General features: G+C 38.3%; 2 long non-coding RNA genes across 3 annotated transcripts; both read left to right on the top strand.

The window, feature by feature from the left end:
• The first annotated feature begins 33,719 nt into the window (after nucleotides 1-33,719).
• LOC114268138 (uncharacterized) lies at nucleotides 33,720-38,786 on the top strand. Its single transcript, XR_014347506.1, has 3 exons — nucleotides 33,720-34,203; nucleotides 35,420-35,476; nucleotides 35,654-38,786. It is a non-coding gene; the product is annotated as an uncharacterized LOC114268138 (long non-coding RNA).
• A 27,340-nt stretch (nucleotides 38,787-66,126) lies between these two features.
• Nucleotides 66,127-69,368, top strand: LOC145804301 (uncharacterized). Of its 2 annotated transcripts, XR_014345933.1 has the most exons (4): nucleotides 66,127-66,635; nucleotides 66,747-66,779; nucleotides 68,213-68,261; nucleotides 68,923-69,368. It is a non-coding gene; the product is annotated as an uncharacterized LOC145804301 (long non-coding RNA). The 2 variants fall into 2 exon arrangements; XR_014345934.1 differs by lacking the exon at nucleotides 66,747-66,779.
• The last annotated feature ends 2,721 nt before the right edge of the window (nucleotides 69,369-72,089 follow it).

The raw sequence follows: 72,089 nt of genomic DNA, 5'->3' as shown, positions 1-72,089 counted from the left end.
AAAGCCAAAATATGCTGGAATGATGAGTCAGATGAACATGCACATAAGGCTAGTAAGCAAGATTTGTTCTACAAGTATATGGAGCATGCAAAAGATGACCAAACCAACTTTAGACAGAGTTGTGTCATGGAAAAAAATCACCAAAAACATGCTGAAATGGACTCAACATAAGCTAGGCAAACATGCTACTTTGATGAGCCACAAATGGGATTACACTACACATATAAGAAGCATGCAAAATATGACCAAACCAGCCATAGATAGAGTCAAGGCAGGTCCTAAAAGTCACAAAAAAGGCCTGAACCAAGCCTCAAAAGTATAGGGATATATGCTCCTTTGATAGGCCAAAAACTCAAGCAAACAAAAACAAAAAGAGAGGGGGTCTCCCCCTCTGATTTGAGGCCTCAAAACCACATGCCTACCACGGAAAATCCACTGGATTTTAGTGGCTAAAAGTCCAAATAAAGACTAGCTCAAAAGCCTTAAGGCATGGCTCAAAACAAGGCCAAACAAGGCATACAAGAGGGTAGAACACTCTTAACACTGAAAAGACCTTAAACAACCACCAAAAGCACTTAAATATAGAAATTTTTTCAGTTGAAAGTAAGGCCTAAAACAACATGCAAGGATGGACAAATTGAGGTACAAATAAATACTAAAAAGGGGAATATACTCACCCTTGAAGATCACCTTCGAAACCAGCAACTTCAGAGGCTAGAAACCAAGTTTCAGAGCTCAAGTAACACCCCCAAGAACCTCAGCCCAAAGATGGTGGTGTATCTCTATGTGTTATAGTGCAAAAGTGCAAGAAAAATGGACTTTAGAGCATAAACAAACACAATATATATATATATATAGAGAGAGAGAGAGAGAGAATGAGAAATATAGAGAGAGAGTGATACAACTCCTTCAAAACTTTCTTCAACCTCTAATATAGAGGAAGGCGTCTTCCTTATATAGAAGAATGCAAGAATAAGCTTGTTAAACAAGCTTGCCAAGAGCTTGATCCTTCCATACACGTGTATGGAGGGGAAAAGAGTGAAAACCAGTTGGCTCAAAAGGTTTGGCGTGAAACCTGTTGAGACAAGGGGTATGCCGGCCATCAATGGTGGCCGGCAGTGGCTCATTGATGGCCGGCAGGCTTTGTCAATGGCCGGCAGGGCAAAGTTGATGACCGACAGGGCCAAAAGGTGGTCGGCAGTGCTTTAAAAAAAAAAGCATGCAGAAAGGGCCAACACATGGTCCAAAAATGGGACAGGAAGGATATAGGGTTTGGAAAGCTCAAACCTGTGACATTCCGCTGCGGCAGTCGAGTACTCGGTGTGCAATCGAACTAGTTATTGGGTGTACCTGCAAGCACAACCAAGTCCTGAGGACGGTAAAAAATGGGATGTCTACATCAGCGAACAGCAGCCATTCTCCTAGATTCAGATGGCTTTGAGATCCTACAATCGATCCACATGGACAAAGTTAAACTTCCTTATCCTTGAGAGGCTCGCTGGGCCGGAAATCCGGAAGGGCGACCTAAACAAAAGTTAGAGCAGAGAAAATGAAAAAAATGAAAAAAAAAAGAAAAAAATGAAAAGAAAAAAGAAAAGATGAAAAGAAATGAAAAGAAAATGAAAAAATGAAAAGAAAAGAAAAGAAGAACAAATGAAATGAAAAGAAAAACAGAGCTTACAAGGTTGAAAACCCGAAAGGGCGGCCTTAGCAAAAGTTAGAGCACAAAAGGAGAGTGTTAACACCCGAGTGAACCTCAACCCGGAACTACGTACGGCCTGATTCCCATCTTTGGGATAAGTAGGCAACTTCAACCTGAAGTTTGGCCCCAATCATTTTCAGCCTGCTTGGCTCATTGATGTTGATTGGTTTATCCTTGTTCAACTCGGCTATCTTATCCATGTGCAAATTGGCTCGTCTTCGTTCAAATTCAATTATTCTATTCCGTTAGAAGATTTAGCAACAAGACAATTCAAGTTCAGATCTGAGGTTGTGCATCTCAAGAGTAGATTCCGTGTTGATTGAGTAATGGCCATTTACAAAAACAGTTTTGAGGATTTTTAATGAGGTTGACTAATTCTCTCGAAAATTATTCTATTTTTTCAACTATTCCTGTGCGGCTCCGTTACAACTATTCTCGTGCCCACAGACAGACACCGGTCCGGCTCCATTACAACTATTTCCATGCCCACAGAACCTCATGTTCCTACGTCCGCATCATGCTCCGTTCTTGTGCACACAGCATGTCCTGTTCCCTCAGGGGCTTTGGTTTTTCTGACCCTCTTAGAATCTTCGATCCTTTTCCGCTCAAACTGCTTCAGTGCAGCCTGCTGTTTAGTTTCTTCTGTTTCCAAACTGTCCATATCTTGAGCAAGATTCTTAGCACCGGTGCTCTCCGGTGATGCACTCTACTCTTCGGCCCTTCCGGCCACAGTTGGTGTCCCCGTCCCTGACGGATCCTGTTTTAACTAAGGTTGTTCAACAATATCCGGCTGGTCGTCAAGCCACCCAGTAGACTCTGCTGACTCATCAAACCAATTGACTGCCACGTCCCTGAGTCCCGCTCGTCAAAAAACTAAAGGTTAGCAATGTCCTCCGCTAGTTCTGCCAAGTCATCCAACCCCTAATTAAGTCCATCTTCCTGTACTACACAAATCTCTGCCCCCATTAGCAATTCCACATTCGACCTAGCTTGGCCTGCTGATGTAATATAACCGCTCGGGTTGTATATAAAGCTCTCAGACCCCTCAGGCTCTGACTGACCATTCTCATCTGTTCCCACAGTTAACTCAACTCTATCTTCGATAGCCACCACCACCGTTTCAGGTTGGGTTTGGGAGATGTCTAACATGCACAAATCAGTGCTGTCGGGAATGAACACCTCCGGCTTGGGTAGGTGAGAAGCGGTGATATATATACTAGGGTCGTATGACACAACCCTAGTTTGGATTAGATTGATGCGTTTGGGAGGTGGAGCTTGGTTGTGTGGTGGGAGAGGGTTGGCTGTGACATTCGATTTTTCCGGAGGCACTATCACCCTGTTGTCAATGAGATCCTGAATCTCATGACGCAATCGAAAGCACTGGTCAGTGTCATGACCATGCTGTTGGTAAAAGGCACAGTACTTGGCCGGGTTATGGGAAGCAGGGAGTTTATCTGGTAACGGCCGCGGCTCCAGGGGCTTCAAGTGCCCTTTCTTGATCAAAACCCCCAGAGCTTTGGACATGGGCATATATAGTGGAGTGAAGGTTCTTTGGCCTCGGGGAGAATACTTGGTTATTTGCGAGCTACTTCAGGACGCACCGGTGAATGACGTGGCTGCGAGGGTTCTTGGGGTGGTGATGGTGGTGACCATTCCCACATCCGAAGATCTGGTAGCTGCAGCACTGCTTGTGCCTGCATTTGTACTACGATTAAATGCCCTCTTAGGCTGCTCTCTATCTTAGTCAATCAGACCCTGTTTCATAGCGTCCTCGATCTACACCCCTACCTCATGTAGATCTGCAAAGGTGGGGAGGGGGAGAACGATCATCTTCTGCATAAGCTTGGGCTAGAGGTTGCGCACAATGATCCAAATCTGATCTTTGTCAACAGGCCTGATGGTCATTTTCAAGGCCTTGGCCCTCCACCGGGTCACAAAATCGGAGAAACTCTCCTTCGGCTCTTGCCTAGTTGTCTCAAGATCACTGGTTGTGACCTCGATCTGTGTATTATAGGAGTATTGAGCTATGAAGGCCTCGACCATCTCTTCCCAACTCCTCTTAACGGAATCCTCCAGTTTTGCATACCTAATAGCCGCTACACCCGACAGGGTCCGGCCAAACAGAGAAAGCTTCTGCAATTTGGAGAGGCCGATCGGCCTCAGTATATTCGAAAACAGTTGTAAATGCACCATAGGATCTCCAGACCCATTGAAACGATCTATCTGCGGCATTTTAAACCGGTCCGGTAGCGTCATGGCCGAGTTAGTATACCCATCCTCAATATCCAGAATGGACATCACACCCTGGGATTTCTTGAACAGCTTTTCAAGCTTGCTCACTTTTAACACTGTGGGGTCCACTTCGAACTCAAAGGGAGAATCCGGTAGGTTGGTGGGTGCTTTGGATAGCTGGGGTAGGATCGGGGGCAGAGCCAGCCCTGTCGGAATGTCCGTATCATCCTGGACATTTGTTGTCTCCTCGAGTATTGGAACTCTTGGTGGGGGAGGAGCTTAGTGTGAAGCGGATGCTCCAGTTTGCTGCTGTAGCCTGGCAATTAACTCTGCCGGTTAAGCAATGACCTCAGCTTGTTGCTTGGCAAATTCTATTTGACGGGCAGTGTCCTGCTGCATGGTCTTCATACTTTCCTGGAGCAAACGCATCATCTCCTCTAAGCCTGCCATATTGTACTGATTTATCTGAATAACCGGTATATCTGTCCCTGCAATAGAAACTGAAACCTCAGCCTGACTATTTACTGGTGGGGTAGACCACTGATCAGGCGACCGCTATACCGATACACTGCGCCTTTTTGACCTCCGTCTAGTAACCGAGGGTAAAGAAAGGAACACTGCTTGTCCTTCTATCAGATCCCTAGATCGATTAAGTCTACGACCTCTAACCCAGAGTGCTCGAGGGATATCTACCAGGTCGGATGCAATCGTGCTAAACTACCTTGCAAAAAGATAATTAAAGCATAATAAGGAAATAATGAACAGAAAAACGGACAGCATAACAGCTTAAATAAAGACAACACACAGTTGGCAAACACAAGCTAAATGAACCGTTCTCAACCACCGATCACTATTCCCAGAATCACTGCCCCAAATCTGAATCTGATACCCACAGATATGACTGACTCTCAAAATACTGATGCTGATGCCCACAGGCCTGATACCCAGACTTGCAAACTGATACGTGCATTCCTGTAGAGGCACACTCTAAAAGCACATAGCAAGCAAACGAAAGCCAAAACACCCCTATGTTGGGGTAGGGTTTCCCTGTCCTATTTTGTCAGGAGCTAGGGTTTCACTACGTACGCAGCGGTTTCAAACAACCTATAATCGGGTAAGCAACCTGTCCTAGTTTGGAATAGTCACTATGGATTCCGAATATGCACTAGGTGGAATGGTTAAAAAGGGTGCCTCGATAAAAACTGAGGTTTGTGTTCCCGTCGTGGCAGAGCCCGCAACCGGTCAGCCTTATGGCACGCTTTTCAAAGAAAGCCTCCGGCAAACCATTCAAGAATAGCATACGGCAAACACGGTGTCCTAGGCGCACCAATGCAAATGCAATGCAAAGAAACACATAAGTGTAATCAAAACAGGATATCATGAGTTCAAGTCAAGTTCTCTAATTTCCCAGCAGAGTCGCCAGAAACTATAGACGCGCCCTTGGGCTTTGCTACTACAGTTCGGACTCAAATGTCACGGTTCTAAATCTAATCTTGCAAAGTGCAATGCAAGACCGATAAATCACCAAAGAGTCCAAATCCAGCAAATCGTTTTAGAAAACTGATTTTTAAGAAAGAAGTGCCAAACATGGACTGCTTTGCCAGATACAGAGTCGCCACATAAATATTTTATTTTTTGAGGGAAATTTAGGAAACCCTAACTCGTGCCTAAGGCCACATGTCCGTCATCACCAAAGTTGCCTCGGCTTGGGAACTTGGATACGATTGGAGAAGGTCATCTATGAGCACCCCCACTCGCTCGATCAAAGATCGGCCTGTACTAAACATGAAATTTTATTTTTGAAAACACATGCGTTCTTATTCCGGTTAATTAGCTAATCTTACTACGTGATGCGCACAGCAAACAAGTATAGACTAGATCGCCTAATTTGGAACAAAGCATCGCATATTTGTTTGTTTGAAAACGGTTTGAAATTTGCTACTCGCAAGTAGGCTAAAATATGGATTTCGATGAATTGTTCCAATTGAAGAAATCCAACCTTCACCCACAGGCATTCAAGCAGTTATATCACACAAGCAATTAGCCTCATGGCAAGCATGCTATCATGGCAACACTTACACACATGCAAGATGGTAAAGCATAAACACTCACAGTGTACTCCGAGCCAAAACAAAGAACTAATTAGAAATCATGCGTGATCCTAGTTCATGTTAAGATGGCTAATGCAACACATGCGAAATGCAACTATAAATAGGCTCGGCTATTCTAAGATGGCATATGGGATGTGACAATTCGATACATGTATTCAAGTAGGAATTGAAATACAATGCAGTTAGTATGATGCGCCGAGCCCAGTGCATGCAATACAGATGAATGATGCAAACATGCATAGCATAAGGATGCTAAATAAAATATGCCCTAAAACTAACCATCGTAAGCGGTTAAGTAAAAGGGAGAAAGAAGTAGGGTTGGAAGACATGCATCACAAACACGCACGCTTATTACAACAATTGCGCCCTCTCGACGGAGGGACCGAAAGAATAATACAAATCATCTAATTAACTAACTAACAAGCTAATTAATTATTACACAACCCTTAACTAATTAAACAAATTAATTAAGCTATGAAAACAGCAAAACAGCCTCGGGAAGAGGAACGAATGCATGCTCAGTCGGCTTCGCTCGGAAATCCATCGCCATGTCTCATGTTGCCTCTGTTTGCACTGCTCTGTACCTCTGAAAACTGTGCCAACTTCTGTGACACTTCTGAACCACCTTGTGGGTATGCTGAGAGGCCATTGGCCAAATGGAAAGGCCATCGGCCATGGGAAATTGGTCATCGACCAAATATAAGGCTCCCGGCCAAATGCTGTTAGCCGATCGGCACTGAATGTGGTCGATCAACCATCTCTTCCTGCTGAATGTTGTTTTTGCTGCAACAGAGGACAGACAGAGCATGGCAATACATTTGCAAGACAATGTTTGCACAACCACACCCCTTATCATGTTTGAGACTCAAAGGAGTGTAGTTCTCGACCCTCGGACCATCAATCACGTATTTCAATGCATAATGGCCAAAGGTGCCAAGTGTGCAATTTAATATCAAATGAAATGCACAAAACACATAAGGGGCCCCAACCTCTCTCATGTTTGATCAAGAGGCAAGGGATGCACACACAATGCAATGCAACTGAAGCAAGCAAGCAAGGCTAAGGTAACAAGCATGCCAAATGCAATGCAACCTAAACAAGCATGTGACAACATGCAAAAATATCATGCAATGTAACTAAGATGCAATAAGCATACAACCTAAACATGTGAACACACATGGCATGCAACAACACGCAAAATGAAGCAAACATGAAACAACATGCAAGACAAGCATTCAACAACATGCAAAGATAAACTTAAACTAAAGTGGACAACTCTTAAACATGCCCAAATCAGTGGCCAAATGCTAAGAAATGATGGATAAAAGCATATACAAACATGCATATATAATGGCCTATCACCTAGGCATGGGTGGACAACTTTCAAGAACACTTAAAAGAGGGTAAAGCATGCAAGTATGACAATACTACAAGCTCTAAAAACATGCATGGAAAGGTGTTAAACCAACCAAACTACACAAGTATAGCATTCAAGAGAGCCCAAAGCTTAAGGCTAGCCAAGGAACTCAAACCATGGCTATGCAAAACATGAAGCAAATGGCAAGTATAATCTAAAACAGTCCTAGATCATGTCAAAATGAGCCTAAAACATGCAAGGACCAAAGCTAAAATAAACTAGAATAAAAGGCCAAAAGCATGAAGCATGCAAGGCTACAAAAGGGGTGTTACACTACACCTATCAAGACCAAACATGGCATGACTTAAGCAATGAAAAACAGAGTTAAGGCATGGTAAAACAAGCCCAAAAACCCACTTGGATGGCATCCCAAAGGCCTAAGTATAGAAGCTTGCACAATGATCCAATCATGGGGCATAAAACACCAACTCTTTAAAGCATTAAAGGAGTGATAAGTGCAAGTATATGAGCATACTATATGGACTGAAATAACATTTAAAATGATGCCAAATCATGATAATAGTCCTACTAATGCATAATAGTGACTTGAACACTCCAAGCCAACAAGCTAGAATGCCTTATGGCTATACAAAGCATGGCATATATGATCAAAACAACACCAAACAAAGCTTAAACATGGTAAATCATGACTAAAAGCTTCATGGAGTTGAGCCAAAATATGCAAGAATGATAGTCTAATCACAAGATGCATGTTAAGGCAAATGAGAAGATTGCAAGACAAGTACATGAAGCATGTAAGAGCCAACTAAACCAACTCAAAACAGAGGTAAAGCATGACAAAATAACACCAAATACTTGCTGAAATGGAGCTAAAACATGCTAAGCAAACATGCTACCAATATAAGCCATTTATACTAGCATACAAGACAACAAAGAGAGGGGATGACCCTCTCCTTTTTGAGACCTTAAAACACCATCCCCACCACTGAAATCCCTTTGATTTCAGTGGTGAGAAGGCCAAAACAAGGTGATCTCAAAGCTTAAAAATAAAGCACTAGAACAAGGCCGAACAAGGCCTAAGAGGGGGTAAACAACCCCAAACACAAAAATGAACTTAATCAAAGATCTAAAGCAGGCAAAAACATAACTTATTGTAGTTTATAGTTAAGCTTAAAATAATAAGCAAAATGGGCTGAAAGCTTAAGCCAAAATGGGGTATCTAAAGCAAGAATGCTCACCCTTGAAGAACACCTTCAAGAACAAGGCTCCAGCACCTTTCTCTGATCAAAACCACCTCAAGAACTCTAACACCAACTCCCTATCACCTCAGCAACTAAGGATGGCTCTAGTAGGTGTTTGTGTGCAATAGTAAGACGCTACTACACTTTAGAGCAAGAACAAGCACTAAACAAAAGAGAGAGGTCAAATATATAGAGATATATATATATATATATATATATCTTATATCTCAGATTTTCAAAACCTCTGAGAAGGGAGGAGGAGCTCCCTTCTTATAGAATTCCAAATTCTAAAGCTTCCTAAGCAAGCTAATCAAGGGCCAAATCCCTCCATACATGTGTATGGAGGGTGTGAATTATGCATGCCAGCTGTGACAGCTGGCATAAAATATCTGCATAAAGTAGATGACCAGGGCTCGGCCAGAAAATATGGCCGATTGACCAACACAAGGGCCGACCGACTAAATAATGTGCCGATCGGCCAACACTTTTGGTGGATGGCAAGAAAACAAGGCCAATGGCTTCAAGCCTTGGCCGATGGGTTGAGAAGGTGGCAAACAAGCCACCCTCTTCCCTCAGAAACAAAAACACAAGTGCTTGGTCCACAACCAAGCACAAAACAGACAAGTTGAAAGATCTTGAGGCAAGGCGCGCGGTCGAGACCTCTGGGAACTCAAAACAAACATGAACACGGATTATCATCGAGTGTTCAAACGATGACGTCCAAGTCTTGAGGACGGTCAAAAATGGGGTGTCTACAGTGGAACGCGCCAACTTTAGATGGCACGGAAAAAGTAAATTTTTGGGGTTTCAGGATAAATGCACTATTCTCGCTAAGTCGAACCCCGCTGTGTTTTTCGTTCCTCCATGTCGCGGCTAAGTGTTGGAACCCGATTACATATGTTTTCAGTTTCGGGGGGCAAGAGCTATGCCCAACAATTGAAGAATTCCAAGTTTTGATGGAATCCCAGCGTGATGAAGAAATCCTGCACCAGTCCCGTTTTGGTCACATCAGAGCTCTAGGGAGGATATGTGGGCTCACTTTTCACGACGCCCGATCCTTGTTTCACAACAGAGAGCTGGATGTCCCTAGTCTCATTCATCGATTTTCTGACGCTGGTGATCGCAACGACCATCTTTGGCAGAGTTTTCAGCAGCATGCCCTTTGTTTGTGTATGTTGGCTCATTTCCTGCTTGCCCTTGGTTTCGGAGGGTCTAGCGTAGCTTAAGGCTTGAAAGAAAGCAAAAGCTACATCGGCTTAACCCTGGCCGAGACTTTGATGGGCTTGGACACCTTCTATCGGTGAGAGACAAACAAATTAGCAGGGAGTCCACTACTTTTACAAGTAATGTTTCGCACCCTTCTCATATGTATTTCTCGCATCACTCAGCACTCATACTCTATTTTTCTCTCAAAACCCTTTCTCACTTTTTCTCTCCACATACACCTCTCTATTATTTAATCTCTCTTATTTTTCATTCCTCCCTAGATATGGCTCATGGACAGGTTGAAGGTAATAGACTCTTGTCTTGCATATTCAGCACGAGGTTATTTCTTTCACCAACAGCTAGTTGATTTCCTAAACGAAGGATGGTGGTGCCATTGGATGTGCAACAAGTCTGCTGTCGACATTGCTTAGCGTTGTCCCTAGTTTGATCTACCCGAGATGAGCTACAACATGGCTTAGCAGCTTGGCATCCAGCTGATTAGTTTGACACATTGTGTATTCTATTTCCCATTCCGGTTCAGGCGTTAGTTCGGACAAGACTAGATTTGCCCAGAGAAGGGGATAGAGTACCCAGCTTTATTTCCAATCCGACGCTCACAACTGGCTCGATATCCCACTGCATGGAGGACAAGAGAACTTCTGGCTCACGCTTCCAATTTCAGTTGTGCCCTTTCTGGTGAATGTCTGACTTGGCTTGAAGATGAGGCGCAAACTAGGCCTACTTTAGCATCTGAAGCTTCCACAAGTTCTGGAAGGGGATGTAGGAACACCTGATTCATCTATGCCCCAAAGTTTATTGCTTTGATCTGTACTTTCAAGTTTTTTCCTTTTGAATATAATAAAAAGCAACTTTGATTTGTATCAAGTGTTAGAGAATTTTGTATTGAAACCAATGAAATTGGAGTTGTGGGTACTGAAAATTTTCCTTTTGGTCCAAAAATGGTCTAAGTTGTAAAAAGATTAATTTGAACAAAATTAACTTTTATTAAAAATTTTCAAAACCATTTTCAATAAGGATCACAACTTGACACACATGGAATCTATCCTTGAGATGTACAACCTCGAATCCAGCAAATTGAAAGTTACCCCTAGACTGAATAGCACTGCTCAGCATTGTACTATAACGAGCTCTAATAGCGAAGATCACAACCGAACTCTTGGATATAGAAAAGACAAAGATGACCTAAATGATCTCATGGACAAGACAGTTGAGTTGGAAGTGTTTATGGCTGAGCTTTAGAAAGAAGTTGCCTATGTGTCCCAAAGATGGGAATCAAGCCTTACGTAGTTCAGTTCGGGTTCACTCGAGTATTAACACTCTCCTTTTATGCTCTAACTTTTGCCAAGGCCGCCCTTTCTGGGTTTTCAACCTTGCGAGTTCAGTTTTTCTTTTTTTCTAATTTTTTATGCTCTAACTTTTGCCTAGGTCGCCCTTTCGGGTTTTCGGCCTAACGAGCCACTCAAGGATAGTATTTCTTCAACTTGTCCATGTTGATTGGTTAGAAGAATTCAAGGCCATCTAGGTCCATAAGAATGACAGCTCCACCTGACCAGATTGATTTGATGATGTAAGGACCAGTCCAATTAGGTCTGAACTTGCCCCTGGGGTCATGGATGGGAGTTCGGTTATCTTTCAGCACCAAATCCCCTTCCTTCAGATTCCTGAACTTAACTTTCTTGTTGAAAGCCCTGGCAATTTTGCGTTGATAACCTTGGACGTGGTATAGTGCTTTCAGCCTCCTCTCATCGAATAGCATTAGTTCCTCGAACCTGCTCTGGTGCCAATCTGCTTCTGCTATCTGGCACTTAGTCATAACCCGCAGCGACGGAACCCCAACTTCAATCGGCAGAACAGCTTCATCCCATAAACTAAAGAATACGAAGTTGTCCCAGTAGATGTCCGAATTGAAGTCCTATAGCCCCAAAGAGCAAATGGCAGTTTGTCTGGCCAGTCCCTATAAGTCTCAACCATTTTCTGTAGAATGTGCTTAACGTTCTTGTTAGCGGCCTTAACAGTTCCGTTGGCTTGTGGCCGGTAGGTGGATGACTTATGAAAAGTCACATTGTACTTCTCCAACAAGTCGATCACTTCTTCCTTGAAGTGGGAACCATTGTCTAAAATGATCTCATTTGGGACCCCATAACGACAAATGATGTTAGTCCTAATGAACTTGGCTACGTGCGACGCTTTCAGCACTGCATAGGATTAGGCCTCGACCCACTTTGTGAAGTAGTCAATTAGCACCAGGATGTACTCGTGCCCATTTGAGCCTTTCGGCGTAACTGCCCCAATAACATCAATTCCCTAGACTGAAAATGGCCATGGTGAAGTCATGTTGTACAGCTTCAACGACGGGATATTCATGCGATTTGCATGAATTTGGCATTTGCGGCATCACCGAACAAAACCAATACAATCCTCCTCCATGGTTGACCAATAATAACCCTACCTGAGAATCTTCCGGGTGAGCATTACTCTGCTCATGTGTGATTCGCACTCCCCTCCATGGATGGCCTGCATTAGGTTCTTCGATTCTTCTGCATTAACACATAGCTTGTGCATTCCCAGATGGCCTCGTTTGTATAACTTACCCCCACAGATGATAAACTGAGCAGCCATTCGCCGTATTGCCCTCTTATCTTTGGCATTTGCCCCTAGTGGATAAGCCTCATTTTCCAAAAAGTTCTAGATGTCATGATACCAGGGGTTCTGGTCTTACACTTCATCTATTACAGCAATCAACTCGTAGGCCGGCACATACCTCTGTTCAATAATAATCGAACGTATCCAGACTCCCAAAGGGATGTCTATCATGGAAGATAGAGTTGATAAAGTGTCAGCAAACTTGTTGTTCTCTTTTAACAGATGCGTGAAGGTTAGCTTCTCAAACGTAGGAATCAGAACATCCAGAGTTTGGTGATAGATTTTCATCATTTCTTCCTTAACCTTCTAGTTTCCTTTTGCTTGAGACACAACTAGGTTCGAATCCCCAATGGCGTCCAATCTTTTTACCCCTAGTTCCAAGGTGGCTTCCAGCCCAGCGATACATGCTTCGTATTCTGCCTCGTTGTTGGATACTTTGAACAGGAGTTTGAAGGCTAAATGTATATGGGAATTGTCAGGTGTTATCAGCAACACCCCTATCTCATGGCCGTACTGATTAGACGCTCCGTCAAAGTACATGGTCCAAATCTCTTCCTCAACCTGTAGAATAGCCTCATCTAGGAACAAATACTTTACTGCTTCGCCTCCCTCCACTGGGTGATCTGCCAGGAACTCAGCTACCGCTTTCCCCTTGATAGACTTGTGAGTCACATATTTTAAATCAAATTCGGAGAGAAGAAGTAACCAACGGGCTAGCCTACCCATAAGTGCTGGTTTCTTGAAGAGATGTTTGATAGGTTCTAATCTTGAAACTAGAATTACGGAGTGAGCTAACAGGTAGTGCCTCAACTTCCTGGTGGCCCAAGGCTAAGCAAGCCTTCTCCAGCGGGGTGTAGCGGGTCTCATATTCTAGCATTTTCTTGCTCAGGTAATAGATGGTTTTCTCCACTCTATCCTGAGATTCCTACACAAGCATACAACCCATAGTTGTGTCGGTTACTGATAGATACAAAATCAACGGCTTCCCCGGCTCTGGCGGTGACAACAGGGGTGGGTTTTGAAGGTACTTTTTGATCTGCTCAAAAGCAAACTGGCATCGGTCATCCCATTGGAATTTCTTTCCTTTCTTCAGAAGACCAAATAATGGTTTCAAGTCAAGGTTAATTTTGTAATAAACTATTTTATGAATTGCACTTTACCCAGAAAGCCTCGCACCTCATTTTCAATCCTTGGTGATGGCATTTCTAGTATGGACTTTATTTTGGAAGGATCGACCTCGATACCCCTCTGTGTGAACAAGAAACCCAGCATTTTTCCTGCTGTGACACCGAATGTACACTTCTGTGGATTTAGCCTCAACCGATATTCCCTGATCCGTTGGAAAAAATTCTTCAAGGCGGTGTAGTGGCCCTCTCTTTCCTTGGACTTGACAATCATGTCGTCCACGTACACCTTAACCTCTTTGTGGATCGTATCATGCAAAATAGTGGTTGCAGCCTATTGATAAGTAGCCCCAGCATTTTCAGACTGAACGGCATCACCCTGTAGCAGTAGGACCCTCACGGTGTGGTGAAGACAGTTTTCTTTCTATCCTCGGGTGCCATCAAAATATGGTTGTACCCGGAAAACCCATCCATAAAGGAGAGAAACGCATGGCCTACGGTGAAATCCACCAATTCATCGATGTGCGGTAGAGGAAAGTCATCCTTCGGACTAGCTTTGTTTAGATCTCTAAAACCAACACGCACCCGAATTCTGCCATCTTTCTTCGACACCAGAACAATGTTGGCCAACCAAGTCGGATATTCAGATACTAGCAAAAACCCTGCATCTATCTGCTTGGTGACCTCTTCTTTGATTTTCAAAACCCAATCTGGGCGTATTCTCCGAAGCTTCTGCTTGACGGGTCGGGCCTTGGGGTCAAGAGGGATCCGATGCTGTACAATCTCAGGATCGATTCCAGGCATGTCTTCATAGGACCACACGAAAACATCTTTGAAATCTTTTAATAAAGCGACTAAGCGCTCGCGTTCCTCCGAAGACAATGTGGACCCGATTTGGACTAGACACGAATCCTTCTCAGTACCCACATTAATTGAAATGATTTCATCAATAGGGGGTTTTACAAACCTCTCATCCTCTCGATTAATCAAATGTTTCAAAACCAGAGGAATTCCTTCCTCGTCATTTTTATCAAAATTTTGAAAGTCATAATTAATGCAATATACAAGTGGTACAGAGAAGTACTCAGAAACAGCAGTGGTATCATTCTCATTCAAAGCTTCCAGCTCGTCTAATTTCTCGGTTATAACCGACTCAAAAGAAAAGGAAAAAGATGACCTGGACAAAACAACGGCATCTGGGTTATCAACCCCAGGAATACCAGACTCCGACTCAGAAGAACTAGAATTTGATTCTGACTCCACAAACTCTGTGGAATCAGATTCCGGCTCACTACCTGATTCAGAACTGTTGGATAAAAAGCCTTCCTCTAGCTGCCAAATGAGAGAGGGTGCGTTAGATGCATCCAAAATACCACCAGAAGGGCTTACACCTGATTGGTCTCTGATCATGGAAACGGTGAAGTCATCCCCCAAGCTCTCTAGATCGATTGGAGGATTCGAAAGAAGACATGCCAGTGCTACTTCTATCTCAAGCTCATTGCTGTTGGACTCACCCTCTGTACTTTGTTCAGCCTCAGTTGTTAATTCAGTTTGTTCCTCTGTGGCTTCATCCTCTTGCAGTTATAGGTCGAAGAAAATTTCAAAGCCGGGCAAACGTCGTTTCTCAGAGTTCAACCATGGCTCAAGAAAGTTACAAAATGGAAAGTCCCCCCCTCCCGGACAAAGCAGCCATTCAAAGTTCCATGAATTGGTCTATGTGCAAGCTCATATTATTTCCCACTTTGCTTAGCTTTGGCTCTTCCTGCCATTTCCTTCCATTTTCGAACCCAGTCCTCCTTGGTGGGCGTATAGCCCAAACCAAATACATGAGGTTTATATGACACTTCAGCCAGTGCGGTAACGTCCTTCCAACCACTCTTTCCTAATCTCATCATGGGTATATGCTGTAGCTTGTTCATGAGGTAGACTGATTGAGCATTGACGTATAATCCCTCATCAATAGCTAAGATGTTTTGCATCACTCGGGCCTCGGCCAAGGTAAACCCAAACAAGAAAACATCCTCATCGCTATGTACAATCTCCAGTATTCGTGTAGTAACCTCCAGCGGAGGATGTATATAAGAATTCCCGAAAACAGTGGCCATCCCTTTTCCAAGAGGATACTTCAGCATCTGATGCAAGATGGAAGAAACAGCCTTTACTTGGTGCAGCCAGGGTCGCCCAAGCAACAAATTGAAGGTAGCCAAGACATCCAGGACATGAAACTCAACATCTTGTTGGGCCGGCCCGACCTGTGTTCTGACCTGCACTGTTCCCATTACCTCTCTACTTGTATTGTCGTAAGCCCGGATCACTTGGGTCGTTGGTACAAAATCTGCCGACTTCAAGCCAATAGCATAGGTCGTGCACGATAGACAAACATTAATTGCAGACACGGTGTCAACCAATACAGTCGGCACCCACTTCTCCCTGCATTCAACTGAGATGTATAGTAGTTTATTATGCTTAGAGCCCTCGGGCGGCAATTCCTTATCGAAAAAGGTCAAAGATGGCGAAACACCTCCTAGGAAGACAAGACCCACTAGTTGCTCTGGGGTTGTGTCGATAGACAGCTTGGCCTTATCCATTGCTGATAGGACAGCTTACCGGTGCACGCGCGAAGCCATAAGCAACCCCCAGATGGATATGTCTGCTTGGATCTTCTTCAACTGCTTCAGCACAACCTCTTCATCTAACAGTTTTTCCCTCTGTTTTTCAGCTTCCTTATCCTTTCTGGATGCTTCGAGTTAGTCTAAGTGTGGATGCTTAAAGTACTGCCCATTTCTAATCATATGGCCCACTTTCTCAGAGTACCAAGTGTCGTCTGGCAGGTTCTAACCCCAATTTTGATCAGTATGGGCAAGATGCAGATCCTCATCTTCCCACCATATTCCTCCAGCAACCAATAAGCAACTATTCAGTTCCGCTGTAAGTATCCCCACATCAACATCGCAGTCATTCCCTGTAGGGCCTTTGGCTTTTCTAGCTTTCTAATCATTATCATCCCTTTCCTGTTCAAACTGCTTCAATGTGGCCTCTTGCTCTGTATCAACTATACTAACACTACTCAATTCCTGAGCAAAATTCTTAGTACCGGTGCTCTTCGGCAACTTTCCCTTGTCATCGGTCGTTCCAGCCCTTATAGCAGTTCCTGCCTCTAGCTGTTTCAGCTTTGGTTGAAATCCCTCATCCATATCAGGTTCATCACTGAGCCATCCTGAATTGTCTGTCGACCCATTCAGATTGAACTAGTTAACGTGTACATTTCCCGAATCTTGCTCATCGTAAAACTGTAGATTATCAATGTCCTCCTCCAGATCAGCTAGATCATCTAATCCCTGGCTTGGGCCATCCTCCCAGACTACACTAATCTCTATTCCTATTGGTAACTCCACATCTGGTTTAGCCTAATTGGTTGGCACAATGTAGTGGCAAGGGTTGTATTCCTCCTCAGGTAAGTCCACAAAGCCCTCAGGCACTAAATTGACATTCCCATTCACCGCTAAGGCCGCCCTGCCTTCCTCTACCATAGTCACCACCACAGGTTTGGGTTGGGATGAGGACGTGCTCATCATGCACAAGTCTGTGCTCTCAAGGATGAGCAGCGTCGGCTTAGGTAGGTGGACAGGGGTGATGTATATGCTGGGGTCATAAGAGACGGCCAGTGTATGGATGAGGTTTACTTGCCAAGATGGAGGGACCTGGTTATGCGGTGAGAAGGGGTTTGTAGTGACATTAGGCTTCTACGGAGGCGCTATCACCTTATTATCAATGATATCTTGAATCTCATGACGCAATTTGAAGCATAGGTCAGTGTCGTGACCATGCTATTGATGAAAAGTGCAGTATTTGGCCGGGTTATGTTTCGGGGGAAGTGGATCGGGTAGGGGGCGAGGTTATAGTGGCTTCAAGTGCCCCTTTTTTATCAAGACCCCTAAGGTTTTGGATAAGGACATGTATAGGGGGTGAAGACCCTTTAGCCTCGGGATTGGTGCTTCGAGGTTTGTGAGGTTGTATCAGATGTTCTGGCAAAGCGGTTGGCAATTTTCGGTGTGGTGATGACCATACTCACATCAGAAGGCCTTGCAGTTACACTACCACTCGTAGTTACATTAGAACTGCGTGTGAAAGATCTCTTAGGCTGCTCTTTCTCGTGGTCTATCAAACCCTGCTTCATTGCATCCTCTCTCTGTATCCCTATTTCATGGAGGTCAGCAAAAATAGATAGAGGTAAGACTATCATCTTCTGTAGTAGTCTTGGTTGCAGATTACGGACCACCATTCTAATCTGGTCCTTTTCAGCTGGCCAGACAGTCATCATAAAGGCCTTAGCCCTCCACCGAGTCATAAAATCAGAGAAGCCCTCTTTCGCCTCCTACTGAGTTGCTTCGAGATCACAAGTAGTGACCTCGATCTGAGTGTTGTAGGAGTACTATGCTATGAAGGCCTCAGCCATTTCCTCCAAATTTCTCTTCACAGAGTCTTCAAGTTTGGCGTACCAAATGGCTGCTATGCCCGACAAGTTCCGGCCAAAGAGCGACAACTTGTATAGTCTGGTGAGACCCATGGGTCGTAAGATGACAAAGAATAGCCGTAGATAGACCATAGGATCCCTGGAATGATCAAACCGGTCTATATGTGGCATCTTGAATCTGTCCAGCAAAGTCACTGCCGAATTAGTATAGTCATCCTCTATATCAAGGATCGAGTTCACGCCCTGTGCCTGTTTGAAGAGCTTTCCAGCTTACTCACTTTCAGTGTAGTAGGGTCGACCTCGAATTCAAACGGCGCCTTTGTCGGGTAAGCCGGCCCTTTTGGAGGTTGGAGGTCTGGGGCAGGATAGGATCTGCTTGAATGCCTACATTTTACTAGACATTGATTGTGACCCCGGATGTAGGGATTCCCGCTGGGGGTGCATGGGAAGCTGAGGCTATTGCAGGTTACGGCTGCTGTTGTTGAAGCCTCTCTATTACCTCTGCTTGGCGAGCTACAACTTCGACTTGGCGAGTTGTGGTCTCAGCTTGTCGAGCAGCATCTAGCTGCATGTTCTTAATAGTCTGTTGGAGTTGATGTAACATGTCTTCCATGTTGACTGAAGGACTTTGAACTGCCGGAACTGATGAATACTCTCTGTTTGGAGTAGAAGTGGATGATCGGGCTTGACTAGGCACAGGCAAAATAAACGGTAACTGCTGAATCGGTGAGTAATGCCTAACCCTCCTCCATCTGGTAACCGACGGGAGTGAAGCAAACATCGGCTGTCATCTCACAAGATCCTCGGATCGATAAAGTCACCTTACTTGGGTCCAGAGTGCTTGGGGGGGGGGTAACAGACTCGTCTGAAGCAATAGTGAAAGACTACCTTGCAAAAAGAAAATAAAGCAAAAAGAAAACAAAAATCAAAAACCGCACAGCGCCTGGGCTTAGACAAAAATAACACACAGTTGCAATCATAAGTTGAACGACTGTACTCAAACACTGATTTCTGCCCGAAGTTTCTGCCTCAAAACTGATCCCTCAAACTCATACCTAGACTTGCAACTTATACATATATTCCTGTAGAGTTTCACTCTAAAAGCACGTATCAAGCAAGGGAGATCCAAAACACCCCTATAGTGGGGTAGGATTACCCTGTCCTACTTTCGTCAAGAGCTAAAGGTTCACTATGTAAACATACGGTTTCATACAATCCTGCATTCGGGTGAGCAACTTGTCCTAGTTTGGAATAGTTTTTATGGCTTTCGATATGTAACTAGGTCGATTGGTCAAAAAAGAGTACCTCAGCAAGACTACCTAATATACCTCTCACACCTAACACCGAGAAGTAAAAGGAGGATCAAACGGTACAGCGGTAGTCCAGATCCAAGGGTTGTGTTTCCATCATGGCAGAGCCTGCAACCGGTCAGCCTTTTGGTAAGCTTTTCCAAGTGAGCCTCCGACAAACCATTCAGGAATTGCAGATGGCAAACACTGTGACTTAGGTGCACCGATGCAAATGCAATGCAAAGAAACACATAAGTGTAAATAAAACAACATATCATGAATTCGAGTCAAGTTCTCTAAGTCCCCAGCAAAGTCGCTAGAAACTGTGGACTCGCCTTTTTCCGCGCCCCCGCCTTTCGGAAAGGGTTTGAAAAGAAGGCCTCACAGTTCGGACTCCTGCAGTGAAACTGATAAACACCAAAGAGTCCAAATCTGGCAAACCTTTTTGAAAAATCAAATTTCAATCAAATAATGTCAAAATTAGACTGCTTTGCTAGATACAGAGTCACCACCTAAATATTTTGTTTTGGAAAAATTTAGGAAACCTTGACTCGTGCCAAAGGCCATGTGTCTGTCACCACCAAAGTTGCCTCGACTCGGGAACTTGGGTACGAGGGGGGAAGGTCATGAAAAGAGCACCCCCGCTCACCCGATCAAAGATTGGCCTCTATTAATCATGATATGTTCTTTTATAAACATTATATGTTCTTGTTTCAGTTATTAAACTAGCTTTACTATGTGACGCGCATAAGCAAGTATAGACTAGTCGCAAGACTTGGAACAATTCAACTCATGTTTGTTTGCGAAAATAGTTTGAATTTGCCACTCTCAAATGGGCTTAAAAATACGGATTTGCCACCAAACATAGTGGGCTTAAAACATGATTTGCCACTCAACAAAGTAAGCTTAAAACGCGCATTTGTTGAATCGTTCCAATACAAACAACAAGCCTTCATCTACAGGCATTCATGCAGTTTACCATTTAAGCACATAGCTGTAGACGCGCCCGCGTGGGGCCCCGCTACAGTTTGGACTCGATTTTGGTGTCACGGTTCTTAATCTTGAACCAAAGAGTCCAAATCTGGCAAATCGTTTTGAGAAAACAGATTTTAGAAAAGAAGTGCCAAACATGGACTGCTTTGCCAGATACAGAGTCGCCACCTAAATATTTTTTATGGGGGAATTTAGGAAACCCTGACTCGGTGCCGAAGGCCACATGTCCGTCATTACCAAAGTTGTCTTGGCTCGGGAGCTTGGGTACGATCGGGGAAGGTCAGCTATGAGCACCCCTTTTCGCCCGGTCCGAAGACCGGCCTCTACTAACCATGATATCCGATTTTGAAAACGTTATGTGTTCTTATTCCGGTTATTAGCCTAGAATTACTATGTTATGCGCACGACAAATAAGTATAGACTAGATTGCCTAATTTGGAAACAAGTATTGCATATCCGTTTGTTTTGAAAAATGCTTTGGAATTTACTACTCGCAAGTAGGCTAAAACATGGATTTCAACGAGTTTTTCCAACTCAAACAATCCAACCTTCACCCACAGGCATTCAAACAGTTTATCTCATATAAGCACTTAGCCACATGGTAAGCATACTATCATGGCAACATTCACACGCATGCGGTATGCTAAAGCATAAATACTTACATCGTACTCCATGCCAAAACAACAAACTAGTTAGCAAACATGCGTGTCCTAGTCCATGTCAAGTTGACTAATGCAACACATGCAAGATGCAATTAGAGTAGGCTCGGCTAACCTAAATATGGCACATGAAATGCAACCAATTGATTCACGTATTCAATTTGGAATTTGAAATACAAATGCAGTTAGCATGATGTACCGAGCCTAATGCATGCAATACAAATGCATGAATGCACGCATGCATAGCATAAGGTATGCTAATTTCAAAAATGCCCTAATCTACCATCATAAGCAGGTAAATAAAAGGGAAGAAAGAAATGGGGATTGCAAGACATACACACACTCACCCGCACTTATTACAGATTTGCCCTCGCTCGGAGGATACAAATAAATATTACAGTCCCAAATAATAAACAGATAAAATTATTACAGGATTTCTAATTTGCTTAATAGGAAGAATGCAAAAAGAAAGGAAAGGGATGGCCGCAGCCTCTGCCTCGAGATGCGTGAATGATGCATGCTCGCAACCCGGTTCGCCTGGAAAACCCGTACCACATCACTGTCACCTCTGTTTATACTGCCCTGCTTCTCTGAAAATTTCCAAAGCCCTAGGACAGGTTCCTTGCATGCTGCAGAGTACCACCGGCTAGGGGAAATTCCCACCGGCAGTGCACAATTTCCACCGGGCGTTTTTGGGTCTATCGGCTGTAAACAGATTGCCGGCCGGCGCAGAATTATGTCGGTCGGCAAAAACCTCCTGCAGAAGACAGTTTTGACAGCAAACAGAGGACAGACAGTATGGCATGGGATTTCAGGCACATGTAAGCATGGTCATGCTTCCTATCATGCTTTGAATTCAGGGAAGCATGGCCCTCGATCCTCGAGCCATCAATGGTGCATGATAGCCCAAGGGATCAAGTTTTCCACTTGATGTAAAGATGCATGTAACATACAAATGAGGACCAAGGCCTTATCATGTCGAAATCAAAGGCCCCGGCGACCGAAAGTTAAGGCACGTTACATCACTTATGGTATGAACGCCCCTTAACCTTCAACACTTGGTTTGACACCCCAAACCAAGTAGTGCAATGCATGTTATGCAAACATGGCTCAAAATGCAACAATGAGATGGAAATGCAAAGCATGCCAAATGTTATGTAACTAGTATGGCAAGTATGCAATGCTAGGCATGCGAAATGCAATGCGAATACGAACAATTTAAGCAATGGGACCAAAATATTACAACACTTAATGAAGCAATCATGCAATGGTCATAAGACAAGCATGCAAGGGGGCCTCAAACCATGAAGGGGCAGACCTTAATCCACCCCAAAACAGCGGCCAAAAGTGCCTAAAAGGGTGGACAAAAACCTATGCCAACAAGCAATCCAATGGTCCCAAGGCTAAGGCACAAAAAGGGCCACTTCACTTCCAACAACAAGACCAATCATGGCATGATTTAGATAAGTAAAAACAGAATTTTTACAGGCAAAATAGGACTCCAAGCCTTCCTAATATGGCAGCTTAAATGGCTCCAAAGGGATACAAGCACCAAAGTTCATATCTAGGCCTAAAAGGCCCAACTCTCGAGGCATAAAAAGAGGTTACACATGCACACATGTAAACATGATTTAGGGACTGAAGTGTGGTCCTAAATGATGCCAAAATCATGAAGATGGTTCAAGCTACACATGTTAGAGATCAAAATGCTCAAAGCTTACAAACTAAAACACAAAGAGATGACATCAAACAAGGCAAGCATGACTGAAATGGATGACCAACAGGCCTTAGACATGGCAAGACAATGCCAAAACCTTCATGAAACTAAGCCTACACATGCAAGAGTCATGGCCCAAACACAAGATACAACTCTAGGCCAAAAGGAGCAATGCAAAGCAAGTACTTTAAGCATGCAAAGAGATATAAATCCGACCAAAAACAGAGATTACATATGACCTAAAAACACCTAAAAAGTTCTGAAATAAGGCAAAAATCAAGCAAGCATGCATGTTACCCTTTAAGCCAAAATGCAAGGAAATAAAACAATGAAGGGAGAGGGGTGTCCCTCCCCTATGCAAGACTTCAAACCACCTTCCTTATCACTGAAAATCAACTGGTTTTTAGTGGTGAAAAGACCAACACACTCAAGCAAACAAGGCCTCACAAGGGAAGCACAAAAGGGGCCAAATAAAGCCTAATAAGGTGAGTTTGTACTCAAACCACAAAATAACCTTAATGAAAGTTCTAAAGCATGAAAATGTAAGCTTTTTTATGTTATGCACAAAAGCTAAATCAGCAAGCAAGATAGGTAAAAAACTATTGCAAGTTTGGGGAAACTAAAGTAAAGTGCTCACCCTTGAAGATCCTTTGAAGAACAAATGGTCCAGCCCTCTTCTTTTGATCAAAATCAGTCCAAAAACTCAAGAATCAACCCCCCAAGTCCCTCAATCTCGGAGCTAGGTGTAATAGTGTGTGTATTAGTGCAAAAGTAAGGTAAAAGCACACTTTTAGGCCAAGAAACACACACAAAGGAGGAGAGAGAGGGAGATATAGAGATAGGGTGTATCTATCTATGGAAGCTCTGGTTTTTGCCTTCAAAGTTTCTAACCTAAAGCAAAGAGAAGGCTTCCCCTCTTATAGAACTCCCTCTTGCAAAGCTTATACAACAAGCTTGCTTAGAGGGAGATCCCGGAGGCAGAGTTGGTGCCAGCTATCACAGCTGGCACAAAATATCTACATAAAGTAGATGAACAGTGGTCGGCTGCCCAAAAATGTCATTTTGACAAAAAAGAGTGCCGACCGGCAACAAAAAGTGCGGACCGGCAGAAAAGATTGCCGATGGCGTCAAAAACCAGCCGGTGGCCTCTAGACACTGCCGGTGGTGTGTGGGGATGCCTCACAAGGCATTCCCTGCCCCTCCAAGGCAAAACACAAGTGTTTGGTGCAAAACCAGACACAAAATGGTCAAGTCCGGAGATCCTGAGGCAGGGCGCGTAGCCGAGACCTCCGGGAACTCCAAACGAACGCAAACAAAAGTAATCACCAAGTGTTCCAATGGTGACGTCCAAGTCTTGAGGATGGTCAAAAATAGGGTGTCTACAATAGCCTCATGGCAAGCATGCGAAACATGGCAATATGGCAATAACACTCATGCAAGTATGTTAAAGCATAAAGACTTACCGAGTACTCCAAACCAAAACAAAAACTAGTTAGAAAAGTGCATGATCCTAACTATACAAGATGTTTAATGCAACACATGCAATATGAAATTAATAGGTTCAGTTACTAATATGACATACGAATCAATTTGAACAACATGCGATAAAACACGTATTCAAATAAGATATTGAAATTGCAATGCAGTTTGAATGATGCGCCGAGCCTCGGAGCATACAAGACAAATGAATGTATGCAAGCATGCGATATACTAATTGAAATGTGATCCCTAGTCTAACCATCGAAAGCTGGTAAATAAAAGGGAGAAAGACGCGGGGTTAGAAGACATACACGCATGCACGCACACCTATTACAACATTACGCCCTCACAAAGGAGGGTCTGAATGAATAAGAGCTAAGCTAATCTAAGCTAAGCTAATCAAACTAATCTAATCAAACTAATTAGACTAATTATTACAAACCAAACGAATAACTAGCAAACTAATTACTAATTATTACAACACTTAACTAATTAATTAAAACGAATGTACACTAACTAAGCATACGAGATATTAAACTATATTGCCACTGCTCTGCCTTGGGAAGTGGAAGATGTATGTGCTCAGTTTTCGCCCCGAAAAGCCCTCCATTTTGCTCTCGAAAGGCTCTGTTTGCAGGGTTGAGCATACTTTAAAACCTTTTTGCTTTAACTTACCAAATATTTGTAGAGGATTGCACCAGTGGCCTGCCGGCCATCTGCGGCCAAAAAGGTGCCCTGCTGGCTAGAAATAAAGCCTTACCGGCCATGGGTGGGACCTTGTCGGCCACTGATGCTCTGGGTCACCGCACTGCAACAGAGCACAAACAGAGCAAAAGAAAGGTTTTTCCAAGGGTATGTTTGTACTGTACCCTTCCTCAAATGACCACCATCCTATCATGCATGATCAAGGGTGATGGAGACCAAGGAAAATGACACATTTCATCACTATTGAGTATGAAATGTCCCATTTTCCTTATGTTTGAATTAACGTCCGATTCGAAGACATGCAATGCAACACAAAAGATGCATATCTAGCTTCTTTTACTTGCCAATTTTTGTTTACTCATTTTAGTTACCAAACCATTCTTTAGTCAATTACTCCATTGGTGAGTGCTTTCTAAAGCGAAAGAAGTGTTAACCAAGGGGTAATTCAAGGCATGAGAGAGATCATGCCGTTGGTAATGAACGCTCAAAAAGGATTAAACCATTAAGCATAACCTCAATCTTAAGCTTAAAGGATCCCAAGTTTGAAACAACTCTCAAAAGCAAATAAAAGAGTGAAGCAAAGAGGGAGGTTGCAGAGATTTTAAGTGCTGAAATGGAGTACAAAACAACACTAAAACATGTTATTAACTCAAAACAATGATAGTCAAAGCATTAAAACATCAAGCTAGTGAAGGAATTAACCCTACAACTATGCAATATAAGCCTCAACTGAATTAACCAGCCCAAAACAGAGCCACAATAAGTCAAAATAGAGGCAATAATATGCTGGACTTAAGCTAAAGTAAGCTAGAAAAACATGCTAACTCATGAAGCTAACTAGGCATGCAAATAAGACATAAGGAGGGGAGGCTAACCCCTCTAATTTTGGACTTCAAAATAAAGTTTTTACCACTGAAAAACCTCTGAGATTCAGTGGTTAAAAGGCCCAAAAAAATTGTTTTAAAAGTGGTGAAAAGATGGCACAAAAGCTTAACAAGCTAAAAGAGCAAAAGGGTGGACAACCCTCTAACTCAAAAGGACTCAAACCACCACTTTATGGCTCAAAAACATAACTTTTTACATGCCAAAACCAGCCCCAAAATAGTTTAAAAGGATGGCAAGGAAGGTAAACAAAACTAGTCTAATCAAGGTACGTTCTATACCTTTGAAGCATAGCACAAAATAGCCACAAATTCAAGCTTAAACCCTCTTCTAGAGCACCAACAAGACTCTAAGACACCTCAGCCCCAAGGTGGTCACGTTTGATTAAGAGTTGATGTGCAAAAGCATAGATAAACTAGACTTTAAAGCACAAAATAACAAGAGAGAGAATTCTAGAGAGAGATAAAGATTTTTTGTCTTCCAATTTTTCTAACCCCCCCACATGCAAGAGGGGGGTCCTATATATAGAAAATACAAAACCCCCTCACAAAGATCCAGCCACACACGTGTTGGAAGATGTATGAACCTGTGCATACAGCTGGCACAAAATATCACAAAATATCTGCAGGAAACACTGGTAGCCGACCGGCCAGCAGGCCAAAAGCCCTGGCCAGCAGCCTCACTTTACAAAGACCCAAGCATGGTCCAAAGAGGAGGCAAAATGGATGTTGGGTTTAGAAAACTCAAACCTGTGGTGTTCTGCCGCAGACTTTGAGCGTTCAGTGGGCAATCAAACTCATTATCGGATATACCTGCAAGAACTTCCATGTACTTGCAAGAACATCCAAGTCTTAAAGGGGCTATCAAAAATGAGGTGTCTACAGCAACTCAACCCGGACTTCATCACACTCACTACTCATAAAGCTACCAAGAAGACAACTAAGTTCACTCCGCCCATGCGGATCATACACCGATGATAAGACTCTATCCACCCTCTCCCGTAAGAAATAAAAGTAGTCACCGCTTAAGGTACATACAGTAACTCTCTGACAGTAACAATCTATAACAACCTGGTATGACAATAACCACTCCATACCCAAAATAATATCAAAACTAGACATGTCAAGCAATACAAATGCAAATGAAAGTCGACGACCGACGACTTCTATGTCACAACCCCAACACCCCTGTTTCAAGATGACCTCACCACCAATAGGTGTCTCTACACAAATAGAAGATGCTAACTGTGCCAACTCCAATCCCAAAATCGATGCAAATGCAGACGAAATAAAAGAATGAGATGCAGATGTATCAATCAACACACTAGCAATTGAATTACAAAATAAAAAGGTTCCTCTCACTACAGATAGAGCCAGTACAAGATCTGGCGCGGTAACAACATACACATGCCATGTTGGCTTCTGATCTACCTGCTCACCCCTTGGAATATAAGCCTGCTGCACGGATTAAACCGAAGAGGCTCCTTGATTGGCCCTCGAGGCCTGTGCCGCCTGTGCTGGATGGTGACTCTGAGTCTACCTCGAACCAGACGCACCAGACGTGCCACCCAACTGTGGAAAAAATCTCTTCAAATGCCTTGCCTATCCACACTGATAGCAAGTGGGCGGCTGCCCTCTTCTTAGACTCTGGCCTTGAGAATGAGCCAAAGACGATGCTGCTCGCTGCCCTCCTCCTCTCTGCGGGCAAGTTGAAGACTTATGGCCTAACTGACTACATTTGAAACAAGTCACATCCCCCTGACAACCTCTCCTAGAACCCAAACTCGACACTAGAAAGGTAGACCTCGAATGCGCTCTCTAGGACTGTTGGGGTTTAGAACCCCTCTACCTCTTACTTTCCCCCTGACTATCCTGACTCCTCTTGGAGCCCCTCATCCTCTCCTCCTCTGCTTGCATGATAGTCTCAAGATGGGTCGCCGCCTCCACAAGGCACCCATAGTCTCTAATCATGGACCCAGCCACTCAAAACGTGAGACCGGTCCTCAACCTCTTCCCAAACTCCAAACACCGACGCTCCTCAGTCGCTACCAACTCTAGTGCAAACCTAGACAAGCTAGTGAATGTGGCTTCAAACTCAGCCATTTGTGTGTTCAACTGCACCAACTTGGAGAACTAGTCTCTCAACTTCTCCCTAACCGTGGGAGGTAGAAACTTGTCCTGGAAGGCGTTAACAAAAGCCTCCCAAGTCCCTCCAATGCGTCCCCGCGCATACGTCCACCACTGACCCGCATCCCCCTTCAGCTGGAAAGACGCCAAGGTCACCCTTAGCTGGTCGTCTTCAATGCCAAGCATCTTGAATGTCTTCACTATCTGTTCAAGCCACTCATCTACCTTCAGTGGCTCCTTTAGGTCACCAAAAAATTCATCCGAATTAGACTAGAAAAACTCTCTTTTCAGAAAAGAAGGCTCTGCCTCAGCTACTTGGCCCTGGACTTGATTATCAGCTGTAAGATATCCATAGATTCCTGTAACGTCTGGCCATTTCGTGAGCTAAGGCGCCCATGGCCTGTTGACTAACCGGTTCGGCCACATTGGCCTGACCAACTCCTTCCTGTGCCGGAATATCATCTGTTGTGGGCATCTCATGCCTCCTAAGCTTACCACGCCTACCACCACCATGTCTTGACATCCTAATGAAGGTAACAGAAGAGATTAGCACATTCGCAAATGTACCGAAGCTAACTCACTCGCGTCCTAATACGATGGACAACGGTAATTCACTCCATATAAGCACGTAATCACATAAACACATATGAATTTCCTTCCAAGATAATAATCGTCCTGCGGCATTACTAGAGTTCCAATTAGAAACAGCAGTAATCAAGTGCTCTTTTAATAGGACTTCCAGAAACCCATAGACCTAATCATCATCTTAGGAACTAAATCTCATACCCATATAGTCATACAAGCATGTTATCACATAAGCATACAATGCATGCAAACGTCTTAACCAAGCATGACAAACCCATTATGGTACTAACCACTTCTCACGTACCCAAAGTATTCAAACCCGATACGCTCTGATACCAAGTTGTAACGCCCCTAAAATAATACAATAAACACAACCCATACATTTGTTAATAGCTACATAAATCAGAGTAAATAGTCATTTTATTACATACAGTTAATGATACAAAAGGGTATAACATAAGTAAATGCTCTATCAGCTTACACCTTTTCAAGTCTTGACTTAGTTACAATAAAAGAGAGACTAACTCATACAAATAAAGCCCTTGGCTATACAGAAATATACAATCAAAACAAAGAAGCTTGTGCTCCCAAAGTCCCTCCAAGCTATTGTCTTGGCTAAGGCAAGCCATCAATACCTTAAAATGTTTTTCCCCAAATAGGGTGAGCCACAGCCCAGTAGGAATAATCTAACACGATATATGAGATTTAATGAAGGTATAAGTACAATGTGCATATACAATGTCCGGGATAAAATATTTACACTTTTATACATATTCATAAAGACATCAAGTCCATATTCCTTTTCACTTTCCTTCAATTCATTTCAACACATGAGCCAATTTCATTCTTTCTCAATAACCCAAATGAGACTACAACTCAATGGTTCAACAATTTCACAATTAACACACACACTTCCAACTGTCATTTTACGAATATTTTGTCCACGGGATCGGCACCCATGTATATGTTTCAGGACTTTCACCAAGGACACTCCGACCAACTTAATTATAATGGAGTCCATCCCCCTTTCTCCTCCCAAACAATGGAGTCCATCCACTTTCTCCTCCCAAACAATCATACATATGCAACATAATCACACATATGGAGTACATTCCCTTTCTCCTCCCAAATAATCATACATATGCAATGTATTCACAACATAATCATATTCAATGACATGGACTAGTTTCAATTCACCTAATCCACATGCAATTTCTACAACAAGCAAAGCTATCCTCCACCGATAGCCCAATACAGATATTTCTAAACAGATATACAATTTCAAGACAGATAATTTATCCAAAATTTCCAAGGGTGTGAAGCATTATATACTCAATTCCATCATTTATTTCAATACTCACTCAATTCCATGTTTGCAACACCAATTTCAACTATTTATACAAAATAGACATGATAATCAATTTAAGGCAAAAATTATTTTTTTCAAAATACCAATCCAAATACCAAAATCACCTATTTTGACATAACACAACTTCATTTTCAAATCCCATGTTCATTTATTTCATTTCCACCAAAAACCCCTCTTTCACATTTCACCTAAACCCTAGGTTTGGCTCAAAATACTCCCAAATCCCATCATTGTTACACAACCACAAATAACTAAGTTAAAAATCATAACAAAGTGTAAAAAATCCCTACCTCAAAGAGAGAAAACGAGCCAAGAGAGAGAAACCTCAAAGATACTGAAATCCAACTCTATTCGGATCAAAGTGAAGATCTTGAGAAGCTCCACATTTTTAATGAAGGCACACGGGTTGAGAAACCACTAGAACTAGGTGGAAATCTAGAGAGAGTGTGTGTGTGTGTTTTAGAGAGAGAGTGTCTCACTTTAGGGTTTTTAGAAGAATAGATTTGAAAAAGTAAGGTAAAAAGTGATTTTCACGATCTGATATACGCACAGTCCACTCGAGCGGAAGAGTTGACGCTCAAACGTCAAACACAAGAATTTGTTCCGCTCGAGCACAAAAACATACCTGCTTGAGCGCGGAATACACACGTCCAGTACTTTTGCAGACAACAGACAAGCCGCTCGTGCGCAAGAAGGGACGCTCAAGTGTCCACCCGCTCAAGCGTAGGAAACGCCGCTCGAGCGTGTAAAACACTTCTCTAGTTTTTGCAAACGTGCAAAATACTGAGTGTTTGCAAACCCCGCTCGAGCGCAAGAAGGCCCGCTCATGTAGAAGACCAAAATTCTGGACAACACAAGGTTTGAAAACTAAGTAACTAACCTGTTCCAAACACACTCAAAATGCTCAAACAACCAAACTTAAGGAGGAATAAAGAGCAAAGACAATGAACAACATTCAGAAATCATAAACCCGAGTCTAGAATACAACAGGTGACGAGTCAAAACTAGAATCGTTATAAAAACAAAGCTTGGTCCTTTGTCTAGTGTAAAAATATACACTCCTCATTGCATTTAGGGTCTCTAGACCAGACTTTGCTGCCTCTGCTCAGAGCTTTGCAGATGTTCTCTTTCACCACTACAATTTTGAATTCAAGTATTTAATATAATAATTCTAGTTTTGTCTCAACAGTGGGCTTGTTCGGTTGTGTTTTTGTTTTCTATTTTTGTTTTTCAGAAACACAAAAAACTTTAGCAAATTGTTTCTAAAAACAATATGATTTTTATGGAAATATCAAAAAATTAATATTTGAATTTTTGAAATCTATCGTGCACAAAAATGAAAATGATGAAGAAAATGAACGCACAGCCAAACAATAAATTCAACATTGATCCATGATAGCAGAGGGAAATTCAGTGCCCAGAAATTCATTTCAACAATCTTTCTCTGTTTCTTTCCATTCTTGATGGAATTTCGATGTCAAAAAAGGAAGATCTTGATGGGTTTTACAAGAAATTTGTAGAGTCGAGGATTAATGGTGTAAAATGAGGGGGGGAAAAATTTCAGTTTCCTTGTTCGATTAATCGGCCGGTCGTCCCCCCAGACGTCCTCGGTCTTTTGATGAAAGCTACAATCCATTGTTGGAGCGGCAGATATTAGATTGGGCAACTTGCCTTTTTTTTACTCACATTTGATAAAAAAAGTTAGTGAACTGTTGGAAATGCTCTTATAATATCCTCGGTCTATTTTGGCAACTAGGTTAAAAGTCAATTTTTTAATTTTTTAACTTTTTTAAACCATATCACCTCTCATTTTTTTATATAACTTTTTTTTTAAAAAATAAAAAAACTAATTTTTAATCTACTTTCCAAATTCAACTTTGTCGCACTTGTTGGGTTGTTTCTCTTTCTGTCTTTTCGTTTGTAATCATCTTGCGGAATTTCGGCATATGGTTCACTTTGGCATTAAACAAATAAAATTACAAAATTAAATGAATATTTTTTTTCTCAATTCGGAACCACAATTGAAAATTTGAATTTCATTAGCAATGCAGTTGATTTAATTATTAATTTTCTTTAAATTTCAATTTAATCAACTTGACGTAGATAGTACAATTGTTTTTTTTTTTTTTTTCTCTCCCCCCTTTTACATTCAAATTGATTATCCAAATACAGTTTAAAATTTTTATAAAAATCAATAGAATCCTAAATTGAGAATTTTATAAAATGTTCAGCAATGCTGATTTACCTGTCTATTCATTATAATATAGGGTAAATTACAAATACACTAATTGAGATTTGATTAAAATACGAATCGCCCCTTATGGTTTTGAAAATTACATTCCTTCCCCTGAGGCTTCTAATTCCATAACAAATCGTTCATTTTATTAATAAATCATCAAGTCCATTAACAATTTTTAATGATATTAAAAATATGTTTCAATTAATAATTTAAGTAATTTTATTATTGTATATGATAGCAATTATGAATTTCATTTTTTAGTTAATTATGTTAAATGAAAAATTATAATAAAGGAGTATTTGTAATTTTTCAAATCACAAGGAGCAATATATATTTTAAGCAAATATCAGGGAGTATATTTGTAATTTACCCAATAATATATAAAGCGAAGGCTACTGATGGTGTTGACACAAATGTGTCTCATATTTTGAAGTTTTTGCAAAAAATTATGCAAATAAGAGGTTTTGGATTTTCCCAAAACATATTTGTTTCCGCAAAAAAATTATGCAAAGAAGAGGACAAACCTCAAACTCATAAGTTTTGGTTTAATAATGGAGGCTTTTACCAGTTAAGTAACACACATTATATATTTATTTATCTTTGTCATTATTTTTATAATGTTATTTTCTTTTTTGAATTGTGTGCAGACCGCTAATAATCAAATTAGAAAATAAAAAATATTAAAATATAATATTTCATTGTAATTTTTTTTTTCCATCATATTCGGTCCTACTTATGAATGGTCTCATGTTTTTTTTTTGAATTTTTAAAACTCACGGTCTCATGTTTATAAAACAATAAAAAGAAAATGATTATGAAATAAGGAACTTGGGTAAACGTCTTTTTGGGCCCATTATTCACCCGAAAAAGTCCTTTTCGGCCCATCCCATTAAGAAGGCCTTCTTGCGATAGCCCAATTCACAATACTCTTTAATGGATATTTATAAAATATAGGGTAAATTAAAATAAAATAAAATAAAATAATTCAAAATTTAACCTTTATAATAAAATAAAATTTATATTCAAAATAAGTTAATTTTATTAATTTAATATTTCAGTCAATAAACTTAAGTGCTTATAAAATATCTAAAATACATTTTTTTCTAAAAACTAAAATATCAAAATTTTTTTTTTGTCAATCTTACTTAATGAAAATAAATTGATGATTTAAATTGAATAAAAATAAAAATATTAAAATTTAAATTAAAAAATTCAAAATTTAATTTGTTATAAGAATCAATTTTTTTATTATAATTTGTTTAAAAACATATTGTTTTAATTTAACTTATTAATGTAGGGAACAATTTCTCACAAGTTTGAAATTGAACTGGAACGTTTTGTTGGGCTCTGTAGGTCCATTATGAAAATCATATCGATGATTTAAACCGTTTAATATATAGATCTCGTCAAGTAATTTATTTTGCAAAAAATCACGTTGATCAGATATCAATAGTTATCTGATTATATTAAATTTGTGTCAATGGTAATTATTTATAACATATATAAAAAGAACATAAGAGTAGTGTAACATGGTGTAACGCTGGGCTTCTTGGTGTAGCCCTATTGCTTCTTTGGTTTGTAAAGCTTTTCCTGGAGATATTTTCCACGATGTTGTTTGCTTCATTTCCAACTCTTTCCTCACAGATTTTGGGCTGGGCACGTGGGTTCCTAGAATTTCCCAAACCAGTGCTCTGTTGTTTGGCTATTTCCCAAAGCTCCTACCTGCAAGGTGTGTATTCAAATCATCCACACCGATTATGAGGAAGAAAACAAATTTTGCCCCTTTGAAGAGCAGTCTTCACCGACCCACAGGTCCACGAAAAAGCCCCCAACTTGAATTTGTGGAAGTGCGCAATTGCCACTGTTGCTGTCGCCTATTACATCTTAATCCTATGGTAGTGTATCGGTTGCTGTTGAGTTGAGAAAATGTTGAGGTGTCTTCACAGGGTGTAGCGGCGAAGCGGCAGAACTCTACATTTTTCGGAAGTGCTGAAACCAAGAACAACAAGTGCACAACCAGACAACCAGGTGTGTGAAATTCCCTACTACGTTCTGCTTTCCTCTGTGTTATGTATTTTGTATTGGTGCTTTTGCGAACTGGAACTCCATTAAGTTTTGTATTTTAATGCTCTTTCGAGATGGTTGGACAATCTAGTATGTAGATAGCTGCTTCCATGCTTATTTGTCTTCTAAGATGTGCCACAATGTGGTTTCGATGTTCTTGTTTCTCTTTACTCTAATTTATGTGTAAATTATGCACACCACATGTTTGCTAATATGCATATCAAAATAGAAATAGAAAATTTGCAGTTTTTTCCCTTACTTCAAAATATATATATATATATATATATAGAGAGAGAGAGAGAGAGAGAGAGAGAATTGTATTCAAATTGTAGAAACTACTCTTAACTCAACAAGAATTTTAGTTTCAATTCAAATGCTATTGTATAGATATGCTATTGTAAGGGTGAAACTCTAGGGGTTTTGTTTTTTTTGTTTTTTTGTGATTTTTCTGAACATAAATTAGTGTTAAAATATAAAAAATAATACAAAAAATTATTGCCATTTTAAGTATAGAGGTCTGTGTAAGAAATAATGCAATATCCAGATCTCTATAACTCAGAATGCAATATTGAAAACAGCTTAGAATTTACAAATTTTAATATGTTCCTATTTCATTATGTTTGGGTTCCAAATGTTTAGTAGTATTGATGTGTACACGAGAATGTTACAACGGAATGTGTGGAGTTTTTGTTTTTCTTGTCAAGATTTTATCTTGAAAGCATTTTATTATTCATTTTTTCTATTGAAATTCCAGTCAAGTACTTCAAGAACCACTTCCATGGGGATTGAAAAGTCGTTAACCATGACAAAACCAACTTTTAGAAGAGGAGGAACTAGGAAAAGTAGCAAGGGTTTATGCTTTGTTGAGAATAAGCGTTGACATTTAGGATTGAGCTTGTACTTTTTTTCTATTTTGAATTGATATTATGCACAGATTAGGTAGCTTAGTTTCTATTCAGGAACGTGTCAATGGTGTTAAATTGCTAATTATATGGTTATTTATAGAAATGTCCTTGTTGGGTGTCATATTGTAGCCATGTTTCTCTATAGGCTTTAACATTTGATATATAAATGGTTTCAAAAAGTATGTACGCAGATTTTTTCGGTATGTTGAAATGTAATGCTTTGTTGTACCATTGCAAAGCCAACATAATGAGTGGAAGGCAAAGTTTTTTTTTAGGAGAGAGAAGCCCTTGAAGCTAAATACCAGAAGGTTTATGGATCACTATACGATAAGGTATGGAAAATGTGACTCATTGAGTGGTACGACCTGTGGATTGTGTAGTTTGGCACTATTTGTTTTCTTATTGCTTTTCCCAAATACGTCATAATTTCTTGTAATCAAAAGATGTTCATATTTATGTGAATTACCTATTTGTTTTGTTGACTTGTAATGTGAGTGGACATGTTGCAGAGGTGTGAAATTGTAAATGGTGTTGTAGAAGTTGAAGGAGTTACAAGTGAAGCCACATGGACCTTGAGGATGATAACTCTACAAAAGGTAACTCACTTCTTTGAAAATTGTTGAATTCTTCTTCTCTCTTTTGTTGGGAAACGTTTTTTCACACCATTGGATCTCATCTTCACAAGTGACAAAAACTTCCATTTCTACTCTCTATGTCCTGAAATCTGTTTCTCTACAAGTCAAATGGTTTTGAAATTATTTGATTTCGGTTATGAAACTGTTTGATTTCTATAGCATCTCTTCTCTTCACTTCAATGATTGAAGTGGGTTTTCAAATGGTCTCTACCCCAGCTACGGGGAAAAAATGCATATTCCAAAAAATAGAGAACGAGGTGCCAGGTTAGCATATCTTGTCATACTTATTGGTTCTATTTGATTGACAACAGTTACTTTTCTTAGGGAAATAGACAATTAGTTTGTTTTACTTGTGGCTTTTGATTCCTTTGTACATTTCTTTGTAGGTTTAAGTTTTGTGTATGAAATTTAATTTTGTTTGTATTGTATTTTGTGTGTACATGGATTCAGCCTTTTTTTGGCAGTTTTGTAAAAAATCTTGAAGTTTGTAGTTCTCTAGGGGAGTTTGAAAGTAGGGATGGCAAGCTTATTATCCTGTGATCTGGTTGATGGTTTACTAAATTGGTTTTGACTTTTTGGTATGGACCTTAGGACATTGGCATACCAGGTCTTCACCTTAGTGAACTGTTGTCGTTGGCATTCACTTTTTGAGAAGGATTATTTATAAAGGTTCCAAGTTATGGGATATTTATGACCTGGAAAATTAGCAGATGAATTGGTTAGTTCCTACAGTTTAAGAATATAGTGGTTTGTTTGGGTCTAGGCTTGACCTTTAACTTTAAGTCATATGGAACTGGGGGTATCTTCTTAATAGAGCCACCACACTATCATTCCATACTTCGACTGATTTAGAAAATTATGGGCTTATGAATACATATTAATTACCAACAAAATAAATCTTCACATGATGATGTTTTAAAATATTAAAAATGGGAAAAAGAAATGTTATCTGGTGTATTTCATTACTTTTTAGTTATCAACTTTTTGGTTTTTATTTATTTTGAGTCTGTTAGTTGGTTTTTACTAATTCAACATTTATGTGGTCTATTTTGGTTAAGCAATTTGCAAGATCTTGTTACTGTTAGCTTTCTTTTGTTCAATTGTTTTGATCTTGACCAATCAAGACTGATGTTAATTGTTAATAATTATGAGATGGTGATTTAATTCAGTATCTGTGACTTATCATTGATGAACCCTTTGATGGTCATTGTACTTGATTCTATCATTTTAAGGATTTAAGCTATAGGGTTAATTGCTATTTGATAAATAGGCTTGGGAGAGTATGATGAGATATGCTACGAGGATCCAATTTTAAAGGACTGACAGTGGAGTGTTTACATTGACCGTTATCCTGGTGTTGCCAGCTACTTAGAGGTTTTTTTTTTTTTTTTCAATCCTTCAACAGTGTTATTCTCATGCTCTTTGGATTTCACAAGACTGTAATATGTTTGTTAGGAGATATGATTTAACCCTTTTTCTTTGTCACAAGAGGCTAAAAGTATTAGACTGGCATTTTATATGACAATGTTGTAGGAGGCGCTTTAAATTTTGTTTAGAATTGCTGAGTGGTTAAGAATGCGAAATGTTCTTTGTTTGAAAGAATTGTTTAATGAGGTCAGTTTATTTGAAAGTATTAGAGGAACACCAAGATTGTAGATTCTTGGAATGTTATAAACTTGAAAGAAACAACAGTTCTGCTTCTCTAAATTGTAGCAGTTAAATATAAATGAGCATTTTGATAAAAGCACTTCTAAATGATAAACGCATGTTTCTACCCAGCACTGGAGCTCACTATATAACTTGCTTGATTTTCAGAGCTTCCTCTTTATAGAAACAGGGCACAACTGTTACATTTGACAGTTATATAAACATTACTGGTTCACTCTAAGACTTTGAAGATTGACATTCCTTTGTGTATGAAAATATCATCATCAGAAATGCATTATAACATGCTAATTCAGCAAAAGTTGGTGAGCAGAAAAGACTTCATAAATATGCTTCGGCTAATATTTTACTTCCAACCAATTAATGGTTTGCTTGTGAAAAATAATACAGAAAAAGAAAAATTGCTTCTGTAGGATAAGATTATTTCTATTTATTCAAATATAAAGAATATATTCAGGTTGAAAATATTTATTTTACTAATTTGGTCTCTATTGCTCTTTTTTTTGCATGCGGGAATGCTTCCATGCTTGTGTGACTGGCTGTGGTTACAAGGTGAGCTTGATTTCAAGGAGTTTAACGTATTGGTTTTGTTTTTCTTATAGTTATGCCAATGTTGAACTTTCATTCAACATGCTTCATAGAATTTCTATTTCAATTTTTTGCTCCACGGGAGATCGGGCTTGTTGGTTCCATAAAAACCCTTATGAGAAGCAACGAAAAGTCTTTTCCTTTGTTACTTGCATGGGCTTATCTGGAATCTTAATTATCTTTGAGATTTTGGATTTCCTTAATGTCTTAGAAAACCATTATTAGGCACCTGTTATTCTCAAATTAACTTATGTAGTTCTTCAGGTTACTCAGCCTCCATTATTGGGCTCGTTATCAAATCTGAGTAGAAGATCTGTTGTATACAAACAAGAAAGAACATTTACTTTACATGTTAAATTATTTGTTATATATCTTCAATTCCTTTTAACTGTTAGTTGGCAACACTTAGGGGTTGAATTTGAACAAGTCATCTGTTGTTTGTTGCAATATGAGATTCCATCAGAGAAAGTTGATAAAGTTCATCCAAACAGGCCAACTAAGCCTCCTCTAGAAAAGAAACCACCACCACCACCTACTGTTAAAGCTAGCCCGCCTTCTGAATCCAGTACAAGCATTGAAGATATACTCGGTGCTTCTACATAGCGAGAGAGCATTTACACACATCATGTATACCATACAAATTTTGTTGCAGGCCTTTTTTGTTCTTCTTTTAACTTGGCCAATGCTAATGTTTTTACATTGTCTTGCCCAGTTTCTCAAGCTTCAAGTGCCCTAAAAAAATTGGCCCTTTTTTCTTGATGATACTGCAATTTACATTGGATATTAATGTGGTGGTTCCATTTTTCTGAAAAACTCTTCTCTAATTTGATATAAATCTTTATTGCATCTTGTGCGTGCAAGTGTTTTCAAAATTTCAACTTGAGAAAATGGTGAATGTTACAACAAATGAATCCATGGATAAGAGATGTATTGATTTCACATTGCATGTCTAGGGCCATTTTAGCTGGCTGTAATACAGAAAGTGAGCCAAATTGGATTGGCATATACTTATGCTGCTATAGAGAGCATTAATTAAAACTTCCTTTGGAAATAACTTCAATTTTTCTCTCTTTGGGGGTTTTTGTCTACATTTTTTAGAGAACATTTGAGATATATATATATATATATATATATATAAGGAAAAATTGCAACAAAAAAAAAAATGGTATGAACTCAAAATAATTACAAAGTCATGAAAGTACAAGTAATTTATGTATTAGATTGTGCAATTAAGTCTTGTAATTTCATCTATTTGTAATTATTTTGAGTTCATACAATTTGTTAGTAAAAAATAGACAGAGGAGGAAAAAAAAAAGAATGAGAAAAATAGAAAATTAAGGTTAGTGAGAGGGTTAATAATTGATGGGATTAGTGTATTAGTTATTCAATTGGATTCACTGAATGATTTGGTATGTGATTTTTTAGAAATATAACTGCATTTCATCTATATTTTACACAAATTTTTTTCCCTTTTTAAGTCACTTTTCAAATTCACAAACCAAATACAATTTTTAAAGTATTTATATTGACACTGTTTCGTGCGTGGGGGACCAACTAGTAATTTAAAAAATAAATTATTAATACAAATATGATATGATCAAATGAGTATTAATATTCAATTAACATCCTTTTTTTTATAAAAATAAAATACTTAACAAATCTAATGCATTAAATAATTTGAATCATCTATATAATTTATAAACTATGTGGTGAACTCACAAAATTTCAACAAGACGCTCCAATTGGTAAAGAAAAATGCTATGCATCTCACATGGATTATTAAATTTTTTATCGAACCTCTTATATGAGTGTGAGACTCACACAAATCACATGTGTGTGGGTCCTATACCCATGTGAGATGCTTAGTAGAAAATTTGATAATTTATTTGGGGTCCCTAGCATAATTCATTGGTATACTCAAGTGAAGAGAAGCTGAGCCATTAATGTATGACCTAAATGCAAGATTAATGCTATATGCACAAATTAGTACACTAATTAATGTATCAATTAATGATGTAACATAATTTAAAATATTTTTAATATTTATAATTTGTATAATAAATAAAATTAATCATAAAATCATAATTAATGTTAATATACTATATTAGACGTAATCAAGTTTAGGAGGAAGTGAGTTTTTATGTAGGTTTTTTTAGTTGTAAGATATTATTGGATAAAAAAATTTTGGTGTTTGGAAAGATAGTTGGGTTTTTTTGTGGTTGGATATGATGTTTATGAGAGAAAAAGTGAAATGATTATGGAGTTGGATATGATATTTTGTTTGAATTTATTTTTTTTAATTTTGCAAAAACTTTGTGCTTTAGTGGAAAAAATAAAAAAAAAACCCAAACCCAAATCTTGCCAAACACCTAGAAAATCATGCCATCCAAACATATATATATATATAGGGCAAATTACATATACCCCTCTCGAGGTTTAGCAAAATTACAGTTACCCCCTGAGGTTTGAGAAATTACAAATACCCCCCTGAAGGTTGTATTTGCATAACAAATTAGGGGACAAATTGTTATCAAAATATAAACCTCAGGGGGCAATTTGCTATGAAAATATAAACCTCAGGGGGATATCTGTAATTTAGCTAAACCTCGAGGGAGGTATATGTAATTTGCCCATATATATACTAGTGCATGCCCGTGCCTGAAGGCACGGTGTAAATAATGTTGGTATCACATACTTTTCAAAAATTAATTAAAATAAATCAATTCAAAATGGTAACAATTTCACTGCTACAGAAATCAACTGTAATAAATTAATTCAAAATGACAACAATTTCATTGCAATATAAAACTTTACACATAAGTCGAAATAGCAAATTACAATTTTGGCAAACTTTGTAATTAAAGTTTAAATAGCAAATTTATAATATAAAAATGTTGTGTACAACATAAACAAAGATATTTACGCCAAAATAACACATGTACAGTGAATCAAAATGATACAACCTTCAATAAAAGAATATGTCTAAATTAGTATTATAACTGAGTGAACATTTTGGTACAAAAGAGTAACCATCCTAGCTTTAAAAAAATAAAAAAGAAAAAAGAAAAAAAATTAATCATCCAATTTAGAATGAAAGAGCCAACCATCAACACGCATAGAAAAACAACACAATCCCAACATTTGTAAGGTGGATTAGTCCCCTGCAACAAAAATCACTTTAAAAAATCAATTAAAAGAAATCGTAACAGGAACAATCATATCAAAATACCTTTGAAAAACAAATAAACCAATAACAATGAATTAACAGGAATTAAACATATGATCAAGCATCTTTCAATTTAGTTCCCAAGTCTCTTGATTAGTGTATATCATAACTTGTGAGTTCACCTGTTGCTGCTTAATGAATATGAATTGCTAAGTATAACTCTTCTTTCTTTTCCTTTTCCAATTGAACATGAAGAATTTAACAATTTAGATAATACATGAAAACAAATGAAAATAAATAATTGCATCTAATTTGGAATCCCATTACTGGTAGGCTCATGACAAAAAACTTTGCCCAATTAATTATTATACAACAATTTACTCAAAATTCTCACTATCACTGTTTTTCTTCAATATACTCATCACAGCAAAAGAATGCGTAATGAAAAACCCAATAAAAAAATTTAAATACAAAGATGTTATCTTCTGCAATATCATGGACAATTGCCACTTTTATACACCTGAAATTTGAAGGAAAAAACAAATTTAAAAGTCAAAGTCAAAATATATCACTCTAATTGAGTCCCAAGGATTCACAAAAAAAAAAAAAAAAAAAAAAAAATTATGTTAGTGATGAGAAGAGATCGAACAATTTATGTGTAATAAAGTTTTATATTTAGGTAGTGCCTAATGAAACGATTAGAAGGCTTTTTTAAATTCAACAATTAGAAGGCTTAACCATAAAGTGAAAATTACCACCACCTCAATAAGATAAAAAACTGGAATGATTGATGAGATCGTACTTGAGTGCTCAAAGCTGTGATCTAAAACATTCCCTAAAAAAAACTTGAATGTGGTTTTTTTTATTTTTTTATTTATAAACTTGGAGTGTCATAGGCACAGGTGGTTCTTTTACGATGAAATGTTGTTCTTTTACAATGAAATCACGAAACTATCATATTTATACCCAAAAGACAATATAAGTTGATTTTCCTATTGCCCAATACTATCAATTTAACTGAATTGAATCAATCTGATAAAGACATGAGTTATTACTCATTGGTCTCCTATGCATTTTGTTAGTTTCTTTAGACCAAGAATCCAACCATCTAATTCAAGCAATCAATCAAAACCACACACAAAATAATATAAAATTCTAAACCTGCCAATATCAATAATATAAAATTTAAGCTAAAGATGCACTATTTTATATTAATATCAATAACCTGCCAATCAATAATACCAAGAACAAAAAGAGATTAGATTCCACAATAAACATAGTTAAATAATTACACTATGAAAAAAATAGAATTTTAAAGTAGATTAACAAATAGAAGGCTTCTCTATTAAACCAACTGATAATGATAAAATTATAAACAACCAATTAGATGATTCTATGTAAATACAAAGACTTTTGTTAATGAGATTCATCAAATATTGAAACACCACAGACCTGTAGTGAAGAAATAACTCATTTAATAGTGCTATAAATAGATTGGGTTTAAATAACAATGGGTTGTACAATGACTATTTGATTACTTAATTGTGCCATAAGTTAAGTACAATGGGCTATTTCTTTCTCACTATAATTCTAATTTTTAACAATCAAATAAAAACATAAGATCACAGAACATTACTTTTCATGTTAAAAAAGGAAACCCAATTCACACATTTATCAAAATCACCCAAATCATTTATCAAAACAGTAATCAGGTGACTTCAATCTCATTTATGCTTTATTTGGTTCACTGGAATGAGATGAGATGAAATGAAATGGTTATTCCTTACACTTCAAGCTGATAAGTTAGTTTGGTCTTGTCACACCCCAAACTCGCCCCTAAAAGTTTGGGCATGACCTATTCAGAAACGTACACTTAACCTGGTATACATAACGTATGGGGCTTGAACGGAAGCACTTATTAACGTACAATAACATAAAACTACATCCATCGAGCTATTACTATCATGCCAGGATCACAAACTTTGCATCGGATAGATAGACGCATAGTAACGTGTATCTAAGAAATTAGCTATGTATACATATATATTTACAGACCCAGCCCCATAATGGGGTGTATAACAAAATATTGGGGGAAGTATAATGCAAGTCAATGCGTATATAAATGCAAAAGACATGTAGTTAATCTAATGCTGTAATTATTTCCAGAATGGCCTTGGGCCTAGTTTCTAACAGAGTGGCATTAAGCCCAGATAAACAGAATGGCATTAAGCCCAGATAAACAGAACGGCATTAGCCCAGATAAACAGAACGACATTAAGCCTAGATAAACAGAATGGCTTTAGCCCAAATAAATAGAACAGCATTAGCCTAGATAAACAGAACAGCATTAATCCCAGATAAACAGAACGACATTAGCCCAGATAAGCAGAACGGCATTAAGCCCAGATAAATAGAACGGTAAACAAAACAGAATAATCCCAGGTATCATTTGAACAGATTAGTCTCAGGGTTGTACAGAAGCACATAAGTTCTTTCAATCATTTACATGAGTTAACATAGTTAATTTGCGTGTAACAGAGTGCTAATGATAATTATTGGCAATATGTAAAGTGTATTTTACAGATTGGCCTTTGGCCCAGATATTAACAAATTGAACAATTCCAGAGATACAAAGATATTAGAATTCCATATTGCACAAACGTTCCATTTGTTTATCATAAACCAATACAATTAACTTGCAGATAATAGAAGGTTCATATTAATTATCAACGGTAAGCAAAATGTACTACTCTAATGCTAATAAGGCACGTAGATTTCCCCATGGTTTATAATAAGTCAACATAGTTGTCCCACAAATAATAGAACATCATTAATAACGATTAATAGAAGGAAAACGTATCACTGCATTCATAAGGACAGAGCAATTCACACCATAATGGCCTTAAGCCCATTACCGCCAAAACAGAATGATTCCAGAGACGTTAAGATATTAGTAAAGCAAGGTAATGCCAGAGCTGTACCAATGTACTCAAATTTTCCAAACATTTATAAATGTTAGCGTAAATAACTCGCGAAGATCAGAGCGTTAATAACGATAAGTATTAACGGTAAGTAAAATATACCGCTATCGTACTACTACTCACAGTGCTGTGGCGGAGCGCCAGTTCCTCCCGGAGTGTGTCCTACACACACATAAATCCCAATTAAATTCATTTCCTTGTTAAATCGTTTCCTGACTCGTTTTACTTTGTGTGAATTTATAATTATCAAAAAGCGTCAAATACAGGTTTCAAAAACACCTAAGGGCCCAGCACGTAAAACGAAACAAACCAATTTTTCCAGCATGGGCCGCACGTGCGGCTGGGAGGTCTCGCGCGTGCATATTTTTCAAAATGCCAAGTCCAATTCCCCCCTGTTTTTCGCACGTGCGGCTGTGAGCCCGCATGTGCGACAATTCTACACAATTTGCAGTCCGAAATTCCAGCAAAACTCAATTTTTGGAGAGTATTTACAAGGCTCAAAATAGTTTCATCAATTGCTAAAACATGGTTCAAAAATCATATATTTAGGAGGTACAAACATATAACAATCTAGATATAAACTAGATCTTCTCTACTTTCACTCACCATTACCATTTATTTCCATCAAGCTTTAAACACATACATATATCCATCTCACTCATAATTGGGTGCAAGCATGTAGAATCAAGAATAGGGTGTAATTTCCTTTACATGGTTCAAATTAATACAACAACTACATGAAGAAAACACCCATTCAATTCTTTAGGTAACATACACACACACACACACACACACAACAACAACAACAACAACAACACAAGCCTTAACTTGCATGAATACCCAAGAAATTCCTCACTCATATACAAGAGAGGAGTTAATTAAAGTAAACCTCCATACCTTGAGCTTTAACATCTCTAAAACTCTCTCAATTTCTCAACCTCTTCCTTGTAGGGCTTCTCCTCTTTCCTAATTCTCCTTTCCTAACCCTCTTAGGATTTTTGAGTTTAAAGTTCACAAGTCAACATTTAAGGAATAACAATATATACACAAAGTGAATAAAACAAAAATCACTCAGTTTAGTCATCCCTAATCAAATTTTTATAAAAATGCTTATTATAACTTAAAAATTATGCTGATCTCAAATGAAAAATCAATTTCAGATTATTAAGACTCTAAGGCTCTCAATTTCTGATCCAAACATTATAATTGTGACAAATATTTTTCTTATTAAACAGATATAGGTTTCTAATCATAAGATTTATTTGCTTAAACATAAAGTCGCATAAAATTCCACAGTAAGCATTTAAATGCATAGAATGAGGGACTGAAAATATACCGGAAACACATATGAGGGTCGAGTTATTACACTCTCCCCCCTTAAATAAGTTTGGTCCCTCAAACTTGTTTTACCAAGTAATTCAGTTATAGATATTCATGTAATTCTTCAGTTCGAACAAGTCACAGGTTAACCCGACGTGCATCACAGTCATTCCAAAGTCCTCAACATAATAAGCATCTCAGAGTTTTATCCAACTAGTCATTTCAGTGTCCACATCCGGCATGTAGAATAAAAATAACAACTCCACCTATTTATTCACAAGATTATGTGTACAAGAATCCATGGTAAGACATTCAGAGCATAACACCCTAAATAGACAGGGTTTATAACCACCACATTTTACTGTTAATAAGTTCCATAGCATCAATTCTCAAAGACAGAATATAACGGATTTCATTTCCTTAAGCATATAACTCATATATTCCTCTAGCATTAACCAGATTGATCCAGCATTAATAATGCCTATAACATTCTCATTAGAAGGTACATGTTCAAACTTGCTCAATTAAATAATTCTTTGTGTAAATCCTATATTGCAATTCATTCAGCGATGAGTTGTAAATTAAGGTTATATATAGTTTCCAAAAGAAATCAATTGCGTGGTTAGAGTCAAATCTGATTATGCATAATTGAATCTGGCGTCACAGTCTACCAAGCCAGGTTTGGCCTAACTACAAGGTATACCTTCTTCTAACAGTTACCAATATGTCGTTTACGTACGTAACCACTAGCTTCACAATTTGTTCTTAGTATTCCTCTATTTCCAAAAGTATTTCAAAGGTATACCATTATATTGATTCAGAAGTATATATAATGGTTCTTAACAAGGTCAGTACAATAGAAAGGAGAGTTATAATACACATCGTTAGTTTTTCATAACATTATACTCGAATCAAACAGTTATGATAACACCAAACTAGTATCATATAACTTTGCAAATTCATGCAGATGTGCCATGACAGACACTCAATCATATTATTGTAAGTTCATATCTGAGTAACAGAAATCAAATTCATAATCATGTTAAATTAATCCGGCATAACAGTAGGGTGTAACATCCTCCCTTAAGGTAACACTCAATCATTTCAGTGTTTCTCTGGTCAGATAATTCTTCCTTTTCCTACTGTAAGATACAAAATCAACCACATGGTTCCATATTTACAATTTAGAAATGCAGTAATCAACAGACGACTATACAGAAAGCATAAATCCCTTTACATATACTACAATCATAATTACCACATCCGTCCAGATTCCATAGGGTCAACACAACATATGCAATGATATAGCAAAATAATTCGACCAGTTAATTTCACAGTTAGTAATTCTGGGCAAGGTTAGTTCAATAGGATAGTAAATCAATGCGTGACTACGTAATGGGTATCGTACACATCCGTATAAACCTGCGATCAAAGGTAGATGCCCAGTACATATCTTTTTGCTTCTCTCAGAGGTCACAATATCATGCAGAACAGTTTACATTCAGCCTTCAAATATGCAATGAAGAACTAGTTTGCGATACCCAACATTTGCATGTTTACACAGAAATATATCACAGAAATGATTCCTTAATCTTAAGTCATGAATGTACACAAGCAGAATTGTAATTCTTGCGGTAAATTATCAAATTACCAATTATTTAGTCTCGGTCTCAAAGTAGTTAATAACTACCTATCCCTTTTTTTTTTTTAAGTGTCATAAGAGCAGACACGTAATACAAGTAGGGTTCTTACTATCATTCGACCATCTTTATGAGAATCCCGATTACATATTACAGAGTAAACATAAACAAAACAATTTACAGAGTACAGATGACAGATTACAGATTTCAGATTCCAGATTTCAGACTACAGATTTCAGACAAATACGGAGTACAGAATACAAATTACAGATCCCTAACTATGAACAGGCACAGTTATGCTTACAGATTCCTACAAACAAATCCCGATTACTCATCACAACACCCATGGAACATCATCAATAATTCTCTCGATTTCCCATCAGAAGTCATCAGTAATTTTCTCGGTTCGTTAAATTATATTAATTATATGCTGTTTCAAGGTCATTAATCGACTTCCAAGCATTGTTAATGTATAAGTCATTTCCTTATCCATTTAAACAATCAGTAGGAAACAAAATCACAATCAATTAACTCCTTACAGAATTCTAAGAGAGGTCACTATATGCATAACTTTCTTTTGCAGCCGGTCATACTTAACATAATTCAACTATCATGCAAAACATAACTTATCCAATTACTTAAACACAATAGCTTTTCAAAGTCATAGGTCTAAACAGTGCTATGGCAAGGAAGACATGGCTATGTTCATCTAACCATTTGCATGTAAATTGTCTTACCGATCAGCTCGAACCCTCACTACACTTCCACAGTGCACGTTGTTGATTAAATCCCATCTGCATGTCTTGCATTGTCCACCAACCTATTTAAAATAACCAGAGGCAATAGTTCTTTCCACATAACAATCAATCACAATATGCACGTGTAGACACCCCATTTTTGACCGACCTTAAGACTCAAACGTCACCGATTGAGCGCTTGGTGATGTTGCATAATGTGCTCGTTCAGAAGTTTCAGAGTCGCGGCCGTGAGCCCTGCCTCCGGACTTCCGAACCCTCTTCTGTGCCTTGCCTCGGTTTGCGAACCAGGCTCGGTTTTCTCTGTTTCTTTTCTTGAGGGGAGGCAGAGGTCCTGTAGACCGTCTCTCAGTGGCCGTGAGCTACATTTGGTGGTCGTAGGCCATTTTGCCCATTTCGGAGTCCGGTTTCCGATTTTTCGGGACCGTTGGCCGTGTGCCTCGGTTCGGGACCGCCTAACCATCTCCGTTTGTTCTGATTTTTGGCATGCTTCCTTTTTACTCCCTTTTGAGGGACACTGGGGCCTGAGAAACCCACTTTGTGGCCGAACGCCACTTTCGGTGCTTAACAGGCAATTTTCGGGACCCCGAACTGCGTGTTTCGGCCCCCGAACATTCGTTTTGCATCGGTTTTCGTTCATTTTTGGCAGGTGCCTCTGTTTCATCACCAGGAAGGTCACTGGAGGGTGGGAGGCCAGCAATTATCTTGGCAACTAGTTATATTCCATTTTCGCCCTCCGACACCCGTTTTTCTCACTTCCGAGCCAATGTTGAACACCTTGGAGCCATTTTCTTCAACTCCAAACCACATATTTGTGATGTAAACACATGGGAGGACCCTAAAAATTTATGGCCGGCCATTAATTTCATTTGAACCTTTTGAACCCCTCCTCAAAATGGCTTGTTCTCTCTCCTGTTTTAGAGTTTCCAAATTCGAACCACAGGGTTGTGAAGAGGAGACCTGGGAGGCCACCTTTTTGTGGTGGCCGGCCACTAAAGCAGGTTGACCTTTTTGACCCCTAGCCGGCCGGCTAGGGGAGGTGGCCGGCCGGCCACCTGCAAGTCCAAAAGGTGGCCGGCCATGTTCCTTGCATTGCACACTTTACAGCTGTATAGCTGTATCCCCCAGAAAATATCTCAATCCGGGGGATATTTCTTGGGGGAAAAACTTGTCTCCTTTTCCCCCACCTTTGCCCCTCATTTTCTCCCTCTTTTTTGTCCATATAACCAGCTGCAAGCATTGGTTTAGGGGGTTAGAAAAAATCACCTTCAAGGTTGCATACAAAATCCTCCTCCATCTCTCTCATTTCCTTGAAAAACTCCAAATCCAACACCACCATTTCTTCTACACCACCAACCCCCACCCTTCCATCCTCCATTCCAGAAGTTTGAAGGTGTTCTCCAAGGCCTAAGGGTGCTGCAAACTCAAGCCAAGAAGCATCCAAGACTTGTCTTCAAAGGTAAGTCCTATTTCCCCTCTTTTGAGCTTAATTTTGCAACATTTCTTAGACATACATGCTTATTTTTTTGAGCTCCGGCCCTAACTGAAAGTGGCCTTCTTTTGAGCTCTTTTTCACTTTTTCTTAAGGGCTCAACCCTGTTTGAGCCCCCCATATTGCACTTGCTTCAATATCCCTCCTTGGTCCCCTTTTCTTGCAAGCTTTGGCAGCCTATTATGCTTCGGTTTTTGGTCATTTTACAGAACTAAAAATAGTCTTATTTTGGCCCATTATTCATGTTTCATTAAGGGTCTTTGGCTGTTTGATAAATATTTTGTATACTTTGTGTTATAGCCACTTTTGAGCCTCATTTTGCATTGCATTTCCAGCATGTTTGTATACCGTTTTGGGTTTTTTAAAGTTCTGTAAATATGCATATTTTTGGTCCCTCTTCAATGTTGTAGAAGGGAATTTTTCAGTTTGGGCTTTGCCTATACCACTTGCCTCTTTGGCCACCTTTTGGCCCTTTTTCTTGCATAAGAGCTTAGCCATATCTATGTTTGTTTTTAGGTTTTTTACAGTTCTGTAAAGTGGCTTATTTTTGGCCCCTCTTCAATGTTGTTGAAGGGCCCTAACCTATTTGGAGTTAGCAGCTGTGAGTTGCTTCATAATCTCATGTTTAGGGCCATTTTTGCATGCCATTGTTGCCCTATCTTTGCTTGATGTTTGGCCATGATTTGTAATGTAAAAATGCTTATTTTGAGGCTGTATTGCTTCTGTCTTTTCATCTCGTGTACCAATTATGCATGCTTTGTATAGCTGTAGTTCATTCTATGCGCCTAATTTGCATTTCGGGAGAGATTCCATGCATCGGGTGTGTTTTCGCCTCATTTCGAGGCTGTTTTCCCCCACATTTCATTGCTGAAAATCCATTAGCATGTTTGCATATCATTTTTCATGCCATTGCATTGCATATGCCATTGCCTCGGTTTGCGTGCCCGTGTGCACGCATTTCGAGGCACTCCATTTTCATCCATCGGCCTCTTATGTGAGTGTGGCTGAGGCTCTCTCATGTTAGTATAAGTCCATGTTGCATTCTATATGCCATTTTAGCCATATTGCATTGCGTATGCCATTGCCTCGGTTTGCGTGCCCGTGTGGACGCATTTCGAGGCACTTTATTTTCATCCACCGGCCTCTTATGTGAGTGCGGCTGAGGCTCTCTCATGTTAGTATAAGTCCATGTTGCATTCTATATGCCATTTTAGCCATATTGCATTGCGTATGCCATTGCCTCGGTTTGCGTGCCCGTGTGCACGCATTTCGAGGCACTTCATTTTCATCCACCGGCCTCTTATGTGAGTGTGGCTGAGGCTCTCTCATGTTAGTATAATTCCATGTTGCATTCTATATGCCATTTTAGCCATATTGCATTGCGTATGCCATTGCCTCGGTTTGCGTGCCCGTGTGCACGCATTTCGAGGCACTCCATTTTCATCCATCGGCCTCTTATGTGAGTGTGGCTGAGGCTCTCTCATGTTAGTATAAGTCCATGTTGCATTCTATATGCCATTTTAGCCATATTGCATTGCGTATGCCATTGCCTCGGTTTGCGTGCCCGTGTGCACGCATTTCGAGGCACTTCATTTTCATCCACCGGCCTCTTATGTGAGTGTGGCTGAGGCTCTCTCATGTTAGTATAATTCCATGTTGCATTCTATATGCCATTTTAGCCATATTGCATTGCGTATGCCATTGCCTCGGTTTGCGTGCCCGTGTGCACGCATTTCGAGGCACTCCATTTTCATCCATCGGCCTCTTATGTGAGTGTGGCTGAGGCTCTCTCATGTTAGTATAAGTCCATGTTGCATTCTATATGCCATTTTAGCCATATTGCATTGCGTATGCCATTGCCTCGATTTGCGTGCCTGTGTGCACGCATTTCGAGGCACTCCATTTTCATCCACCGGCCTCTTATGTGCGTGCGGCTGAGGCTCTCTCATATTAGTATAAGTCCATGTTGCATTCTATATGCCATTTTAGCCATATTGCATTGCATATGCCATTGTCTCGGTTTGCGTGCCCGTGTGCACGCATTTTGAGGCACTCCATTTTCATCCATCGGCCTCTTATGTGAGTGTGGCTGAGGCTCTCTCATGTTAGTATAAGTCCATGTTGCATTCTATATCATATTTCCATGCCATTGCATTGCGTATGCCATTGCCTCGGTTTGCGTGCCCGTGTGCACGCATTTCGAGACACTTCATTTTCATCCACCGGCCTCTTATGTGAGTGCGGCTGAGGCTCTCTCATGTTAGTATAAGTTCATGTTGCATTCTATATGCCATTTTAGCCATATTGCATTGCGTATGCCATTGTCTCGGTTTGCGTGCCCGTGTGCACGCATTTCGAGGCACTTCATTTTCATCCACCGGCCTCTTATGTGAGTGCGACTGAGGCTCTCTCATGTTAGTATAAGTCCATGTTGCATTCTATATGCCATTTTAGCCATATTGCATTGCGTATGCCATTGCCTCGGTTTGCGTGCCCGTGTGCACGCATTTCGAGGTACTTCATTTTCATCCATCGGCCTCTTATGTGAGTGTGGCTGAGTCTCTCTCATATTAGTGTAAGCCCATATCATATTTCCATGTCATTTGCATTTCGTATGTCATTTTCTCGGTTTGCGTGCCTGTGTGCACGCATTTCGAGGCATCTCATTTTTGCTGCATAGTGCATGCTAGGCTGTATCTTAGATCGCATTCATGTATTTCCTCAGTTTGCGTGCCCATGTGCACGCACTTCGAGGCATCTCATTTTCATAGCATTGTGCATGCTAGGCTGTATCTTAGTTACATTCATGCATATCATGCATATTGCATCGTGTTCGGGATAGAAGTTAGCCCGGACACGGGAAACGAGGTGCGTTTCATACTCCAAGTGACGGAACGTGTCTCAATTCCCAGTCACCGACACTCCGGATTACCCATGATGGAGTTAGGTTCTTGTTGTGTTTACACGTGCATTCATTCTATATTGAGTTGCACATTTCGACCCCTCTGTCATCATGCCTCGGTATGCGTGATTGGTGGCACGAGGATCGAGGCATGCATATATTTGTGAAAATACATTACTATGCCCCTTTCCTGCTCTCTGTTGCAGCAAAATGAAGAATCAGCAACTTTTCGGGACTTGGCACGCGTTTCAAGAATAAACTGCTAAACAGAGGCTAATTGGGGCATCCCGGTGGATTTTCGCGCAAGACAACCCGGACATGCATCATCCATCAGAAGCAAGGCAGTCCCTGGCTTGCATGCCAGTTTTATTTGTTTTCTTAGTTGATTTGTTAATTAATTAGGAATTTGTATATTATTTGGACTGTAATATTCTTTTGTTTGGGACTGTATTATTTTTTCGGACCCTCTGTGCGAGGGCACAACTGTAATAAGTGTGCGTGTGTGTGTTGTATGTCTTCCAACCCCACGTCTTTCTCCCTTTTATTTATCCGCTTTTGATGGTTAGATTAGGGCATGTTTAAATTAGCATACAGTATGACAGCATGTTTGCATCATTCATCTGTTTTGCATGCACCGGGCTCGGCGCATCATACTAACTGCATTGTACTTTCAATTCTAAATTGAATACATGTTAGTCGTAGCATTCCATATGCCATGTTTAGAATAGCCGAGCCTATCTTAGTTGCATTTTTGCTTGTGTTGCATTAGGCATTTCTGTATACTTAGGATCATGCATGATTTCTAATGTAAACTTTTGTTTTGGCTTGGAGTACTCGGTAAGTTTTATGCTTTAGCATCCTTGCATGTGTGTGAGTGACTGCCATGAATAGCATACTTACCATGAGGCTAATTGCTTATGTGATATAACTGCCTGAATGCCTGTGGGTGAAGGTTGGGTTACTTGGATTGGGATAAATCATCAATTGTTTGTTTTAAGCCCACTAGATAGTGGCAAAACCGTCTTTTCTAAGCCCACCTGCGGGTGGCAAAATCTGCATTTTAAGCCTACTTGCGGGTAGCAAACCATTTTCAAAAAAGCGAACATAAAATGTTTTGTTCCAATTCAGGCGATCCAGTCTATACTTGTATGCTGTGTGCATCACATAGTAACCTAGGCTAATAACCGGAATAAGAACACACAATGTTTTCAAAAATAGATATCATGGTTAGTAGAGGCCGGTCTCTGACCGGGCGAGCGGGGGTGCTCACGAAGTGACCTTCCCCAATCGTACCCAAGTTCCCGAGCCGAAGCAACTTTGGTGATGACGGATACGTGGCCTTTGGCAACGAGTCAGGGTTTCCTAAATTTCCCAAAAATAAAATATTTAGGTGGCGACTCTGTATCTGGCAAAGCAGTCCATGTTTGGCACTTCTTTTCAAAAATCTGTTTTCTCAAAACGATTTGCCGGATTTGGACTCTTTGGTTCAAGATTTAGAACCGTGACTACAAATCGAGTCCGAGCTGTAGCGAGGTCCCCCGCGGGCTTGTTACAGCGCGCATGATATACAATAGATATGGATAGTATTCATTGCGGTTAGCAAGTATTACGCACACAAGTATCGTTGCCATCAATCTTTTTCATATGCACTAAGGATATTATGCGTGATGCCTAAGTCCTTCCTAGACATCCTAAGGCTTAATGGATTCGTGTGTGAGATAGCAACTCGTGCTCTGATACCACTTGTCACACCCTAAACTCGCCCCTAAAAGTTTGGGCATGACCTATTCAGAAATGGACACTTAACCTGGTATACATAACGTATGAGGCCTGAACGGAAGCACTTACTAACGTACAATAACATAAAACTACATTCATTGAGCTATTACTATCATGCCAGGATCACAAACTTTGCATCAGATAGATAGACGCATAGTAACGTGTATCTAAGAAATTAGCTATGTATACATATATATTTACAGACCCAGCCCCATAATGGGGCGTATGACAAAACATTGGGGGAAGGAAGGAGTTATACACATTATAACTTTAGGCAGACAATTAAAGCACAAAGCTAAAAGTTTAACAAAGCTCCACAAAAATGCACGGGCTTTATTTAAGTGCCTGGACCCCCTGAGGCTGACAAAAGAGAGACAAGCATCCAGGGTTAAGACTGACCTCCAGATGGATTACCTACAGAATCAGATAAAACACGGAGTGAGTCAAGTTCAGTGAATAATAGTACTTAAATAATTTAATGATCCGACTTGAATTATAATGCAAGTCAATGCGTATATAAATGCAAAAGACATGTAGTTAATCTGATGCTGTAATTATTTCCAGAACGGCCTTGGGCCCAGTTTCTAACAGAGGGGCATTAAGCCCAGATAAAGAGAACGACATTAAGCCTAGATAAACAGAACGACATTAAGCCTAGATAAACAGAACGTCATTAGCCCAAATAAATAGAACCACATTAGCCCAGATAAACAGAACGGCATTAAGCCCAGATAAACAGAACGGCATTAGCCTAGATAAACAGAACGACCTTAAGCCCAGATAAACAGAACGGTAAACAGAACAGAATAATCCCAGGTATCATTTGAACAGATTAGTCTCAGGGTTGTACAGAAGCACATAAGTTCTTTCAATCATTTTCATGAGTTAACATAGTTAATTTGCGTGTGACAGAGTGCTAATGATAATTATTGGCAATATGTAAAGCGTATTTTACAGATTGGCCTTTGGCCCAGATATTAACAGATTGAACAATTCCAGAGATACAAAGATATTAGAATTCCATATTGCATATACGTTCCATTTGTTTATCATAAATCAATACAATTAACTTGCAGATAATAGAAGGTTCATATTAATTATCAACGGTAAGCAAAATGTACTACTCTAGTGCTAATAATGCACGTAGATTTCCCCATGGTTTATAATAAGTCGACATAGTTGTCCCGCAAATAATAGAACATCATTAATAACAATTAATAGAAGGCAAACGTATCACTGCATTCATAAGGACAGAGCAATTCACGCCATAATGGCCTTGAACCCATCACCACCAAAACAGAATGATTCCAGAGACGTTAAGATATTAGTAAAGCAAGGTAATGCCAGAGCTGTACCAATGTACTTAGATTTTCCAAACATTTATAAATGTTAGCGTAAATAACTCGCGAAGATCAGAGCGTTAATAACAATAAGTATTAACGGTAAGTAAAATATACCGCTGCCGTACTACTACTCGCAGTGCTGTGGCGGGGCGCCAGTTCCTCCCGGAGTGTGTCCTACACACATACATAAATCCCAATTAAATTCATTTCCTTGTTAGATCGTTTCCTGACTCACTTTACTTTGAGTGAATTTACAATTATCAAAAAGCGTCAAATACAGGTTTCAAAAACACCCGAGGGTCCAGCACGTAAAACGAAGCAAACCAATTTTTCCAGCATGGGCCGCACGTGCGACTATGAGCCCCGCACGTGCACAAAGGGTCCCTGCACGTACGGCTGGGAGGTCCGCACGTGCATATTTTTCAAAATGCCAAGTCCAATTCCCCCCTATTTTCCACATGTGCAGCTGTGAGCCCCGCACGTGCGACAAGGCTTCTCGCACGTGCGGCTGTGACCCCCGCACGTGCGGCGATTCTGCACAGTTTGCAGTCCGAAATTCCAGCAAAACTCAATTTTTGGAAAGTATTTACAAGGCTCAAAATAGTTTCATCAATTGCTAAAACATGGTTCAAAAATCATATATTTAGGAGGTACAAACATATAACAATCTAGATATATACTAGATCTTCTCTACTTTCACTCACCATTACCATTTATTTCCATCAAGCTTTAAACACATACATATATCCATCTCACTCATAATTGGGTGCAAGCATGTAGAATCAAGAATAGGGTGTAATTTCCTTTACATGGTTCAAATTAATACAACAACTACATGAAGAAAACACCCATTCAATTCTTTAGGTAACACACACACACACACACACACACACACACAACAACAACAACAACAACAACAACACAAGCCTTAACTTGCATGAATACCCAAGAAATTCCTCATTAATATACAAGAGAGGAGTTAATTAAAGTAAACCTCCATACCTTGAGCTTTAACATCTCTAAAACTCTCTCAATTTCTCAACCTCTTCCTTGTAGGGCTTCTCCTCTTTCCTAATTCTCCTTTCCTAACCCTCTCAAGATTTTTGAGTTTAAAGTTCACAAGTCAACATTTAAGGAATAACAATATATACACAAAGTGAATAAAACAAAAATCACTCAGTTTAGTCATCCCTAATCAATTTTTTATAAAAATGCTTATTATAACTTAAAAATTATGCTGATCTCAAATGAAAAATCAATTTCAGATTATTAAGACTCTAAGGCTCTCAATTTTTTATCCAAACATTATAATTGTGACAGATATTTTTCTTATTAAACAGATATAGGTTTCTAATCATAAGATTTATTTGCTTAAACATAAAGTCACATAAAATTCCACAGTAAGCATTTAAATGCACAGAATGAGGGATTAAAAATATACCAGAAACACATATGAGGGTCGAGTTATTACAGGTCTGCCACAAAATCAGGTGACTTCCCAAGATTGCCACTATGGAATAAATATATTATACGAATGTGTATATGTACATAACCTGATTAGAATAATAAATATTGTAAATTTAAGTAATAATAAAAAAGGCCCATCAAGAATAAATATTGTAAATTTAAACAAAAGTCTCATCAAGAATCAAAAATAGAGCTTTCTTGGCTAGGGAAAAAGGATAAAAGACATGAAAGAGAATGTGCTCAAACTTCACCATTCAAAAATCCATGCATAACACAATCCTAGTGAAACATAACATGTTAGGGAAAGATAACCTGTTTGTGGGTAAATGTCATAACACAATCCTAGTGCATAATTAACACCAATTCAAAAATCCTAAGGAAAGAGAATGTTAGCACCAATTCAAAAATCCATGCATAACACTTGTTTGTGGGTAAATTTTAACAACAATTTACAAAACTCATCCATGTCATAATGGGTATAATTAACCACTAATCAGGGAAAGATCCATGTAAGAATGATATTGATAGTCAAATTAAACAAAATAGTATAGCAATTTATGTGTGTTAGTGAGATAATAAACATGAAAACAATATTTTTAATTAGCCCCCAATAATGACACATCAATGCTAATTGCAGATATTTCTACAGAGGCTTATTAAATGCTCAGATATGGAAAAATCTGAGCATTTAAAATCTTTAGGTTCTTTTTCTTAAGGCCCAAGACACTAAATATTGGCCAGGGAAAAAGAATAAAAGACATGAAAGAGAATGTGCTCAAACTTAACCATTCAACAATCCACAAATGGTGATCTAATCAAAAACGTGATTTAATCAAAAACCCACAAATGAAACCAGATCAATAGTAGAAAATGCTAGAAAAGTTATGATGAAATTCAGTCAATGGTGGCAAGTATTCCAAAACCAAATTTCAATCATCACCACAACATCTCACACCTTCAATTCAACTTAAAAAAATAACAATTTTCTATTTTGAATTCCACACAAACTGAATCCAAAACCAAACCAGTATAAAAATTAAAAATTAAAAAGCAAATTGAGATTTAGTTGAGAGAGGGAGGAAGTGAATCAACAACTATTAACAATTCTATTGAAGCTCTATTCAAAATCACTTAATAACAAAGGTTACATGCAAAAACAAAATTAAATGTCTCAAATGAGCAATACTCAACAAAACAGCCCCATCCACAAAAAATTTTAGTTCAAACTTCCCAATTTCATTTGATTATTTAAGTAAAAATGATAAAATTTACAATGAAATCATGAAACTGTCCTATTTATACCCAAAAGACAGTATATATTCATTTTACTATTACCCAATACTATTAATTTAACTGAATTGAATCAATCTGACAAAAATATGAGCTATTGCACTTTGTTTTCCTATGCATTTTGTTAGTTTTTTTAGACCAAGAATCAAGCCATCTAATTCAAGCAATCAATCAAAACCACACACATATGCAAATGCCAAACTAATAATATAAAATTTAAGCTAAAGATGCACTGTTTTATGTTAATATCAATAACCTACCAATCAATAATACTAAGAACAAATAGAGATTAGATTCCACAATGAACATAGTTAAAATAGAATTTGCAAATCAAATTGGAAGCAGGCTAACAAATAGAAGGCTTCTCTGTTAAAGCAACTAATAATGATGAAATTCTAAACAACCAATTAGAGGATTCTATGTAAATAAGAAGACTTTTGTTAATGAGATTAATAAAAAATTGAACTGGATGATATAACAAATCCAAATAATTAAATTATGAAATTCAAAACCAATTAACTAGAAAAAAAAATTTCAAATATTAATCATTAGCATAACTTCGATAAGTAAATAAAAACTTGAAATTAAGTCATGAATTTGAATTTGAATAAAAACTTGAAATTAATCATTAATCATGAATTTGAAATCTTAGTAAATAAAAACTCCAACTCAACTTCTATAAGTATAAAACAAATTAAGTCATGAATTTACCTTTTATATCTATAACTCATTCCTCAACTTGAAATTGCTTCCGTTGGTAAAGTTTCGAATTCTATGGAAATTGAATACATTTGTACCAATTAAAAAAACCAAAGTGAGTGAGAATCATTCCATTATGAATCTTCAGCCTAAAACAAAATCGAAACACATGTGGGCTCAACTGCTGGTGTATGATGAGATTACAAATGTACATTAAATATTGGGAGGGGGGGAGAAAAAAACAAAGGTGAGAAATGTTCAAATGAAAACCTCTTTGTACAATAATGCAATAACAACATACTAAAAACCCCCAAAATCCCATACTAATATACCAATAAAAGCACGAAACAACAACCCAATCACATGAAAAATATATCTAAAAATTTAAGTTTGGGTGCTCACTACGAAAAAGTTATTGAACCCATTAATCTTGAGAGAGAGAGAGAGAGAGAGAATCACCACAAATCAACTATGTAAAGCATGTGTTGGTCTTCAAAATCAAAGAATCATGGAAGTCAAATCATTAGAATGTTATTATTACCTTTATCAGTTAAATCATTAGAATGTTATTACTACCTTTATTATTACCTTGATCATCACTTTCATTTGGGTTTCTCATATATTAGGGGAAATTAATAATGTCCACTCTTAAAAGGATGCACATCACATTAATAAAATTTGTTTATTTGTCAAAAAAAAAGAAAAAAAAAGAAAAATGATGCACATCATAAGATAGTCATGAATTTTTATGATAAAGATTGCCAATGTTTGTGGTGTGTGTAAAAGTCAATTTGTGTGTGTGTAAATTCCATTGAAACATTTTATCAAATACTTAATAAGTAAGGAAAATAAAATGGTTATCGAACATTTTAGTAACAACGATAGTAATGGCACAACAAACATTCAATAGAGTAAATCAATACAATAGTCCCACAAATTTCTACTAAATCAAAGTAAATGGGTTTCCTGGAATCCAACCAACTCTTTATATATGTGTGTATATATATACATAGATAATATTTATGTATAAGAAAAAACACAAAACTCATAAAAGTGAAAATCTAGAAATCCCCTAGATGTTGATTTGTGATTATGTATCAATTTTAAGCAGAATATAACAATCCCAATCAAACAATCAAGACAAAGAGACACAACGATTTTAACGTGGAAAAAACCACAATTGGACACCTCCAACTGTGATTAAAAAAACCACGGGCAACAGCCACAAAACAATCCACTAAAAAGATTTAAAGGAATTACACAGATATACTCTCAATTACCTAGCGAATCCACGCCTAATTGAACCAACCTCTATGTGCCTCTTCCAACCCGTCTTCACCTCAGAATTGTCTTTACGATGAGCCACCTCGGAATCCACCAAAGCTTCAGGCTCGAATTCTTCAGATTCCACCGAAGAACAATTCTCTCTTTTGTATAGCAAACAAAACCTTTGATGTACTCTCTTTAAACTATGAGTTGAATACTCAACAAAACATCAAAGAAAACTCACAAAGTATCCCCAGATAAAAACCCTAGAACCCAAAAAGAAGATCTGGAGTAGTAATCCTAAAATCTGACCCAATACGCGAATTTATAGAATCTGTTCCGCGATCTCCGCTCGAGCGTCCAACAGCCCGCTCGAGCGTCTTCAGCAAAATATGCGCGTGATATAACAGAGGTCCGCTCGAGCGCTAGAAAACCCGCTGGAGCGCAAAATTACACATCTCAGTACTTTTACAGGCGACTAAAACTGCTGGAACCAGGGATTCTCCGCTCGAGCGGGGTAATGTCCGCTTGAGCGGACAGGCAACTTGGAATGCATTTTTGCATTTTGCTTCGGGGGCGCTGCCCCTTGACCCCGCTGTGGCGCTGCTCCGGACCCGCCAAGGGGCGCTGCCCCTGGACCCCCGTGAGCTGACCGGACAGCTCGATCCCCGTCATAATCAGCGAAGTGGCAATCTTGAAAGCATTAGTATCACAAACTTCTCTGAAAGGCACAATTCGGGTTGGATTTACATCTAAACACTCATAGCCTCACTGAAATAAAAAGTGCGAATAAAATTACAACTCAAAGGAGTTTTGTCAAACAGGATTGCCAAGAAATAAAACCTAACAATCTCCCCCTTTGGCAATGCTGTGACAAAACACACCTAACAAATAAAATCCTAAACACCCCAACCCATTACCGCCAACAAAAGCCAACTTCTTTCTCAAGGTCATGATCTGCAAAACAGTTATTAGTGCCACAATCTCCAAAACAACTATTAGTCCCACAAGAGTATATGAAAAAGGAATAGACATACGACACGATTATCTTGAAACATGAGATGGAAAACATGAATAGATGAAAACTAAGACTCATGAACAATAACTCTCAAACAACAAAAGCAAGATCATAAACCACACAAGCAATGATATGACGATGTAAATACCAGGAACATACAAGAAGGGCAAATAGTGCATAGCAACATGCAAAACATATAGCCAATCTCCCTTACCAAACATATCAAAGTGTTCATGCTAAACAACTCTTGTAATGAAAAACCAAACTCCCTTACCAACCCAAATCAAGATGAACCAAACTCCCCCTCACTAAAAGCAACCACAAACACTGAAAACAGTGAACAAGAAGAAAACAATAAAAATAATATGGTGGAGCAAGTAAGGAATTTCAGATTAGTACCTTAAAACACACAAGATTATCCAAGAAGCACAATTATTAGTAAACACAATGTGCACAGTCTGTAGAAAATTCCTCATGAAAGAAAGTGATGCATTATGTGAAAAGCATAGATCCCATGAGAAAAATGTGTGTGTGACTCTTGGAGTTCGACAAACACTAGATTCAATCCTAGTAGTGATAGAAAAGCTGGACCTCCGACAAGAGAATCTAAGCATGACAAAGGAAAGTCAAACCACTAGGAATCAAGGGGTATTTGGTGAGTAAAGGCGGGGGCTCCCTCTCAATCAATGAATCTTTTTTTTTTCTTTCTTTTGCACATTTTTTCTTTCTTTTGCATATTTTGTCTTCTTCTCTTTCTTTTTCTTTTTCTTTTTCTTTTGCACAATCATTGGTGGCTGACACGCTCAAGAGTATGGAAACCGAACCAGAGAAGCATGGAAATAATAAGGATGGCCTGGTTGGTGACTCTGAGGTAGCCTTTCCTCATGGCTAGACTGCAAAGAATTAAGGGGAAAGCCATAGAGATGCAAAAGGATGGTAGGTGGTTAAGAGACTCAACATCACCCAAGATATGCTAGTATAGGTCAATTCCTCTAGAAACGCAAAAGACCAATGTCAGAAGTCCATAAAAAAAATCACTAAGGCGGAAGACTCCAAAATTTGCTAATCCAAGAGTGTGTACAGAATGAGACATACTAATCAAAAAACACAAACTCCAAAATGAGTAATGACCACAGAAAGCACACATATATTAACATGTAATGGATATTTTCATCAAATCCAATATGCACCAAGGACCACTCAAAAATTTCAAGCTTGCAAAACCATACTAAGAAAATCTTTTTGGGATTTTTTTTTTTTTTTTCAAAAATAAAGCAAGACAAAAAAAAATGAACAAGCACACATTTTTTTTTTCATTAAAAACAACACACAAAAACCCAAAAGCTAAAACAAATAAACAAATTAACACAAGTCAAGTTTTCTCACCCAAACTGCTTTAGTACAAACAAAGTTGTGAGAATTGCAGTTCTTGGGTGGTGTCTTGACGTTGTGGTTCCTTTCCCCTGCAATAGGAACCCGTCTCGACATGGTTTCCAACTTCCTATTCCTAGGTCTAGGCAAATACACTCTCCCATGCAACTTATAACAATAAGGGCGAATATGACCATGCATACCACAATGATGACAAATAAAAACAGGGTGTACCTTCTTTTCTTTTACCTTACCAACTCTAGGAAGTTTGAGAAGTCCATCCTTTTGTTGAATTTTTTGTTCTCCCTTTCCTTGAGTTCTTGTATCATGAGATGTTGAAGCACTCTGTTTTTGCTCTTTCTTACCACCAAAGCCAATGCCACTCTTGTCACAACTCATTTGTTGAGACCCAATGATATCCTCCAAAGTCTTTGATCCTTTGTTCCAAAGACCAATGGTAGCCATAGCACACTTGAGCTCTTCCTCTTTCTTGATCATTAAGCAACTTGTGACATTTCGAGAGATTCAATCTTTTCTTTATACATGGCATGGGTTTGCAACAGCTCATTCCTCTCTGTCTCACAAGTCAACAGTTTTGCACAAAGAACTTGTCGATCATCAGCTACCTTGATGGCATTAATCCTGACCTCGGAAATCTCCTCCTCAAGTTTGACATTCTCACTTTCACATGCTTTGAGTTTCTTTGTGAGTTTGTCATTCAATTTGAATAAGTTAAGAGATTTCTTATACAACTTTTCATAAGCTTGCTCAAGCTCTTCATGATCACTCTCCGAGGATTCATCATCAGTGATATTCTCAACTGACATCTTCGGAGAATCTGTTTGTCCTTCAGCTTCGGAAGCCGCCATGAAAGCAAGGAATTGTTTATGTCCCTCTTCGCCTTGATCTTCATTGTCACTTTTATCATTATCAGATTCAGATTCATCATCCCAAGTGATGGCAAGGGCTTTCTTCTTCCTCAAACGAGTAGGGCATTCTGAAGCAAAGTGGCCAAATCCTTGGCATTCATAGCATTGGAGTCTTTCAGTGTTCCCTTGTATCTTTCCTTTCTCCTTCTTGGCTATGGAATTAATTTTGAGTTTATCTTTGCCTTTAGATTTATGAGAATGAGTAGATTCCAAAGGATTAGGATTCTTTTTCAAAAAAGATTTTTTAAATTGTTTAACAAAAGCAGCTGTAATCTTGGAATCTATCTCATAATCCTCATCAGAATCCTCTCCAACTCTATGAGCACTACTAAAAGCAATAGTATCTTTTTGTTTCTTTTTGAAATTCCTGTGTGCCTCATAAGTTTGGAGATTTCCAACCAACTGATCCAGCTCGAGGTTGTCAACATCTTGAGCCTCCTCAATAGCCGTAACTTTTGGTTGGAACCGATCGGGCAAGGATCTCAAAATTTTTCCCACAACTTTGGATTCTAGAATTTTTTCACCTAAATTGAAGCTGAAATTTACAATGTCACTCAATTTCGCATAAAATTCATCAAAGGTCTCACTATCTTTTATTGAAAGGTTTTCGAAACTAGACGTGAGCCTTTGAAGTTTTGAGCGTTTTACAGAAGGAGTGCCCTCATGAATAGTTTGTAATATATCCCAAGCCTCTTTTGCGACTTCACAATTACAAATACGACTAAATTCTTCAGGTGTGACAGCGCAAAAGAGAGAATTGATGGCTTTATTATTCCAGCTACTATTTTGGTAATCAATTGTGTCCCACTTATCAATTGGTTTGGGGATTGTAACTCCATCAACGGTAATTGTTGGTTCGGTCCACCCATTCATGACAGATTGTCAAACTTTTTCATCAATAGATTTTAAAAAAGATCTCATCCGAGCTTTCCAAAAAGAATAATTGGATTCGTCAAGTAGGGGTGGTCGAACCATAGAATTTCCTTCACGAATTGTATCCATTATCACAAATCAAACAAGATCTCGTTCTAAAAAAAAAAATTTAAAAAAAAAAAAAAAAAATAGAACGACCTGTTCTGATACCAATTGAAAAATCTAGAAATCCCCTAGATGTTGATTTGTGATTATGTATCAATTTTAAGCAGAATATAACAATTCCAATCAAACAATCAAGACAAAGAGACACAACGATTTTAACGTGGAAAAAACCACAATTGGACACCTCCAACTGTGATTAAAAAAACCACGGGCAACAGCCATAAAATAATCCACTAAGAAGATTTAAAGGAATTACACAAGTATACTCTCAATTACCTAGCGAATTCACGCCTAATTGAACCAACCTCTATGTGCCTCTTCCAATTCGTCTTCACCTCAGAATTGTCTTTACGATGAGCCACCCCGGAATCCACCAAAGCTTCAGGCTCGAATTCTTCAGATTCCACCGAAGAACAACTCTCTCTTTTGTATAGCAAACAAAACCTTTGATGTACTCTCTTTAAACCATGAGTTGAATACTCAATAAAACATCAAAGAAAACTCACAAAGTATCCCCAGATATAAACCCTAGAACCCAAAAAGAAGATCTGGAGTAGTAATCCTAAAATCTGACCCAACACGCGAATTTATAGAATCTGTCCCGCGATCTCCGCTCGAGCGTCCAACAGCCCGCTCGAGCGTCTTCAGCAAAATATGCGCGTGATATAACAGAGGTCCGCTCGAGCGCTAGAAAACCCGCTCGAGCGCAAAATTACACATCTCAGTACTTTTACAGGCGACCAAAACTGCTGGAACTAGGGATTCTCCGCTCGAGTAGGGTAATGTCCGCTCGAGCGGACAGGCAACTTGGAATGCATTTTTGCATTTTGCTTTGGGGGCGCTGCCCCTTGACCCCGCTGTGGCGCTACCCCGGACCCGCCAAGGGGCACTGCCCCCTGGACCCCCGCGAGCTGACCGGGCAGCTCGATCCCCGTCATAATCAGCGAAGTGGCAATCTTGAAAGCATGAGCATCACAAACTTCTCTGAAAGGCACAATTCGGGTTGGATTCATATCTAAACACTCATAGCCTCACTGAAATAAAAAGTGCGAATAAAATTACAACTCAAAGGAGTTTTGTCAAACAGGATTGCCAAGAAATAAAACCTAACAAAAAGTATACCCAAAATCTTACATGCATATAGAAAATTAAGGAAAAACAATTCTCACAGTTTGATTTTGGAAATCGTTCTTTCTCTATTTCACTAATAATCAATTGATGGTCTCTATGGCTTCAAAGAAAAAAAAAATTGTAATTAATATATATACACACAATAATCTATTAAGAAGGAGATGTGAGTATTACCTTTACTTTGCAGAACAGAGCACCCAACAAACTCATAGTTTATTTGTTTAAGATTTCAATCTTGTTCTTTGAATATATATATATATATATATATTTAATGCATTCTCTTGGCTAAATATTGATTTATCATGTATTGATTTCTCATACATTAGGGAAAATTAATAATGTCCACTCTTAAAAGGTTGCACATCATATTAATAAAGTTTATTTATTTGTCTAAAAAAAAAAGAGACTAATATAGAATTGTTGGTTTTCTAAAATTTGAAATTAATAAAGTTTGAAATTATAATTCTATGCCGTATAGAATCTATATAATAAGGGAAGAGAGTTTTTGAAAATGTATAAAAATGTATGTGAGATACATTTTGATTGAATGGTTGAGATTAATTTCAAATTTATATCAATGGCTCAGATCAAAATATCTCCCGCCCAACACTTCTCTCCACCTACCCATGTCTGCCTCCCCACCTTCCCTTTCTATCTCTCTCCCTCTCCCTCTCTGTTCTTGAATCTCTTTCACAGATACATCTCTCTCTGCCTCCCCACCGACCACCTCTCCTCTCCCTCGCCGGAGACCCAAACTCGAACCCTCTATTCCTGTCTTCCACCCTTCATCTCCCGCTCATTCATCCCCCTTCCCCATTTTAGGCCTTTGTTTTGCATCGTCGAACCCAAACTCGAACCCTCCTTCTTCCTCCCTTCATCTCCACCTACCCATTCCTGTCTTCGATTCAGAAAGAGGAGGGCATCGTCGTCCCGCCCCGCCGACGCCGACGCCGACGCCCTACCCCGCCATTCCCGACAAGAAGGCCCCTGTTTATGAAGATTCTGCATCATAAACAGTATGTTTTGACAGTATGTTCCTGTTATGTCTATAATGGCCCCTGTATAAAGTTTTGTTTATTAAATAATTGGGTTTGATATTTTGAAGATAATGGAATCCTTCATTACAGATTCTGCATCAACTTATGAAGATTCTGATTTGGGTTTGATATTTTGTACCCTTCTCTCTCTCTTCTTCTCCTTCATTACAGATCGTTATTAAAGTTTTGTTTATTAAATAATTTCATGTTTTGGGTTTGATGTTTATTAAAGTTATGAAGATTCTGATTTGGGTTTGATATTGGGTTTGATGTTTATTAAAGTTTTGTTCATTACAGATCGTAATCAAATGGAATCCCCTAAAAAGGTTCAGAAACCAAAAAAAAAGAAGAGGAAACATAACAAACTATCCCATAAATTTGTGCCCTCAAAAAAAGAGTAGAATCAGTGCCCTCAAATTTGTCCCCCAAAACCCCTGCATTGAGCTACAACCAAATAACTTATAGAAGTAAAAAGAAGACACCATACCAAGCTTGAAAGTTCAATAGGGGTTCATAAAGATTTGGTTTTGTGGGTTTAGAGGTTAGAAGTGCCAGAAAATTATAAAGAAGAAGAAGAAGAAAAAGTGTAATGACTCGAATTTTTTTTAATAATCATTACATAATTTAATTGAATAGTTGTTGCACTACGTGATTAGTGATATTTGCTTTATATTAAAAGATTATTTGTAAATGGGTTTATGATAATTGAAAAAAAAATAGTTCTTTTTTTGTCACATATGTTCAGGGTGAAATTTGTGTCTCTTGAGTTGAAGACCTTACTTACGAAAATTTTATGAAGTTTTTATGCATGAATAATTATTTTCTGAAAATTTACAAATTGAACAGTGTTGAGATTTGATATTAAAATCAAGACTTGAGGTAAAACTTATTGGGTTTAGTTTTGCATATATTTGAGGCATGTTTAGTTATGGGTGGAAATTTGATTCAAAAGCCATAATTTAGAATCAATTTAAATTGGGTTCATATAACACATATTTAATTTGTTTAGTCCTTTTAATTATGTGAATGGAAGGTACCACTTTGAGAGTTGTTATTATTTATTACATTGCATTATAATAAATGTTTGAAAAGTGTAATCACTACAAACTACTTTGAGAAGTGTAATCACTACAAACCACACATAAAGCAATTTCATGTTTTTTTTTTGTGTGTATATAATTTATGGTTTCCTACCAAAATTGCTTTCTCTGTATTTAGATAAGCCCCACTGTCTATTAGATTTCTGTTCTCTGTCGCCAATCTCTATCGTGTTTGCTGGTGTTGGCTGTTTCTGGGTGCTGGTGTTTTCTACTGATTTGTGATGTGTTTCAAGGTATGAGTGGCAATTTGGTTGAAATCTTCATATCAGTAGGCGTGTTTGCTGGTGTTCACTACAAACTATCAATAAAGTTTTATATTCTTAAGTGTTATTAGGCGTGTTTATAATACAGTTTTATTTTTTCACTTTTCTCTATCCTCACTTAATAACTAGCATGTTATCAATCACCTACAAAGCATACAAACCAACTAATCCCTTTTTCTTTTCTTTTTTTTAGTAGGCAGGTCAATTAATTGGTTTGAGGCAAAGGTGGTGTTGGGTATGAGGTGAGGAAAAGCCGTGAATTTCATGTAATGATTTTTTGAAATGGTTTAGATTTTAGAAACCTATCTTCATGTAATGATTTTTTAAAATGGGTTAGATTTAAATGTGTTTCTAAATGGTTTTGATTTCAAAAATATGAAAATGATAAATGAACCAACGCAATTATTATAATGGGTTTCTAAATGAGTTTCTAAAATCAATTTTCATGTACTGATTTTTGGAAACCTATCTTTATTTTGTTTAATTTAGTTCCCCTATGTAACTATTCTATTTATATCATTTGGAGAATTAATTATGTTTTTCTCATTCTCTTTCTAACTGTTTTGTTTCATTCAGTTTCATTCTCTCTTTCATTTTTCAGTTGTGGTAAGTATCTTTTATAAGTATTTGGTTGTGATCTTTGTTTAAAAAAATAGTACAGTTAATTTTATTTAATGAACCTTAGGTTTAATAGTACTATTCAGTTCACTTCACTAATTGTGCAAACAAATGTACTATTCATGTGAATGTACTATTCAGTTCACTTCACTAATTGTGTGTTGCAAACAATTATTCAGTTCACACAGTTTTCTTTGCCACAGTTTATTTTGTCCATTAACATTGATTTCAAGTTTGATTCTTTTTGTGTTGCCTACTAATTGTTATACATAATGCTTCAACTAGAAAATGAGATATGCATTATCACAGGGATAGAAACTCAAAGGAGCATGATCATCCAAAAAAGGATCTTCGCACAAGGTAAGCTTTAATTGTTTTAAAATTTAATTTTGTTTGGTTTTACAGCTTTCAAAAATTCTTCTTCCTTATAACAAGACTCTTAGTCTTAATAAAATTTGAGTTTAATTATTCGCTCCCCTTACAAAATTTGAGTTTAATTCTATTTGGAAGTTTGTATGATTTATTTGCTTTTCTATTCATTTGTTTACTTTAGTAATGCATACATATGTCTATTCTCACTTCACCATTGAATGACATAATTCAGTTGACCATAATAGTTATGTTTAATTCTTCTTATTTCATAGTTATTGATTTTTGTATTTCTCATATGTATTTTGATACGATTTTTCATGTTACAGTTTCTTTTGATGTAATTATTCTTCATTACAATTTCTTCCGATTTCTCATATGTATTTTGATGTAATTTTTCATAGCTATTGGTTTTTTAAAGCGAATTTAAACGATTGATTTTATTGCAGCTGACTGATCCGTATTAGAAACGTTGGGTTACGTTGCTTCTACATGTGTGTGGTTGGTTGGCTCTCTCATTCTAAACAAAATGATTAATTTTTTTTTTTTTTTTTTTTTTTGGGTTAGCTAGGATGATTGTTTTGTACCAAAATGTTCATTGACCTTTATTTGAAGGCATTGAAATTTGATAATGCAAAAACGTTACCAGTTATGATACTAATTCAATAATGTTTTTTTATTGAAGGTTATCCCATTCTAACTTGCTATAGTGTATATGTGTTATTTTGACGTGGATAAAAATCTAAAATTTGCTACTTGGACTTTTAATATTTCTAGATTCTTTGCTTATGTTACATTGAAATATATAATTCATTTTTTGGACTTTAATTTTAAAATTTGATATTTGAAATTTATAAATGCTTTCGCTAATTCAATGTGTAGATACAATTTCAGTTTCTTATAGGTGAAGTTTTAAATCGGAGTAATATTATCATTTTGAATTGATTTATTACCACTGAGTTTCGTAGCACATGATATCAAAAAAATTGTTGTCAGTGCCTTCAGGAACACAGGAACACACAAACTGCCATAACATATGGCCATTATAGACATTATAGATTCTACATCAACATAACAGGAACACACAAAAATAATACATGGAAGTGTAAGGTATGCATTCATTTTAGGAATACATAATAGGAATAACAACCACTTTTTATAATAGGAATACACTTACAAATACTTGGCAGTATGGGATTTGTTACATTTGAGAGGGACACAAATGCCTTGAGAGACAGAAAAGTATTGAGGGATATGTTAAACTCCAATTCCCTCTCAAAACAAGAATGAAATCAGAATCCAGAAAAGCTCAGAGTGTTGCTATAAAAAATAAAGAATAAAAAGACATCTAGAGGGATTGCTAAATACTCTTTAAATACTGATATGGATTTTCCTATATTTATTGGGCTTTTTGTGTTTTTCTATTTTTTTCCCCTTTAGTTGGGAGTGGGGATTGGTAAGCTGTGATAAAATATATATATATAGTTTCTGCATTGCCTATTACTTTTTTAAGACCCTGTAAACAATTGTCCCTTTACTGTATGTTGTTGATTTGTTGTTTTATCTATTGAATTTTATTATATCAGTTTAGTCTTATAGTTTATTTAATTTCAATCTAAATTTTGTTTGTTGCCACCCATGAGCTAACCAAATAGATCCAAAGGAGTTGGTTTGATATTTTGCTTATGGTCATGTATTGCTAACAAATATTCAAAATTAATTTAAGGTTGGAAGCAAAATGAATCTGAATCGGTCTAGGTGAAGATTGAAGAAGGTGATGGAGGGTTACATACACAAAACTGATAGGACTAAATTGATATAATTAATGGCTTTGGGTTTTTGGACAAAATAAATGGGGTTTTTTAGGCTGTATTGATTTGTAAATGATGGAGGAATTAAGTTAGTTAGAATTTGTTGTTGAATTACCATGTGAAGAGTTTGCTTTTTGAATTTTATTTTATTAAATTCTTTCTTCAGAACACTTCTTTCTTAAATTTTCCCCATAACTTTATATGATCAATTAAAGGAAGTTCCAAAAAGAAAGAGTTGAAAAAAATAAAACCCAAAGAAAAGATTGATTGCTTTTTGTAAATTAATGTTTCTATCAATCATTAATTTGTATCTGTGTTGACAATGTGTTGTGTTTGTTCATAGTGTTTGCATTGGGTAACCAATTATTATTTTGCAACAATGTTTGTGTTTAGTTTGAATTGGGTGGTCTATAAAAAATCTTTCATTAGTGTGACAGTGCATGTGTTTGTTTTGAATTAGATAGTCTCTTTTAATTATCATATTGGTTTTTTTCTGTATTTCATAGGTAATATTGACTTATATTGGCTTTTTGAATTGAAGACTAGAAGCGAATGGTAATATTGACTCATTTTTTACAGGTCTACATTTTTTTGAGCTTAAGTTTTTCTTATCTCTCTAATGATTTTGTATTTATTGTTGTGTAAACTAAACGTGTACTTCTTTGATTGATGAGTGTTGAAAGAGGGGCAATCTCGAGTGAGCAACAATCTTGATGGCAGAATTTACACTATTTTTGGTTTTATCGTTGACAAACTTTGAAAATGATTGACGTTGTATTAAGTTAAAGATTATTTAGAGGCAGATTGACGTTGTGTAAATTTATATAGATTTGGTTTGGTTTGAGAGGTAGACATTTGGAGGTGTTTGTTATTTAGATTTTGATCAAGAATACTATTTTCGTATTGGCATGGTGTGCTCGAAAGGGAGAACACCATTTTATTGTTCCTCTTATTTTGAAGTTGTGTCTATAATAAAGGGGATCCTTTTGCTCAAATGTATGTTATCTATTCATTTTTTGTATGTCATGGGAAAATAGAATTTTAGGTATACTTGATTCTCAATGTTCCTAGCTTAAGAGAGAGTGATAAATAAAAATTATTCAAACAAAACATTATTGACACACGTGTCTTTAGGCACGGGCATACACTAGTAATATATAATTTGAAAAGCAACAATTCTAGAATTTTGCTAACAATTCTATACCATATAGAATCTGAAAAGTATAGAATTTAGAAAATCAACAATTCTATACCAACATCATTGTAGCTTAA

The sequence above is a fragment of the Camellia sinensis genome, chromosome 12, assembly GCF_055761805.1.
Source record: "Camellia sinensis isolate YWXY chromosome 12, ASM5576180v1, whole genome shotgun sequence".
NCBI classification, from domain to species: domain Eukaryota; kingdom Viridiplantae; phylum Streptophyta; class Magnoliopsida; order Ericales; family Theaceae; genus Camellia; species Camellia sinensis.
This window is presented reverse-complemented; position numbering and strand designations above follow the sequence as displayed.